The sequence below is a fragment of the Vanellus vanellus genome, assembly GCF_965231255.1.
Source record: "Vanellus vanellus genome assembly, chromosome: 1".
Lineage (NCBI taxonomy): Eukaryota > Metazoa > Chordata > Aves > Charadriiformes > Charadriidae > Vanellus > Vanellus vanellus.
Window position 1 is genome coordinate 144,633,765 of NC_138905.1, and position 71,537 is coordinate 144,705,301.

The 71,537-nt window shown below is 40.5% G+C and overlaps 3 protein-coding genes across 3 annotated transcripts in view; all 3 read left to right on the forward strand.

The window, feature by feature from the left end:
• Positions 1–15,387: 15,387 nt before the first annotated feature.
• Positions 15,388–54,142, forward strand: LOC309670380 (arylsulfatase D-like). Its single transcript, XM_082481305.1, has 9 exons — positions 15,388–15,669; positions 45,852–45,973; positions 46,928–47,050; positions 48,543–48,966; positions 49,880–50,016; positions 50,230–50,364; positions 52,256–52,418; positions 53,089–53,210; positions 53,670–54,142. Exons 1-9 carry the CDS (start codon positions 15,479–15,481, stop codon positions 54,035–54,037), a joined length of 1,785 nt encoding a protein of 594 aa, XP_082337431.1. The 5' UTR covers positions 15,388–15,478; the 3' UTR covers positions 54,038–54,142.
• LOC309670390 (arylsulfatase D-like) lies at positions 16,536–28,871 on the forward strand. Its single transcript, XM_082481316.1, has 8 exons — positions 16,536–16,812; positions 18,536–18,658; positions 21,799–22,222; positions 23,471–23,607; positions 24,872–25,006; positions 25,595–25,757; positions 25,859–25,980; positions 26,581–28,871. Exons 1-8 carry the CDS (start codon positions 16,659–16,661, stop codon positions 26,949–26,951), a joined length of 1,629 nt encoding a protein of 542 aa, XP_082337442.1. The 5' UTR covers positions 16,536–16,658; the 3' UTR covers positions 26,952–28,871.
• Positions 54,143–60,190: 6,048 nt separating the features above from the next.
• The window catches only part of LOC309678511 (arylsulfatase H-like), a gene marked incomplete at both ends in the record, with an annotated part of 21,462 nt that continues 10,115 nt past the window's right edge, over positions 60,191–71,537 (forward strand). Inside the window, 8 exons of the mRNA XM_082491564.1 lie at positions 60,191–60,243; positions 61,147–61,287; positions 62,101–62,222; positions 63,140–63,262; positions 64,785–65,208; positions 66,255–66,395; positions 68,232–68,362; positions 70,675–70,837. Of these exons, the coding sequence (XP_082347690.1) occupies positions 60,191–60,243; positions 61,147–61,287; positions 62,101–62,222; positions 63,140–63,262; positions 64,785–65,208; positions 66,255–66,395; positions 68,232–68,362; positions 70,675–70,837 (1,298 nt within the window). The remainder of the gene's footprint in view (positions 60,244–61,146; positions 61,288–62,100; positions 62,223–63,139; positions 63,263–64,784; positions 65,209–66,254; positions 66,396–68,231; positions 68,363–70,674; positions 70,838–71,537) is intronic.

A 71,537-nucleotide genomic window follows, 5' to 3' on the forward strand; every position in this document is an offset into this window, starting at 1 on the left:
TGAATGTCCTGCCTTTGTCAAAAGGACCCAGCTTATCAAGCCATCCAAATTCCAGTGTAGGACTGTCTTGTCTTGATGATCACTTAGTCTTCTTCAATCCTTGGAGCAAATGTGTTCAGCTGTCATTTTTTAGATCTAAGGTAGATATTTATAAACACTTGTCTTAGAATAACATTTCCTCACCAACAGCTGCTTTATTTATAATACGCCAGTTTGTCTGTTCTCAACCCACTTAATATATGCTTTGCTGGTATTGTGGAGTATTTACTTTTAAAATCAGAATTAATTCTACATTATATAATGTAGAGCTTTTCAAAGCTATACATAGATTGCAAACCTGCAATTACCAGCACGTCCTAGACTAGTAATTGCGAAGGAAAAGATCAGGTTTGTTTGACAGCTAATGTTAGTGTAGCTAGCCCAGGCTCGCTCAGTGCAATCTTCCTGTGCGTTTTAAACATCACCACTCTCCTACTTTTTTGAAACTTCCCTGGTGTTATCAGTATTTATTTTAAAAGCATGGCATTAGGCCAAGGATTTCTTTTGCCACCTGTTCAAGCACACAGTCAATGAGCATTCAGTTCAGGACAGAGAGAAATTACAACATCTCTGCATAATTATCTCATCCAGTTTGGGTAATAACTAAGCTGACTGTTTGTAAAGAGTTCATAGACGAGCTGTGCTGGAGAGCTGTTGGTCCTCCAGCATCTCCCACAGTTTCTGCATGTGCTCAGAACAGGGCGCTTCCCCACTACCACCACCCCACAGCTCACGTGGATCAGTTCATCAGCTGCAGTACAGCTTGTGTTTTCTTAGAGGCCTAAGCCCACAAGAAGTGTGAAACCAAGCACATACCACTAATGAGGAAACAGTAATTGAAGCAAAGACTAATATGCGCGCCCTGAGCTGGATGCCAATCACTCAAACGGTGCCCGCAGTGAACACACACGCACTCAGCAAGCACATCATTGAGCAAATCCTCAGCTTTCTCTGACACCATCTCCTTATGCACAGACTCAGACTGCAAGGAAGCCAAAAAGACTCTTGCTTCCCTCCTTTGCTTCATTTCCAGCAGCATTGACGCACCCGTCACAGAGCAACTGCTTTCCTCTGGCTCTGATTCAGGAACAGGGCTGGTGTCAGTGCAGCTCACTGGACCCAGTAGGTGGGAATGAACCTTTCCCCACAGCTGCGGTAGGTTAAAGTCACCCTTTCTTCTCCAGGGCACCTAGAGGCAGGGCTATAAATACTAGGGCTATAGGTGGTGCTAGGTCTATAGGTGGTGCTAGGTCTATGCTATAAATACTAGGGCTATAGGTGGTGCTAGGTCTATAGGTGGTGCTAGGTCTATAGGTGGTGCTCCAGCTATAGCCAGTGCCCCACACACTGAAGTTTGGGCTGTTGGAGTCCCCCCTCCCACTCTTATCAGGCAGCCTGTGCCAAGAAGTGAGGGGTAAACAGGGTTCAGGGCATTCCTTCACGCTGGGCCTGCGTCTGTTCCCATTTTGTTTTTCTTTGCTTCAGCCTAAGCTGAAGTGAAGCTGTTGGTGTGTATGGCAGGAGGCAATGAAAGGTGACTGTTTCAAGGAGGAATTCTTTATAGCAGATGTTTTTTAAATAAAGTGGCTTTTTTTCATCTAATGCTTTTAGCAAACTCTAAGGAAGTCAAAATCTGTTCTGAATATATAAAAATTCAGCTTCATGAAAAGATGTATTTATCTTCTGATTCTCTTTTACTTTAGATATAATTTGGGGGATATTTTTTTTCTATCTTTTAACTAAAGGGGTGCTGCTAAAACAGGATTCACTGGCTTCGAACATTTCTTACCTAAGGAGTGAGATAGCAATTAATGACTTGTTGGAAGAAGAAAGGATTATTTTCCAAGCAGGCTTTTTACTCCCCAGAAGAAACCAAATTAAGGAGAGAAAACAGAAAAAAATCTTTAAAGTTATTGTATCTTATTGAGAGCTACTAAATTTCTCTTGACAACCTAATCATTGATATCTATTCTTCATCTTCAGAGTTGGTTCTCATATCTGAGACAGGTTGAGCTCCCCTGGAACCCCTTAATCCCCTGCAGAGCACTACCAGAGAGTCCTACTACAAATTCTGTCAGAGGGGAGCACAGTGCTGCAAAACCCCAGTGATGATGAAGTGTCCTAGAACCAGGTGGCCGTGAGTGGTGTCACTGAGAAATGTAAAACAAAGCCTCTGGAACATCTAAAGTCTTTCTTTTGCAAGTGGTATGACATTTCAAATTGCTTCAGGAAAGTGAATTAATTTACCCAGAAAGTCAGGTGGGATTTTAATTCTGTAAAATATATAATAACTCAAATTATAATATACCCAGTACATCAGAACTAGTACTCTTCAGATTGATGAATGAACAGAAATATGTATAGGCTGAAATTAGAAGACATCTATACAGAACAAACCCTGAGCCCAGGGATTCCACCTAAAGCCCTGTACACCACTTTTGTCTCTGAAGAGTTAAGGAATCCATTAGAATGTATCTGAGCTGCCTGCAACAGAATTTTTTGACCTGTGATTGTTTTCAGTAGAGGACAAATATTATTGGGTTATGTTAGAAAGATCTTCTGAGTGGCAAAGGATATACATAACCATCCTTTCGTGCATTTTGTTTCTGCTGTATGCATTCCAAAGAAATTGTCTTAGAATCTAATTGTCTAGTTTGTAACTTCCAGATGCTTTAATTACAGTGCATAAACATTCAGATAAGTTTAACTAAGAAACTGAGTTTAACCTTGAGACACTACTCCACATACCATATTTTAATTGTATCACCAGATGGTTAAAAACCAGCCTAACTGTATTTTAAACACCTGCCAATTCCCAGATGCTGCATTCTTGCCTACAGATACATTCTCTCACAGGATTTTAAAACACATCACAAAAACGGCTATCACAATCCCAGACTTTTGGATTGCAAACTGCAAAGCAGAGGTAGAGGACAAGAACTCATCAAAAATCCCACTAGCTTTATGAAAGTAGGTTTATTAAAGTTTTTGTGTATTTTAATAAGTAGTTTAGGCTACCTGATGCATATCTAGGCTTCAGTTTTCCAGCTTTAGAGAATACTTGGGCTCAGCATTGCAAACTTAACACTCAGGTTGAAGTGAACCGTGATATTCAAATACGTTGGCAGAAGACTGTTTGCAAGCAATCAAGGTAATTATGTGGTTTTGATTCACCTCTTGCCTGGGAACTGCATTCTGGTAACTTTACACCATCTGAACCATCGCGTTGAAAAGAAAGATGGAAGAGCCTCTGGATCCTAAAACCAACAAAGCAGAGTTATTTTCTTTGTAGATCAGGGCATTTTGATTTGCTGGACAATGCTGTATTCCTCTACCCTCTAGTGGTGAAAACACACTCTCAGAAAACAACTTGAGTAAGTTTTAAAAACATCACTAAGATTTCAGCGAAAAGGTAGTTAAGCATTTGGAAGTTCTTAATGAAAGATAAAATGACTTTTTATGTTGAAATGGGATAACAAAGCGCTTAAGGCACCAAAATGTAATAGGATTCCACCAGTACCGAAGTGTCCATGTTAACAAACCCAGCCTGGAATGAGGGCTGCAGTGAGTGAGAGTGCGCATTAGTAATAGAAAATGGGGCATGGCTCAAATAACTGCTCGTTACTTATTTTGTAGAGTATTTTAACCAAGAATCTCTCGTTGAAAGTGTAATGCATATGCAACGTGCTGTTAGCAGAGGTAGAAAAAGTTTTGTGCAAGGAATGCGTTTTTTAACCAGATCGTTCAAGCATGTGTTATAGTTCATCCCAATTAACAGAAAAATGCAAACTTGATTTCTATATTAAAAAGCTTGTTTACCTGAAGATTATGTACAAGGCTTTTGTCCATTCAACAGACTGAAGAGTATTAGTTCTGACGTGCTGGATATATTCTAGTTGGATTTATTACATATTTTGCATAATTTAAATCCCTACCTGACTTTCTGGCTAAATTGAGCAAACAAGCTGACATAACTACCATACACATGCTGCATATCCAAAATGTGTTAAAATACTTAAAATGTATAGAAGCACACAAATAATTTTATTTTAACTTCTCCTTTATTCCACCTTCTTCAGCTGTTGCCCTTTTAGATAATTTCTGTCTTAAGTATGTTGCATTAAATGCAATAGAGTTTAGCTGATTATCAGCTGATTATTATCAGAGCCTAAATAATGAGTAAGATGAGTTCCTTATTGTTCTGAGCATGTGGAAGCTGTCAATAGACTGTGGATCATGATTGCTACATTAATGAATGCCTGAAACTTGCACGTAAAACTAATACCAAACACTGTTCATATAATCTTCTCTTCAGTACAGGAAATTGTTTGGCTATGGTAATTAGCATTTCTTCAGATACATTTTCCATACTTATTAAAAAACTAGTTAGCTCTGTAGCATAACAGATATTCTCCTAATTACTGCATCTGGACCAGTTTTCACTGCTAATAATCTGCTTTTAATTTTCTTGCGTGCATAGATGGATAGATACACATACACATATATACCATAATGAAATATATATGAAAAATAATTCACTGTCATAAATGCATAAGAAATGTAAACCAATTTAGAGTTGTTAAAATGTAATTTCCCTAATGCAGAGTCTGTAAAGGACTGAATGGTTGTGTCATTCAATCCCATCTCTGCAGCCTTCTGGGCGGTCTCCAGAAAAGACACGGGGAACTGTAGATGTCAGAGCTGAGTCTTCTGAACTCAGAGTGACATTCCCAGTATTTTTATGTTTGTCTAAAATCCCTGTTTTAATGTCGGTCTAAAAGAAGCTGAGCTTCAAACCCCAGGACAATTCTCTTCTTTCCTAACCATACTAGAATAGGACAGATGAAGGCAGAGAGAGGAAAAAGGCCCAGTGCTGGCAGATAGAGCAGCCTCCATCAGGAGACACAGTGGGGTCAGGTCCCGGACATTTTAGCGAGCACTGGGACAGCAGCTGAGCAGGCAGCCCAGGCTTTCTGAAACACCAAAGGGTCTCCCCACACAGGGGCATGTGTGGGAAGAGAGAGCTGGAGATAAGGCTCTGCTCGGGGAGCAAGTGAATCTCCAGGTCTTCCGCAGCAAAGTGAGCATTTAGGATTAGTGAAGACACTGAAACAAAAGGCCCTGGGTCAGGGCGTGCTGCAGGGCTGCGATGGGGCAGGAGGAGGGAGGATTTGCAGGGGAAAGAAATATGGGAATGAATGAAGAAGCTGGAGTCTCTTTGGGTCCTTGGTAAACCTGGCGCTAGATGTAGCCCGCATTGCTGATGACCAAAAGGTAGGAGAGACCCTAGAGACAAACGTTGACTTTGGCAGCACAGCAGAAATCAAGTACCTGGTATTGCTGAACACTTATGGTTGGAGACCAGTTAAGTTATAAAACTGCAGGGGAAACTCTTGGTTTGTTTAATATTTTGAAACCAGCCAGTGTCTGTAACACAATATGGGAAGGAAGGAAGTCTGCAGTTTGTGGGAAATCTGATCTGCTTCTTCGGTAAACCCAAGATGGTAAATTCCATGATTAAAATAAAAATAAAGAGACTTTTAAATGAGTGCCATAGTTAGTAAATATGTAGTATGTAAAATACAAGGAAATTTTACTTGTTTTCTATAGAAGTATTTTGCCAAGTATTAGAGAATTGTTCATTTTAAAAACGAAAGAAGGGAACTATTTCTGCTTCTGAAAACCTGCTTAATACAATGCCAGCTGTAAAGTCATTAGTTAAACTTCTGTAACAAGAAAATGAAAGAGAATTCATAATTTCAAAGACATTCCTTAATAACTCAATAGATATACAAAGAAGGAGCAAAAGACAAAACTTTCTAATTACATTTGTGAGTATATCCTGTAGTGATGACCTTCCCCAAGCTACACTAGCAATAGAATTTAATTCATCGGCCCTTAAAAAGGGAGGTCTACAGTACTTAATTACAAACCACAAAAAGCCAAGAGGGCAGGAGTGAGTAGGAAATTCAGACATATTAAAATAAAATGTACACATGGGGGAAAAGGAATTAAATCTATAACTTTATAAACTGATACGTAATTGGCATGGAAAGAGCGAAATATAATTCTCAGCATTTTTATAAGGCTACCTATGCTATAGTATTTGGATTCCGGATCACAGCATGTAAGGTACAAACAAAAATTCCAAGGATATTTTGATATGTTTGTCTACTCGCCTCCCCCCAAGCCTACAGATGTTCCTCCCTCCCCCCAACCTGACCTTTATCTCCCATAACGCTGCCCAAGCGATAACCACCCCTGGTGGTCATAATGGGTGCATCTAGTCATGATGGCTGCATCTGGCTCACAAGCAGTTTCAGGGGGACAGATAACAACACAATACAAGCCTTAAGTCACATTACAAGTCTTATGAGGAACGACTGAGGGAACTGGGGTTGTTTAGCGTGGAGAAGAGGAGGCTGAGGGGAGACCTTATCACTCTCTACAACTTCCTGAAAGGAGGTTGTAGAGAGGTGGGGGCTGACCTCTTCTCCCTGGTGACAAGTGATAGAACAAGAGGAAATGGGTTCAGGTTATGTCAGATGAGGTTTAGATTGGATATTAGTAAATTTTTTTCACTGAAAGGGTTATTAAACATTGGAATAGGCTGCCCAGGGAGGTGGTGGATTTGCCATCCCTCGAGTTGTTTAAAAAAGGGTAGCTGTGGTACTTGGGGACATGGTTTAGAAGTGGTTTTGTCACAGTAGGTTAATGGTTGGACTTGATGATCTTAAAGGTCCCTTCCTTTCTATGAATTCTGTGATTCTATGATTCTAATAGCCAAGGGCTGACTTGAGAAATGCGCCCACTTCACCACAATACTGGTACTGTGGGCAATATGCAAATATTACTAGAAGTCAATCATCTTACCCCCATAAATAGTGAACAGCACAAGGGCCCTTTGAGCAATCCTGCACGGCAGCAGAGAGGATCTCCCCTTGAATAGGGATGCCTCTCAAGGTTACTTCTCGAGATTAAAAGATTCCTTGCCGCAACAGATCTTCGGTAAGTGATTTTAAGCATGATAAACTTTGAAATCTTAACTAAAAGTGATATAAAGGATTGATTGTGCATATATAATCCTTTAGACATAAACCGTTGACCAAGTCTGGGACTAAGATTGCATCCAGCTGCACCTAGACTCCTCTCTGAGAAGGAGTTTAGAAAGCCAGGGGGTCCTTTCTGAACCTTGACTCAATGGGAGGGTCTCCCTGACAGTTCTGTCTGATCCTGTCCTCTATGCAGTACATAACCAAGTGTGCCTTGCCATCGAATCTTGTTAAAACACTGTCGTGTTTACTATCAAACTTTGTTAAATCCCTCTTTGATATCAACAAATATTTCTCTGCTTCTCTCTACGAGTGAAGTGTATCACTCCATCCATGTCAATGTTGAAGTGAGATGTTAGAAGAAGATACAGTACATTCATGAGTGAAAAGCATGAGACCACATCCATTTTCAGAGCACTTGGATGGCATGATGGAATACAGTATCAGCCAGTCAGTCCTGCTGAAGATGCATTTTGTACCAAAAAAAAAAAATAATCACTTCTAGCATTTTGTTTGGTTTAGCCATTTCTTTCCCACCATACACTGGCAAAACTGCATTTCACACCCTTGACCAACCTAGCTATGCCAGCAGAAGTCCGGAGAGCAACCTTGGCTTAAGAATGCCATTGACATAAAAACATTTCAGACCTCCTAATCCATGTTTTTGTTCTATGTAGACCATCGCAGCAAAGCTGTTTCATTGTGGCTTCATTAGGAATGTTCCCACCATTGATTTCTGGGGCAAAGTTGCATTCCCTGAGAGCGCAAACAATATTCCTGTGATGAACCTGCACGTCTTCTTTCTGCAGTACTGGAGCCGTTCTGGTGCTCAGCTGTTGTAATTGCAGTGGGCGATTTATGTGACTTGTGATTTTAAATAGGCAAGAGGACCTAGTCTCTGAAGTCAATCCTCAACTCGGAATGACAAGTACTCTTCCTCAAGCTTGTAATACAAAAATACTGTTTAAAAGGCTTTGATTTTGCAAGAACTACTTTTAATGCTCTGTAGTTACAGGTCAGCGTTATCCTTTTTCTCTCTGTTGTTTCTTCAGTGATGACAAGTATAATTAGTAAGCTTGAAATTAAAATGTGTCACGGCTTTCAGAATACTAAACTCAGAAGCTGCAGCTTGTGGCAGTTGCCAGAAAAATACTGAAGATAAATTTAAGTTGACTTGTGAACTGTGGTAACAAGGAGCAAAATGACTATAAATCTAGCATAGTAATCATTACCAAAATGTACTCCAGGGTCTCTTTTTGACTTTGCTATTGTGGCTGTTTGCAGACAAACATGAGTGTAGTTCTGTCCCCTGCAAGTCATATGAAATCTGTATACAGTAGTTGCTCTATGGTATGGCTCCCAGCTTTTCAAGGAGTCTCAAAACCTTTTTACCTTTTAAGATTCCATACCTCTGTGGGTGCTGAATTATAGATTTCCTCTGTCATGGGTTTAAATAATCACTTCCGAGTAGACAGAACAATTGACCTGAATATGGAATACTCGCAGTTGTTCAGATGTTTATTTTACTAGAATTTTATATAATGTCCAATTATTAATACCTGTTAGTTTTAATTGCTAATTAATAAGCAATAGAAACTAAAGCCTCCTATGCTTCATCTTGAATATCTTTGACAAAGTATGTTTAGCACAAAGGCATTCCTGGCTTCATACTACTTGAGTTTATAAAAACATTGAAAATCTGTGACACCCTGTGTGTGCCTTACCTAGTCTTTATTTAGTGACACCAATGGCTTGTGGTTTTTCACTACGTTATCTCATAAATTAACATGCCAATAAAAATATTTTGCAAAATCCTCATAGTAATTTTTCTAGATAATCTCTACCTGTGTGAATGTATTTAGTCTCAGCAACAAAAAACAGTCTGAATATATTTATTCAGGCCCCTGTAGTTGGAATAGCACCCCACTGAGAATATAGCTCTCGGTATCTGCAAGAACAGCTGCAGTGCTGGGAAATTCATAAAGCAGCAGAACATGGGATCAGGTAATACTTTCAGATCCTCATGCACCATAGTGCTTTATCCCAGACTCCTACCAATTTAAGCAGTTTTAAGGGGCAGGAGTTTTAAGAACATGTTAGATATGTGCCTTGTTTCCATAAGCTATTAAAATCTCTTTTGTGTAGTTTATAGGTTGTTAGAGAAAATCCATGATTTCTTTCAGATGTCCCCACTCTGTATTGATCTTATTGCTTGTGAAACATTCTTAGTTTGTTTTGGTTTTTAATATTTTCAGTGTAAATTTTAGTCTAGCAGCCTCAACTGCCTAAAAACTGTTCTAAATCTGTTTCACTCTTCTTTTCCATTGAAAGAAAAAAAAAAAAAAAAAAACAGAAATATTTGAAATAAGCTTTGTAGATTCTGGTATGCACATAAATATTCACACACATTAGGCTACCACTACATTCACTGCAGTAGAAGGAAGAGAGGACAAGAGATCACCTGCCAGTTATTAAGCATTTCACTTTTATGCGGCTCTTCCTAAAAAGTAGAATCCATACAGACTGCCACGGATGCACATACGGCCTGCATTCTCCAGAGACGTCAACAGCAGGAGTGATGGTAAGGTGCTTGGGGCAGGCGGGTGTCCCTCTAGAGCAGCATCAGAGATGTGGCCACCTCTGTGGAACAACACAAGGGCTGTGCTGCCCTGTGCAGGAAGAAGCCACCAAAAAGAAGAGAAGCTGTAAACCCGTGACAAAAAAAAAGTGCATGACCAAGGGCAGCAGAAGGGCCTCAGGAGTCTGAATTAAGCACTCTCTTGTGCAGGCAAGCACAAGAACGAGAAGACTATATTTTTTCCACTGAAGTTCATCTACAGCAGTTCTTCCTGAGCTGGACAGAGTGGTCATGGCCCTTTTTACTTTTAACTACCTTATAACAAGCTATAAGCTATTCTGAAGACAGTTAACATCCATCTCTCTCGTAAAAGGTGGGATTCCTGAAAGTGAAATCCAGAGCCATGGTTCCTGTTGTAAGTGCTCTTTATATACCTTATTCACAGCTTTTAGTTAAAAAATCCACCAAAAACCATGGGAGCGAGATCCAAAAAAAAACAGTTTCCTTTTTTTAGCTAAGTTTCCATCCCGCTCTGCTGAAGAGTTAGATCATGCCTACATGTAAGTACCTGCCCCTAACATTTCTACTGGCCAAAGTAGGCTGTTATGCTTAGTCAGTACAGCAAATTATTTCCCAAAATGGAAGCACACACGGATTTTCAGATTCCCTTGAGAGGTTAGATGCCATGTAAGTAATCTGAATCGTTGTCTGAAACTTGTGAGCAGCGGCCTTCTAAGTTGAGCTTTAGGCAGGAACTGGGGCATCTGAATTACAGCTTTACCCCAGACCAGGAGCGTGCTTTCGAAGTGACTCTCCCACTCGCCCCCACTTACTGCACTTGGGCTAACATTGCAGAGCAGCCCTCAGGCCCGCCAACCAGGATCCTTCCCGGTGCCACAAACCTACGTTACGCGCTCCAGGAAAACTGCTCGTGGGCATTCAGGCCTCGGAGGCCTAGTGTAAATCAGAGTTCAGAGAAATAACACCATTTTACATTATTGTGCAATCACTTTTAGAAAGGTAGAGCATGAATCAAATGAAACGTAACAAGATTTCAAAAATAAATTAGTCGCTAGAGGGAGCCTCTTTATCATCATATCCTAGTATCAAACTGCTTCTAACTTGGGCCTTCCGCTCTTAGATGTTGAAGTGGTTTAGTAACTAAGTGTTACTTCCTTCAGTACTTAGTTTAAAGAAAAGGAGGGTAAAAGACAAGCGTTCTGAGCAAATACAGACTTTCTAAAGATTTCCCCACAGCTAGTTAGTGCAATGGCTGGGAACAGAATTAGCTTTGCCTACACCTTTTGAAAATCTTTATATGGCATCAGTGAGAGGGCATTCACCTTCCCCTCCTTCAAAGATCAAACACCAAAATGAACACTAGTTGTCATCGTGAGAGGAATGTCTTTAGACCAGAAACGCTACCCTCCCTCCTTTATCTCCATTACCCCATAGCTGTGCCCAGGCAGTAATTCCCAGCAGCCAGATTTCAACGAGTGCTACTTACAGCAGTGACCGGGTCTAAATCTCCCTGTGCTAGAAGAAGTCTACGTACAAAATAACGAAGACACGTTACTGCAGTGTAACTGCAGGCATGCATTCAATTTTCTGCTACGCTCTAAATTTAGTAAATAACATAGCAGTTGTAGTTTGTGGTTCTCTGTTACAAATACTATAGAATTTGCAAGAAGTCCTGGAAAAACACAAGGAGAACAGGAGAGCTGTGGAGAAGGCTCCAGCTGCAAGAAGGGCTCTCCCAGTCAGCAGGGCCTGGCTAGGACTGATCGCATCCTGCACAGGATCACACACCTCAGAAGGTGCTTTCCTTTTAGAAATCATACAACAGCAGAGGGCATCAGACAACAAGAAATGCTACATACTGAATTCTGAAGTGCTAAAGGCACAGTGAAGAGGAATGGGAAATGGAAAGATACAGCCTGAGATGCTATAACATGGGTGGGGATGAGGAAGCAGTCACTGAGGGAAGGAAAACCAGACACATCACCTCTCCTGTGTGTGTTGGCTGTAACCGCTCCAGCATGGAAATGTTGGGGTGGGAGAGAGCAGGGGAGGGAACACCTATGGTGCTGTAACTTGCCTGAGAGGTGCTCCACTAACAACCCAACCTGAGCACTGCAATTGGTGATGTACCACCAACCCATAACAACATTTCCCTTCTCTTTTAAGAAATGAAAACACAGCAAATTCTCTGTTAGTAAAGCAAGATTGCTGTTGGATAGTATCTCAAGCGCTCCCAAAACACTTGGTAAAACAGGACTCAAACAAGAAAAATCAAAAAATAAAGCATTACCCAGCATGTAACCTTAATTTGTCCCTTTGAGTGATGACTAGGAAACACGCAGCACTCTGAAGTGAAGCCAAATGACTCATTTTCTACAAAAGCGAATTCAGATCTCTTGCTGGCATTTCCTCCCCACACCCTAAAACTGTTTCTCACTGCGTGTGCAGAGATGACCTTGTCATCGCTACAGGCACTCGGGGATGCCATGAAGTGAAGATATTCGTCTAATTTCTATTTCTACAGACAAAGAATTGCTGCTTTGTAAGTACAGTAATTTTCTGTTTTCCTTGGTGGAAAGGAGGTGAGGTTTATGGGGAATTGTTATTTATAGAGCCTTTCATTGGAGTGTCTCAGACTTGAAGGAGGTCCTGCCCTTCCCTTGAGAAACCACTGCTTGGGCAGAAAGTGTTTTAGCTACATCTGTGGTGTTCCCCAGCTCAACCCTTGCATGTGTATGAATGTCATCGTTGTGCAAACAGCAGTGAGACGTGCAGCTTAAGAGGCTCATGGATAAGTTAGAGCAGCCAGCCGCTTGCAAGCTCCGCTATAACACAGCTTTCCTGTGGTGAAGCGCGCATGAGCAGCTAGGGCACATTTAAGGAATGCCTTCAGGAACAGATGTTAGCCGCTGTGCTGTAGCAGCAGTCGTTGTGCTGAAAAATTTGGAATGGTTTTAAGTCGACAGAAAATAATCTCACACTCCAGTCTATCAGCTGCCTGCTTTGGGCGTAACTTGACCAGGTACTGTATTCCTCCCTTACTATGTCGGGAAATGCACGGGAAAATTTTAATGGGCATTTGGAAATTTCTTTTTTTTTTGCTTCTGTAGATAAAAATATCTCAAGGAAGTTTTTAAAAGGCATTTCCCTTTACAACAACGTTATTCTCATACACACCTCCTTACAAAGTGAGAGCAGACAGCTGCAGGCAACTTGTTGTCATAAATCTGGCTTTTATTGTTATCTATATCAAGTCTAAAAAATAGGAATTTTTAGAAGATATTTTCACAGACTGAACAGTACAAAATTGAATGGAATTACCTGTAAGAAATTTCACCAAGTGTTGCCAAACTGATGCCACAAATGGGTACTGTTTTTGTGAAAAGTGTATCTGAGTGTATCTAAAAATCTTAATATTTTGTCATATGCAAACTAGCTTGAATTGGGATTTCAGTATCTCGTGAGTATTTTGACAGAAAAGTAAAGACGGATTAAAACAGTTCAATCAGTAAAGGAAAACAGCTACTAAAATATGAAAGATATGCAAGCTATGCCCCCCTGGATTATTAAAATGGATGAAGAAAGGGATAAAATCTAAATTACTTTGGGGGGCTTAAATAACGGGAGACAGAAGAAAGAGTTTTGCTTTAAGCCAAATTCAAGTCAGACAGCAAGGTGGACTGTTTGCTTGCAGCATGGCTTAAGTGCCACTTTGGCGAAAGTGGTCCCAAAGAGGTCCCCAAAAAGGCATCCTCCAAACTGCTTGGGGCTGAATCAGGCGGGTGCTCGCTGCTGCCGGGGGCCAGGCAGGGAGCTGCACTACAGAGCGGGGACCTGGGACCCCTCTGACTTCTCCAAAAGGGGAGGAACAGGGCAAGCTGCTTTTGCTGTCCCTCTTGTTCCCACCAGCGCTGCTAAAGTTTCTCTGACTGGACTCCCATCACCTTTCACTAAGAAAACGGCTTGAGAGGGATAATACCAGTCAGAGCAGTAACTGTTTTCTGTATATTACCCACTATTTTACGGGCAGCTTCTGAGGAAACTCAGCCTTGAGCTCCCGCCTGTGCTTTGAATCAGCGTATCTCTACCGTGAAGTAGAGGCAGTTAGTGACAACCAATTACACGATTAAATTTGAATATTTCCAACTCCTATTTATTTCAACTGTTTTGGAGGCACATAGTATGTATATGTAAAAGATGGCTGAGGTGTCCTCCAGTATCTTTCCTATACCTACTTAGGGTGCAGCGAAGGCACAAATCCAAATGCAGGAAACCAAGTCTGAGTGTCTGTAGATAGGGATGCTGCATCAGCATTGCACTTGTAAATAAGCATTTAAAGCTGTTTGGATGCCAATTTTCTAAGCATAGAAATTTTAATTTTCCCATTGAGGCTTGTAGTGATGATGAATAAAATGTAAGAACTATGGATATTAACACAGCTGCTAAATACTATCATTCTGGAAAACAAAATGTGAAACCAACATAATTTATAAAATTGGGATGGTTGGGATAGTTCAATCAGACATGGGATAAATTCGAAGAGAGTCTATTTTAAAGCCTTTGAACCAAGGTCATTTGGGCCTTACTTCAAAGTCTTGTCCTGGCGGTGAAAGAGAAAGCCCCAGAAGAACCTTTGCAGAAAGCTGTGCAGAGATGGGGGGGGGAATAGCATCACACCCTGAAATCTGACACATCCAAAAAAGAAAAAAAAGAGTCAAACAACAGGAGGTCACAAATTCAGTGTCTTCTAAGGAAATGTCATTGTTGGAATAGGATGATTAGAATTTCTACAACTAAAGATATCTCTTACAACCCTGAAAGGAAACTTGGCACATTATGTGAAGAAGCAGCAGGCTGCTACTCTCTCTGTGATTACAGAAAAATAAATGATATTGAAGACTGGATTTTAAAAAGCTCTTCTCTTCCTTTGTGAACAGTAAGTACTTTTCATACAGCTGAGTCGTGTAACAAAAGAGAATTACTGTGCTATTTTAAGATAAACTCTACACAAAAAGAAAAATTCCTCTAAGAAGTAAAGAAGTACTAGCAATAAAAATAGCATTAATTCCATTACTTCTTCATTTAGGGTCTGATCTGAGGTGCACTGAAGTAAATAAAACAGAGACAGTGTTGCTAGGCTTTGATTAAGTTTTTTATCTACTTTTATTGCAGTGACTACTAGGAAGATGCAAACATGATAAAGCTCTCTCTCTTGGTTTTTCAGGATCTGAGCACTCCAAATGCAGAAATGATTTTGCAACTAACATCTTATTGGTAGGAAACAAATTCATGAATTATTGTTATATCATACTTAGATTTAAAGTGAGTGAAGTTTAATAATGACATAAAACTGTGTTAAAAAGAGTGGGGCTGTTTATCTGTATAGTATACTTACAATGCGATTTTGTTTGTGTTTTTGTTTTTCTTGTTCTTAACTTTTTCACAACACAAAGGTCCCAGTCAGGATGAGAAGGACATCAGAGATGTTGATCACGTTCTCAGTTTCCCAAAACGACTTCTAAAAAACATCCCAAGCCACTAAAGCATAATAACTTATACATCATCTGTCATATGTAGATTCCCAAGTGAGACTGCTCATAGGAAGTTTGGAAGTTTCTCCCAGAAAAGGAGATTTTGAAGTTATGGTCCTGACACTTTCTCTTCCATGGCATCTGTTTGTGTCAATGATCAAATTTTAACACACACTCTATTTCCAGGCAGAGAGTGGTCTGGTCTACAGCCAGCCTCATACAGGAAGGTCTTCAGCCGCATGCAGCAGGAGACATGAATGGCCAGGTCATTGCTGCCTTTCCTTCTTCTGTGTTTCAGGACATCCCTGGTCACACCTCTGATTTTTGGTCTGCTTCTGCAGCCACCGCTGACACAGCTTTCCATTGTCACACAGCCAAACATTGTCCTGTTGATGGCTGATGACCTCGGCATAGGGGATATAGGTTGCTATGGGAATGATACTATCAGGTAAGGAAACTAAGCAGAACAGTGAACAGAGCTGGTGTGTTATTTAATGTAAGACTGCAGTCCTCAGCCCATCACCAGCTATTTGAGCCGTCTTCAAGTTCATTTCTTGGAGAAATGAGAGGATTTCCCATGGGTGCCATGGGTGAATGTAAAGCACAACCAGGATTATGTCATAGCCTAGAGGGCATTACCAGGGCCAGCTCTGCTATCCCAAGATGCTTTACTGTGGGAATATGTCAGCCGTTCTTGTATATTCCTTAATTGCCCGTCATTGAGAAATGCTAAACTATTACACATAACTGAAGATAGAAACATTGTCCCCTCTTTCAACATATCAGGACTCATTACCTCATTTAACTCTGTTTTGCTATTCTTTCCCAGTCTCACAGCAAAATACAGTATAAATCACGGCAATGAGCTATGTTACTCGGAAAAAACTTCTCTTTTCAGACCCAAGGACATAGAGTTTCCCTTCTCTTTGAAAATCATGCCACCATTTTGCCTGCTGGTTTCCTACCAGCTTGTCACTTCTCTGAACAAAACCAAATTTGGTACAATCACTCCCCTCTTCCAGCAAAGGTCTCAGAATCTCACCCTGATCGGCACTGGCCATCAAGTTTCTGATAGGTAGCTCATGATCATAGGTAGCTGATGGGGCTCTGTGTGGCCAGGCCTCCGCTTCAGCATAGCATCATTCCCAAGGCATGAGTTTTCTTCTTCGAGAGCAGTGGGGTACATTTCTGCAAAGCCCTTCTTAAGACTTGGGGATAAAATAAGGAATTATGGGCTTGAAATTTATCCAGATAGCAATTGTTAATGAAGAAAGAAAATAAAAATAAGTAAAAGTATTTCTCTATCACTTGATAAAATAAAAATTAATTTTATTTTTTTTTAAAATATATTTTCTTACCATCTTTAAATAGAAGAAACTTCCCGAAATAAAGATAAGTATATTATTCCTCCTCCCCATTCCCTTGAAGACTCTCTGAATGATATCTGACAGTGTTGGTTGCATTTTTAGGACCCCAAACATTGATCGCCTGGCAAAGGAAGGAGTGAAACTGACCCAACACATTGCTGCAGCTCCACTCTGCACCCCCAGCAGAGCAGCTTTCCTCACGGGCAGATATCCCCTCCGATCAGGTTTGCATTGCAAAACCAAGCAGCCCTTAAACACTGCTTTACTGCTGAAGGGAACAATGTCATAACATGAGCACAAAAGAAATGAGGGTGTGCAAATAGAAGGGTTGCCACAAACACGTCATCCCTCATTGAGGCACACAAAGACACACCAGCTAGGTCTAGTACCTTTGAGGTGATGTCTATATTTATGGGGTACAATGAACCAACCTGGGGGAAGCAGAGCAGAGACAGCTTTGCAGAGCAGCTTGTTTACCCCCAGCTCACAACTTCATTTGCAGAGATTGCAGCCAGAATGACGTTAGTACAAATTGTTACATTCAAAAAAGTCATTACACAGAACATGCACAATAATAACACATTTCTAAAGCACTAGTTATATTAATTTCTGTCATGGGTGACTCCTCATCAGGTATCAGAAACAGCTCAGCCCTGCAGGGAGCAGAGTAGGTCTATGCAGATGTGTGGCCATTCCCTGCAGTAGAGGTGCAGAACGCGTCGTTTAAAGGAAAGCTTTCTTACCTATATGTCAGAATTCATCCATCCTATGAAATAACAGTTTGACAGCTATATTATTTTTCCCAGTTCTGTTTTTGAAGAAAAAATACTACCCTGTCAAACTGCATCCCAGAGATGAAGAGGTATGAAAAACAAATAGCTCTACATGTTTCTAACAGCAACTCTCTAACGCTTGTTCTACTGCAAATGATCTTCAGTGCCGCCCTTCCTGAGGCATTTTGAAGCTGACATGTCATCCTCTTTTTATCATGACAGCTGCCACTGAGATAGTGAAAAACACACATGAGCTTGCACAGACTCTCTCCCAATAGAAGAACAGGGCCAGAGACATTCAACGCTTCCATGACAGATTGTATCTTGCATAACATTGTACGATGGCGTTACACCAGTATATAATGCCAAATTACAGGGCGTAAACCTGCAGGTGAGGAGAAGATTACGATGCTAAATAGCTACTCTGTGGGTTTCAGAAGTCGGATACCAGGCATGCCACTGTGCCGGGAAATCTTGAGTTCCTGGGCAGCCTTATGCAAGCTGGAGTTTGGGACTGACAGAGTGCTGAAGTCTCCCCACCCTCCTCCCTGCCCTCACAGAATCACAGAATGGACAGGGTTGAAAGGGACCTCTGGAGATCATCCAGTCCAACCCCCCTGCCAGAGCAGGGTCACCTACAGCAGCTTGCACAGGATGGCGTCCAGGCGGGTTTTGAATGTCTCCAGAGTGGGAGACTCCACAACCTCTCTGGACAGCCTGTCCCGGCACTCTGCCACCCTCAAAGTAAAGAAATTCCTCCTCATGTTTAGATAGAACTTCCTATGTTCAAGTTTGTGCTCATTACCTCTTGTCCTATCACTGGGCACCACTGAAGAAAGACTGTTCCCATCCCCCTGGCACCCTCCCTTTAAGTATTTATAAGCATTAATAAGATCCCCCCTCATTCTTTTCTCTAGACTAAAAGCTCCTATACAGCTGTGCCGTTCCAAATATAATAAAATAAAATGTCTCAGTATGAGATACAAAGAAGAATAGGTATTATATAATGGAGAGACTTAACTCTTTCTTAATCTTGTCATTTCCCCAAACAAACAGCATTAGGATAAACATTTAACACTATAATATTGATGAAACCAGGAAACAAGAAAGCATGTTTGATAAATGTACTCTACCAATTATACTTACTAAGATTGTTTATTACTGTATTTTTTAGGGATGGATGCTATAAACAATTACCGTGTTATTTTTTGGAATGGCGGCTCAGGAGGGCTTCCTCCAAATGAAACCACTTTTGCCAAAATACTGCAACAGCAAGGCTACAGCACAGGACTGATAGGTATGGGGACACTCCTGAAGATGGGCTAGAATGTGTTTCACCCGCATGTCTCACTCAAACCATTTGTTTTAGTTAGCAACTGCTCATATCTCAGTGGTAATATTTTTATTTCCCGATTTAAGAATATCTTGTAAGAAGAAATACTGACCAAAAAGAACCTCTCTTAAAAAAGCGGCATCTGATAAAGAGAACAATCTTTACTGTTGACCTGCCTTCAAGCACAGATATGGTTGTTAAAATATATAATGGAAAATATGGTACTATTTCTTGAATACTATTCTACCAGGTATAGATAATTATTCCAATGCTATTTCATAAAAAAAAAAAAAACAAAAACACGAGTGCCATTTAAATACGCACGACGATGCTTTACACAGCTCAGAGCAGATTCGCAACCAAAAGTATCAGCTGCTACTTAAAACAATAGAGCCAGTTCATAATATCACAGGATTTGGCCTTTCAAAAAACAGAAACAAAGCAATTATTTTTTCTTTAATTACAGTGGGACACTATAGTTCACCAAGATTTCAGTACAGCCCCCAAAACATTGGCTCCTTCAGCATTAATACAAACTCCTTTTTATTTTATATTGTATAGGACTTTTTTGTTTGTTTTAATACAGTTGTAACTTTTGGTCATGATCCAATTTCAAATAATTATTTATCTTAGGTATGTCACATAGTTCCACAGACTGATAAAACACAAACGTTCCTGAGCTGAATTTTCAGCTATTTGCCCTACCTCATCTAAGCATCTAAATGTCGGTATCTAAAATCTATGTTTGACACATAAAAATATTGGCTGCACAAATAAACTGAATTCACTACTAAAAGCGTCTGCAGGAATGGATTTGTATTCATTCAGCAGAATAAATCTAAACCAACCAGGACAATACTAAACGAAGCCCTCCAGGCATTTTAAGTTCTATATTACTGAATCTTCCTCTGCTGTCGGTTTTGTAGCGATATTGTTTCAGTTATTTTAATCAGCTCCTAAAAAAGCCCATGTCTATTAGCCACGTGTTTCAGCTTGGTTTCAGCATGTAATCACTAACAATTAGGTTTGTCTCCACTTTGCCAAAGGAACTGCCCTGCAGGGAGGTTGTGCTGCATACCTCCTAGAAGCTAGCTAGCAAAATGGGCTGGCATTTTCCCTCTGGGCATCTCAGCTAAAATCACGCTATAGACACCAAGAGCATCACTTGGTTTAACCAGATTGACAGATTCAGATTAATTGCACCATAGGAGATGAAGAAAAGCCCTGGTGATGTGACACACAAAAAATGCAATCACTTTACATTCAAGTCATGAAACAAGAAATCTTACAGAAAATCAACCCACGTTACCGTGGCTGAAGGAGCACTAAATAGTCTCACCTGAATGGTTTGTGATTGCTTTGCTCTGAGCACAACTACTTTAATTACAAAGTTAAATCCTATTAATAACCTGCATCTTGATGTGATAATGAGACTTTTTGTTGGGAACCACTTTGCAGCTTCTTTGTAGTCAGCCAATGTTGTATAAGGTGCCCTCAAAGATTAATTTATGTTAATTATACAATTAGTTAATCTTCTGGACATTTGAGTCTTTTGTAGCATGTCAGAAGCCTTTATTGACCTCAGCTGGAGATTTAGGTGTTGGAGTGCATCTGAAGTCCAAGGATACGTTAGCTGCACCTGTATTTATGACCAATGCATCTATGTATTGATTACAAACCTGTTTCATTCTATAACTGCCTCTAAATATGTCAAGAAGTAAACTGAATAGTGATTTTAGCTGAAAGCAATTCATCCACCTAGAATAGAACTTTCACTCTTTCTTTATATCCAAAAAGCAGCATTCTTTTTTTCCTCTGAAAACCTTTTTTCTGCCCGTATTCTAGCGCACAGCAATTCTATTGAAACCTACTCAGGGTTGGCTGCTAGTATATGCAACATAGAGAACCATTTGTTTAGGATAATATCCTCCTGTAAGTACACAGCTCCTTACTCCACAATAAGAATTAGTTGCAAATTAGTTTTCAAGTAAAATTCTGAAAGTTCATTTCGATCTATAGATCTGATATCTGAGGCCTGTATCAGTGATCATAAAATGCAATTAAACTGCATCTCTCTGATGAGAGGTAGATTTTTGGTCGCTTGATTCAGATATTCACAAGCCTCAGTGTTTAAGCAAATGAGTCACCTTTTCATGTCTCTGTTCAAGTGCCTACCCAGTCTGTTTGAATATACTGGAGGGGAAGAAAAAGCATGGGTTTGATGTGCCATTCATCACAACAGTGGACATATGTTCATAATAAAGAGCAAATTTTACTGCAAAAAGTCAGAAGATGTTCCTTTTGATATATGAAGATTTCGGAATTTAAAAGAAGGTGGCTTTGCCTTTTTAAAATTGATGAAATACAAATAAATGGAAAAAATACTTATAAAACAAGGTCTTTTATTCTCATCCACTATACGGAGATATTATTATCAGCAAAGTTGCTTATATATGTACGGCTTCATGAGAAGTCCTGATCTTCTGAGCTCAGGTTCTTCTGGATCTGGTGGTTTGCCTGCCAAACCCACCGCTGAGCTGCAAGTTACTTATCTATGCTATCCATAGCTTCTCTTATCAGATTGACACAAATGTGTCGCTGAGTGTTGCTATAGTCCTGATATCCAGCTGTCCAAAGGCTTCCAGAAACAAGCTTGCATAGCATCTAGAAGGTAAAGAGACAACGGGACAACATAAAAATGGTATTTTGCCCTGTGCCTACAAAAGGACTTCTTCCTCTTATTTCATACTTGACAGGTCTGCAGGAAGGCCATACATTTTTGCTCGGTTCTAAAAATTGGAATTTTTCTCAATTTCTAGTTCCCTTTATAGTCCAGTTTTTTAAATTTTATCAAAGCAACAGGGCATGAATATGTATACAGAGTACCAATAACTCCGTTCGAAATTTGTAATTTGTAGAGGTTTACTTTCAACAGTCTTAAGATATATCCCATAATATCAGTACGTACTTGGTATATATGTGTAGGATGAAGAAGTTATCACAAGAAGGAAAAAAAAAAAAACATTTTTTGAGAAATGTTTTATATGAGGAAAAGCCTATTTAAAAATATTATCTCTTTACATTTTAATAATCTGTATTTTCAGGGAAGTGGCATCAAGGTGTTAACTGTGAATCCCGCAATGACCATTGCCACCACCCTTTAAACCATGGGTTTGACTATTTTTATGGGATGCCTTTTACACTAATAAGTGACTGCCAACCAACGGAAACACCAGAGATGGACAGAGCCTTTAGAAGGAAACTCTGGATTTCCACTCAGATGATCGGCCTCGTTACACTCACTGCTGCCCTGGGGAGACTGACCGGCCTGATTTCAGTCCACTGGAAAACACTGACCTGCCTTGCTGGGTTTAGTCTCCTGTTCTTCGTTTCCTGGTTCTCAAGTTACGGGTTTGTACGATACTGGAACTGCATTATGATGAGAAACCACGAAGTTACTGAGCAGCCAATGGTGACAGACAGGACTACGTCCCTTATCTTGAGAGAGTCCGTTTCATTTATTGAAAGGTAAGGTGTGTTTCCTTTGATCACAATTTTTCTGGTTCTTGCATGTCTTGTAACTTTTAATTGGCATTTTCCCACGTGAAGTTTTTACAATACTACATAGGATTATAAGTACTATTATGCCTATTATTAATAGTATTAATAATGATATATTATTAAACCAAAAATTCAGCTGCTGCTTAAGGATGTCTGTTATTCCTAGCTTCACTAAAGCCAATAACATTTCCAAATTTCCATGGGTTGGATTGAACATTTCTAGGCTATTTAGAGGAAATACGGATTTCTATCAATGAGACCAACATCGCAGCCTTAAGGGGTAGCAGCTGATGGCAGAAATGTGTGTGTGGGCTGGGGAAGGACAAGTAGAGCTGTGAGGTAGCCTTATCGTGTGGACTGACACGTGGGCAACAGCTGGCAGGAGAGGAACCTGCAGCCTTCATTTCAGTAGCACAGTGGTGGTCTGCAATAGCACAAAGTAGAGCTTCAATCTGGAACCTTTCTATCTATGAGGCCCAGAGGCTGCACCTGGAGTACTGTGTCCAGTTCTGGGCTCCCCAGCTCAAGAAGGACAGGGAACTGCTGGAGAGGGTGCAGCACAGGGCTACCAAGATGATTAGGGGACTGTAACACCTCTCTTATGAAGAAAGACTGAGGGAATTGGGTCTCTTTAGTCTGGAAAAAAAGACGGTTGAGGGGGGACCTCATCCATGCTTATAAATACTTAAAGGGTGGGTGCCAGGAGGATGGAGCCAGGCTCTTTTCGGTGGTGCCCAGTGACAGGACAAGAGGTAACGGGCACAAACTTGAGTATAGGAAGTTCCACCTAAACATGAGGAGGAACTTCTTTACCTTGAGGGTGGTAGAGCACTGGAACAGGCTGCCCAGGGAGGTGCTGGAGTCTCCATCTCTGGAAACATTCAAAACCCACCTGGACACGTTCCTGTGCAACCTGCTCTAAGGTGTCCCTGCTCTGGCAGGGAGGTTCGACTAGATGATCTCCAGAGGTCCCTTCCAACCCTATGATTCTATGATTCGGGGAAAAAAAGAAGACTTTTATACAAGTCAAACATTATTTTATAAGACAAATCCTAATCACAGGGGTTTAATAACTCACAAAGCAAGATGTTTCTGAAGTGATTGTTGAAATACATATATACACAAATATAATACCATTTTCCATTATGACTGACCTCATGTATGTATTGAGAATCTTCCTCCCCAATAACAAAGTGTTGATTTCTGTTTTTTTAGAAATAAGCACAAGCCATTCCTCCTCTTTCTTTCCTTTTTACACTCCCACACCCCTCTCCTTACCACAGAGAAGTTTCTTGGGAAGAGCAGCCATGGTTTGTATGGAGACAATGTAGAAGAAATGGACTGGATGGTGGGTAAGTCACCATAGCAACTAACAATGTCTCCAACTAACTAATACCAAAGTCTGAATAGATACTAAAAATGCAGTTGTTACCAAAAGAGCAAGAAGTTCAACATAATTAAAAACAAGAAGAAAAAAAGTCCTAAGCTTTTCATTAACATCGATCAATCTTGTATGAGCACTGTTGGCTTATAGTGTTGGCATTTTCTTCAGTCTTGGACCAACGAGTCTTTTTGTTCACTCGTTTTTTTTGGTCTAGTGTTAAACAGTTGTAACCATGTCCCCTTGGCTCTTGTCAAGGAGCTCTCCTGCTCCTCTTACTAAATAGGTGAGAATTATTTAGTTTTCTGTGAATATTAAAGATCAGATAATTTCAGACTCTTATGGTCATGTCTTATGAATTTCTAAGTAGGACACATCAGAAGGTGATAAAACTGATAAGCAAATTAATTCCAGGTGTAAACCAGCAGGCTATTTCTCTGATTGCTGCATTCAGCAGAGTGCTGAATATTTTTTAGCCCCATTCATAAATCAAGAAATGTTCTTAAGTGTTAATTGGTATGCCCCCAGAAATTAGATTCACGTTATTTTTTCAGCCTGTTTTTTGGAGAGGAAAGAAAATTATTTGTCACCCAGTCATGGCAGAGGAAAAGTAGCCACATTTGCAAAAGGGATAAGAATCAGGTTACATATACAGAAAGAAGTGGTTTTCAAACCTACCTGTCAAACACTTACACACCACAAATACAATTAGGAACATCAGAAACAGCTCAAGAATTACTTTTAAATAAAAAATAGCTATATTATTAATGCATTAGTGTATCCAGCCAGTAATTTAATGCAAATACTAACTGTGGTCTAGACAATATAAGATAAGGGTACACAACATTTTTTCCTCATTTCTCACAACAGCCAACACTGATGCAGAAGCTAACTTTTGGGGGCCTTGGATCGTGCTTTCTTTCCATATTTTTACAACACATGGCACTTCTGCCCTTTCCAATACAAGCTTCTGGTCTGTGACTGTCATTCTTGCACTCCTTTGTGATAATACTACTAATAAAAGAGTTACAGCAAATCACAAATTTTCTGTGCTTTTGCAGACAGTGAAATCACAACTACAAATCTAAATCCTAAAAAACTCTTCTTTTCAACAATGAGCAGCCCTACACAGATAACCAATTACACTGATGAATGTTTACAACTCAGAGGTTAAAATTTATGTAGTGTAAGCGATATTTTTGCTTTTTAATACACACATATTCCTGTGTTTACAGGCCAGGTTCTAGATGCTATTGACAAGGAAGGCCTGAAAAATACTACCCTAGTTTACTTTGCCTCTGATCATGGTGGATGGCTGGAAAGACAAGAAGGCAAAAGGCAGCTGGGTGGCTGGAATGGAATTTACAGAGGTAAGAGCTGTCAGGGACAGTGACAACCCAGTAAAGTACTCTGGACAACCCTAAATCTTAGATAAGACTGTACAAGGAGTACCAATGTTTTATCATCGAGAAGAAAATTTGTCTCATTCTAATTAGGCATTTAAAAATGTAGACAATTCTGCCCTGTGCAAGCCTTCTTTATAAGCATGAATTCTCAAACTCATTTCCTCATGAGGCAACTGATCACAAGTTAATTTTTATTAAGATTGTGTAACTTCTCACTAATATAGTATAGTATATTATAGGATTGTAAAAGAAAGAGGAGAACTGGGCTGGGAAATCATTTTATGCTTGAAAATTTTATCCACACTGAGTTCTGATGGGGGAATATGTAAAACAATAGAAGAGAGTAAGTGTGTAAGGTCACACCAAAGGTCTGATAGAGTGAACACACTTTCACTGATGCTGAGGAGAAGGAGCTTAGCAGTGAAAACAAAAGGGTAAGGAAGGCGCATAAGGGTAACATTAGCTTATGATAATTCATAACATTTGTCTAAAATTTCTCTTCATTTTAAATGAAACTTTTTTTAAATGAAAATACTATTTTTTTTATGAAAGGTGGAAAAGCTATGGGAGGCTGGGAAGGAGGAATCCGTGTCCCAGGGATATTTAGATGGCCAGGAGTGTTACCTGCAGGCACAGTTATCAATGAACCTACAAGCCTTATGGACGTTTATCCTACAATAGTTCATCTGGCTGGAGGGGTACTCCCCCAGGACAGGTACAAATACAAGTGTCTTTATTCCTCCTTCTCTCCCAAAACAATGGAAAATCTAGTTTGGAAACACATTCTAAGAGTCTGATGTTTTCTTTTTCTGCTAGGGTAATTGATGGCCGGGATCTGATGCCTTTACTGCGAGGAACAGTTGAGCACTCAGAGCACGAGTTCCTGTTTCATTACTGTGGCATACACCTACATGCTGTGCGATGGCACCAGAAGGACAGTGAGTACAGAACTTCTTTCCTAAGAATTAGGTTCAATCTATGGGAGAGCACATTTATCTAACACATTCTTTCTGGGGTTGCAGCTTTCCAAGTAGTTCCAGGTGTAAGGTGGCAAAGAACCAACTAGCATTGCTTGTATTGTGTAGCACAAAGAGTTTGTTTGTGGCTTCAAGGCAAGTGGCACGCCAGGCAGGCTACTGAGGCTCAGGATGGATCTCACTCATCTGAATGCAAGGCCTGGGGAGTCCATGCCCTCCTTGTCTCTTGGAGGAGTCCTTGCCTTAGCCCTTGGTCTGTCTTTCTGCTACCTTAACAAGGAAGTAAGCCACGGAAAACCCAAATCATTTTTCATGTCTTCATAAAAAAAATGTGAGCAATAATTGATACTTGCTGAAAAATTTGGAGAAATTTCAAAACAACAGAAATCATGTTATATTATGGGCTTAATTCTGTGGCACTTAATTTTAAATGAAATTACAATACTGTATCAACTAATAAGCTGAAGCGCAACCAGAAATGAATTCTAGAAAAACATTCACTCTTCTAATGCCTTGTGATAACCACCAGTATCATTGTAAGCCTCCCTTCCTCTCTGCCAGGTGGAGCCATCTGGAAGGCTCACTATGTGACCCCCATCTTCCGTCCTCTTGGAGCTGGTGCTTGTTATGACAGAGGATTTTGCCCATGTTTTGGGGAAGGCGTGACCCATCATGACCCTCCATTGCTGTTTGATCTATCACGAGACCCTTCTGAAGCCAAACCTCTGTCAGCTGACACCGAGCTCCTCTTTGACACTGTAATAAAGAAGATTGGAAGAGCCGTAGAAGAGCATCGCAGGACACTGACTCCAGTCCCAGAGCAGCTCTCTGTGTACAACGTGGTGTGGAAGCCGTGGCTGCAGCCGTGCTGTGGGACCTTCCCGTTCTGTTGGTGTGATAAGGAAGGTGATAATAAACTTGCCGATCTATAAAAGAGAGAACCAAAGTTACTTCCTCAAAAGTGTTTTGTGATCAAGAGTGTTTTCTTTGGGGTGTTGATTGGTGGGTTGTTCATTTGTTTGTTTGTTTGAATGAAGCTGTTATATAAGAATTGTTCCAGTGAATGGCACAGTATTTGGTAAGGTGGCTTTAGGCTGGACACTCTCAGGGAGCAAGAAAGACAGAATGATCTGAAGAGCATGTTTTAACTTGTATCTGTTGACAACTGCATGAATAGTTCAAATGCACTGAAGCGGGCCAAGATTAGAGTTGTGCAAGTAATGATATAACTTATGATTTGTTGTTTATGAATGTATACTTAGAAGCTTTGCTTTGGTTTTTTGTTCTGAATTTCTGAGTAATTTGTGGACTGAGGTCTCCCTTGATTTTTTTATCCTTACTGGTGATGCATAACGTGTTGCTATAAAAAAATTTCAGACTACTGCCTCCAAAATAATTCCAAAACAATTTTGCCCACAGTTCCTCACAGAATATCCTTTAAAAGTAGCTTCCTTCCTTCCTTCCTTCCTTCCTTCCTTCCTTCCTTCCTTCCTTCCTTCCTTCCTTGTAGCTAGTCCCTCCAGCAGCAGTGATGACTGCAGCTGGTTAGCCTGGGGCTTCTGGATCAGGAGAAATGGCCCCGGTGAGGCATAAAATTTGGAAACATGACAAGCTGGGTAAGGGCTGTCTGTGCTTTCTGAGAAGGGTGGGAGTCCCCTGGTTGGAGCCAGCCTCTTTGAAAGGAGAACACAAAACGGAAAGGATTTTCCCTTTCCAAAGCTCCTGTTGCACCCAGCTCCCTAAGCAGCACTGGCAAGGGCGTAGTGGCATTGATGGTCACAGAAGTGCCACACTGATAAACAGTTCAAGTCATCGGGGCACAGGATTGCACAAGTTACCTTGCTGCCCATATCTTAGTCATAAGCAGTTCCCACTAACAAGTAGTACATTCAGAAAAGACTATTTGAAAGATGCCCAATACTAGTTACAAAAATAAAAAAGAAACTTTGATTTGCTATTAAAAAAAGAAATGCAGAATTAAGGTATTTTTTGCATCACAAGTTAAATTTTCATCCCACCAAACAGCTAGATTTACCTAGATCTTTGCTGCTGTAAATTCAGCTCTTTCCTTCTTTGTGTTAAAATAGTTGTTCCTATTAAAGGGGCCTTGCAGGTAATGCTTTCCATTGCAGGGTTCAGTATGTATCTGTTCACATAGGCAAGTTAACACTGGTATACCTGAATACGTAGGCATCTGAGAACATAATTTGCCCATTCAATTCATTGCACATGTTTTTTAGTATTTTTCTAACTACCGTGCTAGGACCCATGTCAATTGTTCACCTTCTTTGAGAAATGCTCAGTTTATTTTGGCTTTATTTTCCCTCTCCTTTCTCACAGTTCAGCCACTAGGAAACCTGCAGGTAAACAAAGCCCTACAGATTAAAAGCAAAGTTTTATTGTATGCTGTGACCTCATGCCCTTGACAGACTGTTAAAATTCCCCCAGACACTCCATCAGTGCTATTGATGAGAAAGGCACTGAGTTTTACTGTGAAAACTTCAGGAGATGAAATGAATCCACCACTTCACATGTACTAGATTGTTGCTGAATTTCCTCTGCTGTTAAGACTGTGTGCTGTATTTCTCATTTGAGTGTATTCTATTTCACTGGATTCTTTCTTGGCTAGATTTAAAGGTCTTTTCATATTCAATATGCAGTGTTTTCTTCACATGAAATTACTGTAATCAGACTGGCATTTTTCAATTTTCTCAGCCGTCTTCCAAAATCTCACTTCCATTCTCAAGCCAGTTCACTATCTGGGATTTTACATCCTCTCAACTTTTCAACACCATTAAAAATATGTGGGTATAAGACCTCTTCATATGATTGAACCAGTTTTTCTTGCACAGAAGTACTTCATAGCACTGCAGGATATCCATTTGAAGCTAGAGGGACCAAGAAGACATCCGAGCTAGAATTTGCCCTGAACGCTGGTGTTTGCCCATGAAAGCACAGCTATCAGGCCCTGCCGATAGGCAAAGTGCTGTGGTATCAGCAAACGTTCAGGGCTTCCATTACACATGGAACACTCATGGGCAATAATAACAGCTGCCTTGACAAACCATACTGTCTTTCTCTTTTGGGTAGTGCACATGATGACGCTATCCTGCTTTCTTGTGCAGCTGCAGCAGAAAACCAACCTTTTTAAAATTTGTTTAATTTCCTTTTTCTTTGGGATTTCTAACCTTACATTCATCTATGTTACGTGATGTCGGGAGCGTGGCTGCCTCCTCCAGCCACCCCAGCCAGGGACCCTTCTGCTTGCCTGGTGGAACCCAGCCCGGTGCCTGGGGACCTGTGGGCTCTGCCCAGGCTGGAGGACACTGCTGTTGCTCTCCTCTTTGCAGGTTCAACCCGTGGTGAAGCTGAGCACTTATCCCAGAGACACAGACACACACACACACGGAGGATGCTGGCATGGCCAGTCACTGACTCCATGTGTTGTGTTGACATGTATTGTTTAGTCTGAGGAACATGGCACAGGCTTACAAGCAGTTCTGATAGACTCAAAATAGCATTTCTTAGATAAAAAAATCGTGCATAAAAATAGCCCCCTTGACAGTAAGTATAATGAACATCCATTTTCACACAAATACTTGCCACTATTAGAAGTCCTTCAGGCTGTTTTCCAATTGAACAAGAAGTGTAGGATGGAATTTCTTTAGGGTAGTCTTATTCACTTACAAAGAATGTACCATCTGCTGTAAATTTTATAAATACCACAGGAACTGGTTTCTCTTTTTGCTGTTCTTAACCTCTTCTTGTCATCAATTTGTCTGAAAGACTTTTGGGGTTTTTTTCAGAGTATATTTTCACCTTCAGGCTGTTCCCCTTGTTCCATTTCCATTTATTGTATAGCCATTGTGGCCGTGAGAGTGAGAGTTTCTCCCAGCTGGGCTACCACCTTTTCCCCATCTCGAGAAAGGCTGAGGGATTTGGGTCTTTTTAGTCTGGAGAAAAGAAGACTGAGAGGGGATCTTATTAATGCTTATAAATACTTAAAGGGAGGGTGCCAGGGGGATGGGAACAGTCTTTTTTCAGTGGTGCCCAGTGATAGGACAAGAGGTAACGAGCACAAACTTGAACATAGGAAGTTCCATCTAAACATGAGGAGGAACTTCTTTACTTTGAGGGTGGCAGAGCACTGGCACAGGCTGTCCAGAGAGGTTGTGGAGTCTTCCACTCTGGAGACATTCAAAACCCACCTGGACACTGTCCTGTGCAAGCTGCTGTGGGTGACCCTGCTCTGGCAGGGGGGTTGGACTGGATGCTCTCCAGAGGTCCCTTCCAACCCTGACCATTCTGCATTCTGTGATTTTGAGAGAGCATCCAGATTTATTTTGCAAACTGAAAGATCTAACAGTTAATATTTACTAACATATTGCAACCTGTGCTTTGAGCTTGTGGGGGGTTTTTTGTGTTGGTTTTTTTTTTTTTTGTCATTGCTTATCAGCTTTTTGGAAGCTCATGAAAATCAGTGAAAACTGCCAATTTCAGGAGATTTGAGACTAGCATTTTTACACATTGCTAACTTATTTATTATTGCCACACCTGACAGAAAGTTGCAAAAAAGAACAAGGCTATTCCTCTTTGCTTTATAGTATCCTGAGATATAAAACTCAGAAAGTACATAGCAAATAAATTGTTGTGGATATGAGAAGAGTCCCCTAGGAAAAAAAAAAATATTCTATCATACTTGGAAGTAGACTGCTATTAGTTATATTACCACACTAGTATGATAAAAGTAGTCATTTTATGTATCTCATAAATTATTGTATTAAGTAACTAATAAAAATATGTCATATAATTTGTAAATACTTTAAAACGTCAGATGAATATAGGATCTATAAAACATGAAAGCAATGTGGCTTACAGGTGGTTTTCTGCTTCCCTTTCTTAGTCTTTTTGTATCACCAGCAGCATAAAGTGGTGTAAGGAGAACTGACAAAGGACTTTCTAACTATCAGTTTTAACTCTTCAGCCTAATTAAAAAAAAAAAAAAGTTAAAGCCAAAACATAAATTATTTTCACATTAGGTGTTACACGTCAGGCATCAAGCTTGAGTAAAAGTACTTCTGAGAAGCTTGAAGGGAATTAGAAAAAGACTGGAAGAGGAGGGGTTGTACTTTTGTCTTTGTGACAGCAGTTTGAAGTTAAGAATCCAAGTTGTGTGCACTCTCTCTATTAAATGGAGATTGCCAGGGGAACAGTTGAGTTGTACCAGTGCCACGTCAGGTTCTCAACCCCACCCCAGGTAAAATTTAGTGCAGAGGAACACTGAGTTTTCTCTTCTCCGTGAACATGGATCTCCTGCCTTCAGTAGAGAAGCCAGGAAGGACAAACTAAAGGCCTCCCCCAGGTTTCCCTGCCTCGGTGGCATTTCAGGAAGGGACCTTAAAGATCATCTAGTTCCACCCCCCTGCCACAGGCAGGGACACCTCCCACTAGACCAGGTTGCTCAAAGCCCCATCCAACCTGGCCTTGAACACTTCCAAGGGTGGGGCATCCACAACTTATCTGGGCGACCTGTTCCAGTGTATCACTAGTTATCAACTCATTTTCTTCGCCAAGTAATATGAACTGCTTATTTTATTAGAAATAGAATAAGAATTTCTTGTTGCCCTAGAAAGACGAACAATGCTTAATCTCAGGTAGGGCGTTTGAGCTGTTGGCTGTGAGCTAACCAGGTACTAGAATGTAATCCAGGTAATAAACAAATAAATAATCCAAGTAGTAAAATAAAATAAAATAAAATAAAAAAAAGACAGACACAAAAAGAGAAAAACCCTGTTCACTCCTCAGTGAAGTAAGCCTAACAGAATCTTCACACATGTAAAATAGATTATATGATTTCTGCTAGGCTCAGGAATTTACAGGTTGGGTCCTCTCATATATAACACTGCTTCCCTGACTCAAACCATCCATCATGACACAATGGGGGAAGACAGAGCATCATAGGTCCTGTATAAACTAGCACATTTTCATTAGATAGAAATACCATCGGTGAATACTACTGCTCCCAAGCTCTACGCTGCTCAAGGTTACATTCATTCTTAGTAACACTACATTTGCTGTTAACAACTCTGGATTACAGGTCCTTGGAGCAGAGATCCTTTGAAGCTTTTCAAAGTGCACCAGCAAAATTGGTGCCTGGATGAAACAGTCACATGAAAAGAAGGAGGAAAAAAAAAACACATTAATTATACTCTAGGTGAAACACTTACATTGGGACTGGTAAAAGGTTGACTAAACAGCCTCCAAGGACAGGGAATGCCTGTAAGTGCGATTTTACCCTGTGTTATGAGTGTTCCAGTAGCCCTTTAGACTGTATAGCTCCCAGGTTTAGTCTATTTATGACAGTTTGCATAAGCAGCTCATGAGAAGCTTTCCTCAGCCAAATAAAAACAGTTAATTGAAACCTCTGCAGGGTGCTGCATGTGCCTGCACTGATGGGCACGCTCCTCTGGGAGCGTGTATCGATATGGAAATTTTTTCCCCATTGCGACAAATGTGCATTCCGCTTTCATATCTGAGAACTAACTGAGCGACCATGTGTCCCTGATCTGGTCTGGGCTGCCTCTCCTTTCCTCATTTATTTCCCTCTGAAATTCTTCGTGAAACTGGGGCCAGGCCCTGCATCTGACTAGTTTTCAAGGAATCGCCAGTAAGTCACTGGAGCTCTTGCTCTTGTTCCAGCTCTAGGAAGCTCCCCATGTCCCTTGTGATGGGCTCCTGCTCTGTCTCTGCAGGAGACCCAGTGGTGAGTCACGAAGTGAGAGAGGATTAATCGCTGTCTTGCTGGCACATTCAGTCACAGCACGTGAAGGCCAGATAGCCTACATGTTGAAGACAGCGGTAGCCTCTGCTAATGTGCAGCCTTCAAAAAATACAAACAAAAAGACTGAAATGTGAATACATGTGGATATTATTTCCTGTAACAGATTACTCCCATTCAGAAACATGAATCACTTAGGCCTGCAGGTAACCGAACAAATCCGTACAGGCTCACACTCGTTCCCTTCAGGCAGAATTCCAGGCAGGACGGCTGGCTTACAGGACCCTTTTTTTTAGCTGTGCATGAAGTTTGGTTCATCCCACATAATAGCCATCAGCTTGACAACTATATTATTTTCTGAAGTTCCTTCTTTCAGGAAAAGCTATCCTGTCAAATTGAAATCCTCAGAAAGCTCCGAAAAACAGATAACTATATATACGCTTCTATCAGAAGCTCCCCAGTGCCTGGTACTGCAATGGTTTCAGTGTGAACATCCTTGGAGGAGTGAAGCAGATACCCGCCTCCACTCCCGTGCTGAGATTTCCCACTGACATCAGCTGAAGATGCCAGTGAGAGCCAGGCAGATGGCCAGAGTTTTCTGCAACCAGACCTTTTGTGTGGTCTTCAAAATATCCGATTTACTAATATCTCACTGCTGCTGAATGAAAGACACACCTCATCTCGTATTCTTGTATAAACACACACGCATAAGTTGGTTTGAAAAGATACCTTCAGGTCAGATGTATAGAAATAAATCTACATAACTGTATCAAAATATACCACTTGTAGATTGAGTCCTTCAGGAAGAGAAATACCACTGGAAGGTTCTTCAGAAGTTACAGGATCATAGAAAAGCAGGATTTGGGAACACCCTATCTGTCCGATAGGAATCGGTTTGTTCACGTTTCTTTTTTTCCACCTAATTGAGGCACTACTATTTCAGTGCAGATCATTTACGAAGACTGATGTTTACTGCTTACTCACAATGCAGTATTCATCTAGTTGCATTTATACCGGCCATAGCCTAAGATCACACAGATGGTGTTCAAGACTGGATTTCAAGAGCGTCTTACAAAACCCCTAAAATCTAAATGTTGATACTGAAAATGTTTTCTAATGCAGTAGCAAGCACAAATTAAGATGCTGAAAATCTGTTGATCTCTTTTCATTTGAAAATTAGTCGTAAAATATTTGTCTGTTTTAATGAAAAGGAGATCTTTGAAACTTAAATAAGAAGGAAAGAATTATTACCTCTTTTAAAAAATTTTGCTTTAGAATAATAGGAATATTTTTAAGCTTGTTTTGAACTCTCCTGAACACACACTGGTCAAGTGCTTCAGCTTGACTTCAGGATGTAATCACCAAGATCACGTAGTTCTCAGTATTTCAAGCTAGGTGTTCTGTGGAGATCATGAGGCAACATTTTGAGAATCTGGCTCGCCCCACAGCTTAACAGTTTTGTCCCCAAACATCCAAGTTGGTATCTGAGATGTTTACCTCAAGCAAGACTGACGGTTTCTGACAAATAGCATCTCAGGGGCAAAGCAAAATATCAGCAATCAATGGCAGTATCTGGAAATGTCAAAATCAGGAGTGTAAGAAAACAAACCTCACGCAGCATCTGTCTGTACCATGAAACTGGAATGGACACAATGTTGCCTCAATTTCCATTGAGTGTCACATCATAACATAGTATTTTATAACTAAGGATTTTTATCCTCTCTAAAAATAGTAATTAAATAGTAATTAAAAAAAAATATCCCTAAGTAAATCGCTAGTAATATGATATAAAGAGCAAACACTTACTGTCCTGCTTTTCAGGATTCAACTTCAGTTAGCATTGTTTTCTCATTAGTGCTTCAGTGTTTTTCTCTTGTACACTTCAGTATCCTTCACAGGAATATTTAGGGTTTGGTTTTTTTTTTTCCTTGTAAAGGATTTTACTAGCCTTAGCAGAAGATTGAGATACTTCCAAAACTCAAACACATGATCTAATTAGACTTGACTTTCTGCCATTAGGCAGTTCATTTATTTCTTATTAATCGTTGCTAAAATTAATAAACCATTCATAAACCAGTTACTTATGTTCATTCACTCCATGAAATCTATTAACCTCTTTCTAGACAACAGGAGTAAGACAAGAATGGTACTTTACCCTTTGCTTCCTACATATTTTCTCTTCTACTTCTTAAAGCTGGCAGAATTTAAAAAAGGCCAGAGATATTCTGCTTTGCCTTGGAAACATGGGCACTTTGAGTTCAAGATTCTGGTTTATACCTCTTTCTTGTGTGTGATCTGTGTTATAGGGTGATGTGGAGGTCCTCCAACTTCTGTAGAATCTCACCAAGGAAAGGAACAGCGACTCTAAGGGCTAGCAGTTTTTAAGCAATGATTTTAAATATTGCTTCTTATACATTTAAAAACACTCATATTTTCAGGAAGCCACTGTCAAGGTGCTCACTGTGAATCCACAAGTGACCAATGTCATCACCCTTTAAATGATGGGTTTGGTTATTTTTATGGGCTGCCTTTTAGCTTAGTAAATAGCTGTCAGATAACTTAGCCTCCAGGACCGATGAGAGCCTTCAGTGTGAAGCTCTGGCTCAGATAACTGGTCTCATTACACTCACTTTTGTCTCTGGATGACTTACTGCCTTCATTTCAGTCAGCTGGAAAACTGTCATCTGCCTTGCTGGGTTTGGTCTCTTGTTCTGTGTCACCCACTTCTCATTATTGATTTGTAAAACGCAGGAACAGGGTTATGATGAGACCCTATGAAATTACAGCACAACCAGTGGTGATGGAAAGGACTTCATTTCTTGTCTTCAGGGAGGCAGCATCACCTGGTGAAAGTAGATTTCTCTGCAAATATACTTTTATTTCTGGAGCACCTTGCTTCTCTGCTTGAATGTCTGAGAAATGAATGATTAGTAAGTTAGTTGTCTTAAGCCAAGATTTCAAAAGTAAGACTGAGTCTGTATTAATGACAATATTATGTCTTCATTCCAAAAGCTAAGGTAGCCCAGAGCATTCTACAATCATTAGCTCTTTAAAGATTTCACACTTTGAAAAAAAAAATTGTCCAAACTACACTTAAATAAATATTTATTTTTGCTCAGGAGACCAAAACTTTTTAAAGGATTGCTGCCAAAGACAGGAGCAGAGTGGCCTTCCAGAACAGCACATCCTATGGCAAGTATTTCATGCTCACTTCAGTCACGGGCCCACCAAATTAATCACATCTGATTCTGCTTTACTTGAGCCACTGACCCACATAAGAACTACAGGGAGGCTTTTTGTATTCTCTGCGGAGCACTCCCCAGCAGGAAGGACTCATCATAACTTCCAGTCTTCCCGCTTCTGGCAGCACTTCTTAGGACGAGTGCCACAATAACGAACCACGTTAATTTCTGCAAGGGATCCGTAGCAAGGGAATCTTACCTGCTGCGCAAATCACAGGCATCTCTGAAGGTTTCAACTTTTCTCCTTTTTCTTCCAGTTACATGTCAAGAAATGCTATCACAGCATCCGTAATTGTAGCTGGAAAACCAACACGGATCTACTGAAGAGCAGAGACTGGTTTGTTATTCTTATAACTGTACCATTCATAATATAATCACCATATTTTGACTATAACTAATAAATTTTGTTTAAACTACCTAATCTCTTAAATAAGGGCCTTTAAGTGCAATGACTGTTTAGTTGTTACGATATGCAAGCGTACCGACACAAGCATATGCACCAGGCTCTGCTTTTTAAATAGTGCTGGATGGGACTCTTCAAATAGTGATACAACTGATGATAGGCAAATGTCATTTTAACCTTATTACTACCTCTGAGACTTCACCGTTCCGAAGAGCACTGAGTGTTGATGAACATTTTCAAACATAAAAAAAACTAATCATAGAATGGTTAGAGGTGGAAGGGACCTTAAAGACCATCCCATTCCAACCCCCCCCCTGCCATGGGCAGGGACACATTCCACTAGACCAGGTTACTCAAATGTTTACGAATATTAACATTTAACCCTTAGGGGCCCAGCCCATTCTCTCTGCACTGTGTGACAGGGTCTTGTTCTGGAGCTGGGTCTCTATATATGGCAGCAAAGACACTGCTAACAAGGAGCTCCCGTCACAAAATGGGTCTGTCTTGGCATTTGCAGGCTGCTTCTGTGACTGGAAATACAGCCCCTGCAAACACTGATGTTTAGGCTCTGTGCAACTGGCCCAGCCATTAAGTTTGGATTATGGCGGGGGCTGAATTTAAAGCTAGTCTCTTTGGTTGTTCCTATATGTTGGGGATCCACACATCGCTCAGTGTGATTATGTCACTCAGTTTGCCAAATAGATTGGCTTCAAGGACTAACAATAAAACATTGTATTTATGAAAGTCTAGTTAATAAGTACTGATTGTTTTCTCCACCTTACCATGCTATTTTGTATTAATATTTATTTTGGTCTCTGAGCAGTATTAAGTCTACACTGAGAACCTCTACCCTTTTTTCTGTCTTTCTTTGACTTATGCAGTGGATTATAGCAGGACACATTTGTACTCTCTTTTTAAAACACCATAAGCACACGTTGCCAGTAAAAAGAGGGGCCCGGTGCCCCCATGGGCTTCTGAAGTTGCACGGCAAGCCGGACCGTGCAGCCACATGAGTACTGGCGCCGGCACAGGAGAGAGCTCACAGCCAGAGGAACTAGGATAACATAAGGAGGCGTTAGCCCGCCTGCCACAGGTGGTATGCATGCACCAACATAAGACTATGCTAGTTGATTTTCTTTGATCTCAGAGGGGCTAGCTGGCTTACCCGCTGCATTAGCCACGGCTACCCTGCTTCCATCCTTAGGGTGGTTCTCCACACGCCGTGCTGTAGCCTACAGTTTCACTGCCTGTGATTTATGATCTTCCCACTCAATTACCCCTAAAGTTCTTTCTGTTAGCCTTGGCCGTCAGAGGAGCTGTATCTCCAGCTTCTACTTTAAAAGGGTTGTTCCCTACTCGGTACTCCCTGCGAGGGGCAGGCAGGGAAGCTCTCCCCTTTCACCAGATTTTTTTAAAGGCAACCGACACCCACTAACTACTCTCATACGAATATAGAAGCCATGCGTTTGAGAACCCCTCTTTAGAAGCAAAGACCAGAAAGCCTGGCACGAAGAGGAAAGCGAAAGCAAAGCTCCTCCGGCGAGCTAGGGAGGATGGAGTAAGTAAAAGATCAGCGGTTTTATTAAAAAAAAAAAAAAAAAAAAAAAAAAAAAAAGTTGCCTCCGTTTTTCCCTCGGGGAGGACTTTTTCCTTCCTCACACAAATCTGGCGCTTCTTTCAAGCGGGGGGGGGGGGGGGGGAGTTGCCTCGGGTCGCCGCGGAGCCCCGGTACGGGGCGGCGGTGCTCGGGGCGGGGGCGTCCGGCAGGGCCGGCGCTTTCCCGGGCGGTATCCAGCCCGCTTCCTGTAAGGCGCTGCTTTTTTTTTTTTTTTTTTTTTTTCATTAGTATTATTATTTTGGGGGAAGCTGTGCTCACACAGTGAACTTCGCCCCACCGACCTGCGCTTTCCTTGGAGGGCGTCCTGCCCCTGCTCTCCCTCCGCGCCCCCCCGGCGCAGGGGCATCGTGAACGGCAAAACCAACGTGGCAGCGGGGTTAGAGCCCCTGTACGGGGGGGGTGGTGGTGTTTACAATAATTAACAGTCTCTGTTTTACTTCCCTCTCTAGTGTTTCAAAACAAACTCCAGTTTTTGGAGGGTTAGGTGGTGAACGGCAGGTATTCTGCTTTTGTTGTTATTATTGCTAGAGTTAATATGGCTTTATGATGGCACGCACGAAGCGTAATTTGCTTCCAGATTGCTTCCATGTGAGCTTCACAACTAGGAGCCATGCTCCTAGTAGCCGCTCTTTTGTCTGCCCTGTTTCTGTCTCCAGTTTTCCACCCTTGCGCGTTGCTCTTGTCCCGGCTGTAAGGAAAGCTGCCTGTTCCTAGCTGAGTAGTTTGAAGCCAGAAGACAGGATTAGATCATTTAGACCAAGGGAGGGCTAATCATGATGTGAAAACGCATGAGGTACTTTAAAGCCAAGGACCGGGCTATCCCTTTCCGCTGTTGCCGTGAAGGTGGGGTGCTGCTGCGCAGTAGCAAGGCCAGAACGGGGTAGTCATAATAAACTAAAAAATGTGGGTTGCTTGCCACAAGAGTTTTGGTTACCAACAATGCTCAATTCTAAGTGGTAGTATAATGCTATAATCATGGTAACAGATAACAACTATTGATATTATCTGGATCAGTAAGAGCCATGTCCCCTTAATGAGCACTGTTGCAGTTGATTCCTTGAGAATGTAGAATGGACAGGAAAAAAAAAAAACAAAACCAAACAAACAACTGAGCATCTCCTGATTTTTGGCTTCTACCTTTCTTGCAAGGACATCCCTTGTTTTATGTTTGATGAATAGCACCTGTTTCTGGCTCACCAGCTGCAAGCACTGACTGAGCAAGTGACTGTGTTCACACCAGCTGGGAGCTTTTTCTTCCTTGCTTCTCACGATCCCCATTTGTTCTTCTCCCTTCCTGAACATCTGGATGCATAGAAGCTATGGGAGAGAGGAAGGAAAAGGGACAACAAGGTGGAACAGCATGTTGCATGTGGTATGTTGCATGTGTTTCTTCCAGAGCCACAATGCATGCTGAAGTTAGCGGTTTTTTTATTACGTTCCAATATACTGTTGCATGTGATTAATCTGTTTTGTAATATATTTTTATAGGCAGTGGAAAGCAAGTGTTTACTTTCAGCTAACAGCTGAGCAGCAACATACCTCCACACATTGCTTGAAAATGTTTGTCCTAATGCTTATAACTTCTGTTATATTTAAATAAGTGGTAGAGGGTTGGGGTTTCTGTTCTGTTTTTGTATCAATGTGCAAATAATTTCAGTATCTGAAGTTAGACAAAGAAATCATGAAAGCAGATTCTTTTTCTGTGTCCAGTTACTGACTTTAAGCTTAGCTGACAAGAGCTGACTCCAATTTTTTCTGTCAGAGCTGTTATCTCTCAACGTTTTTAAGAATGAGAAGTTCCTTTCAATTCTGATGGATTCCCAGAGGGAGTGATGGTATTGCCAGTCTTCTGAGGATGAGGGTGAGACATGAGATATGCTTCAGTAAATATTTTGGCCATGGGTGTGTATTTTTGAAGTGGAGGTTTGTCTTTTTTCTTCTCTGTAAGACATCAAGAAGGATAGACTTTAATCTGGGAGTACATTCAACAAGTGAAATATCCAGAGGATGGGGGAACTGCCTGGAGCCAAGCTGCAGTGGGGGAAGAAGGGGGTAATTTTCTGGCAGTTTCAGGCTTGCAGCTTGCTTTCTGTAAAGCAAAACTGAAAAAAGCCCAGGGTCTGCACAAGGCAGCTGGCTAGAAAAAGCTATATAACACTGCTTGGAGTTGTTACAAATCCATTTGAGTTAGGTCCACCTAATTCAGCCACTTAAACCAAGCAAAAGCTTCTTTTGCTAAATCTCTTCAAGTGACTGTTGAGGCAGCTGCAGGCTTTGTGTCATTCCTGGCAGGCTGAATGAATTGTACTGTAAGTTGATTAAGACTTTGTTAATGGCTGATACATTTGTAGAAGGAAGTAGTATGGCAGTCATGTGTAGTATCAGCTGCAGAAGAGAGTAAGTTTGGGATAAGGTTTACAGACAATCGGACTTCTTTAACTAAGGGTAATATGTCCACACAAAGTTGTGCCAGCCAGTTCCTGCCGTTCATGGCTCTGCAAGATTTGGCCTCATTTTGCAGAAATTAAGTTTAGACTGAATTATGGTAGAGTCCTGTGACTCTATATGTAGAGTTACTAGGCTAAATAACTGATGCTGCATACTCTGGTTATAAATGAAGTAGTAATGTTTTTAGTTAATAATGACATTTGAGAACTCTTCAGTTGAAATTAAGTAGTAACAGCAGTGATTAATTGCAAGACTGTACTTGCTATCAGCTTGAAAATAAACAGCTCTATTAGACTTCAGGAAATCCACAGTTACCTTCAGTGGTTCTTTGTCTGGGGGGACTTCTGTTGAGAATAGCTTAGTCTTATCACATGTATTCATAGTCCCCTTTGTCTGTGGAAAGACGAATCAATCTATAGAATTAGTGTTTTAAGATTACTTGGGGATTATATGAACTGGAGTTTATATAGTGGGGAGGCTTATTAGCGTGAGAACTAAAAGCAATATTGAAGTAAAAAAGGAATGGTTTGATGGGAAGCAGCTTCTTCAAGTCAAGGGCCATTTTCTTCAGGTTATCTGAACTCTTTTGGTAAGAGTCTTAAAATTAGCTTTAATTGAGGTCCTTTAGGTAGCTTAGAAAAAGATGTCTCGTGAAGTGGCTGCTGTGGAAGATACTATGGAGTTTACATCAGATTGTTGCTCTGATCATTTTTACTGTGAACTGTTAAATTTCAGCTGCCTGCCCGTTACGGGGAGTCCAATAACTTGTGTTTCTTTATTATACTTTTCATTCTTCTACTTAGGATACACAGTCATGATTATATTGCACTCTACTTGGAAACGTGATTGAATAATAAATCACCTTGCTTGTAGAAAACGCGTGCTCTATTTGCCTGACTTCACCTTCCAAGTACTGGCTCTGTCTCAGCAAAATTGACGAGCTTTTTCCAAGACCTGTGTTTTCTCCCTATGAATGTATGCACTAATTAATCTCTTACTGTCTCGTTCTCTCAAAATAAAACATCTTTTCCCACTCTCGAGTCGTATAAATGTGCTTTTCTGCTCTCCCTCCAGTTCTCAAACTTCACTTTGAAAATAGTCTGCTCTTGGTCAGTACACAGTTTGATCCCATCAGTACTTTTTACTTTGAGGTAAAATAATCTCACTAGTCCCTCTTTTGTAAAGAGATCTAAGGATTGATTGAGTTCTTTTTTGCCTCCAACATCTCACTGGTGACTGTGCTCAATTTGTTGCTTACTATAAGTTTAACTTATTTTCAGGATCGCCGCCTACCGGGAGATGATTGCACCGCTACCTTGCACAGTCACTGCTGCCATTCTGTTCAGGTGGACAGATTTCTGACTCTTCCCTGCATGTATTTGTTTCTGCGTCACAGAATTAAAATTGCGTTGCTTGAATTGACCAGCTTTTTTTCCCAAGCAACCCAGGGCTCAAATGAATCACTTTTTCTCATGCTTCATTTGCTTTAAGTCTTAGTTGTTCTTTTCCTTCCCCCCCATGTAAGAAATTCATCTCTATTAAAAATCATGTCATCGTTGTTCTCTCCCTGTCCCCCTTTTTTTCTTAATTCCTCCCTGACTGTGAACCCCACACTGTCCTAAAGTTGTCTCTCCCTTTGTACAAGCCCTCAGAGAAGTCTAAGGTGCCAGGCAGATATAACACAGATATAACTTCCCTGTGAAATCTTGTAGGAGGGGCAGATTTCTTGAACAGAAGCATGCTATAATCTCATAATGCTGTAATTTTCTAGGTATGCACTTAGCACAGCAGCATCACCTCAGAAAATAATTCTAAGGCAAGTACAGGCACCAAATTTTATAGTTTAGTGGGGTTTCTTTTCCTCTATCTGATTGCTTGTACCGATGGTTTCTAACCTGTCCTCAGAAGATCGTTGTCAGTAAAGCTATGGGAGCTCAACTATGGTGTAAATCCATATTAAGTCATGTAAATAACAGTTACATGTATTGTATTTTCCTAATGTTTTGCACTTATCTGATTCACTAAGCAGATGTAATATCACTTAGTAATATTAGCTGCAAAATGATTTTTTAGGGCCATCTTAACTACATACTTATTTAACATCTTCATGGTTTTAAACTATGAGATCTGTCTCCCTAGTGGAAATCTCTGGCTATGCCTTTAACATTATCATTTCCAGAAACAGCTTTCTAGGTAATTCTGAAAAGGTTTATATATATACACATATGCATCTATATGCATGTTTTATGTTTTACTTTCTTTCAACCCTATTGCTTTCAAGATTTTATCGGCATTCAGCAACTAAACATTCTTGCATTCTTCCTCCATGTATTGCTGAAAGATGATCATTTTGAGCTCTAAGCGTGGTTATTTTATAACGTACAGTAATGCTACATCACAACTTAGGATACAGACTTGGAACCACAAGCAGTAGGTTACCTGATATGGAATTTGCCCTTGACCCTGTCTTAATCCGCAAGCAGGATTACCACGGGGATCAGCAAATATCCAGCACTTAACACTGTGAGAAAACACGGTGCTAGGATGGGGCTGCAGACATCAGTAAAAGCAGGCTTCATCATTTGCTGGCTTGGTTAGGTTTTTTATTTTTTTCCTTTTCCTTTTTTTTTAATGTAACAGAGAGAGGTGGGTGGCAGCTTCTTTCCAGCTTGGAAAGCAGAATGCCCAAGTGACTGAACTGTGCTGGTGGGGGCTGCATATTTCCATGGTCCTTTAGAGACCTTCCCCCTGCAGCTCTAACTGAATGTATTGGTGCTCTGAACGGATTCGTTATACCAGCATAATGCCCTGTAACTCTTAGGGGATACAATATTGGCAAACAGAAAATTCTTCTTTCCTTAAAATGACTAATTCAGGTATAGCGATGGGAGTTACCCACACTGCCTCTGAAGTAAGGCTTCAGCACAACTCTGTAAATCACTGTTGTTACTTAGTAGTAGAACATACGAAGAAACCCAGCTGGAACTTTGCTCTTGGATGATTAAATACCTGTAGCCACTGGTTACTGATTTACAACTGGGAGTTCACAGCCATGTTTACAGAAAGTCCTGTGTGTTGTGTTTCCCCGTTAGAGGTGATGGTTACTTGCATACAAAAACATGGTTTTGAATGAACAAGATCTTCGCACCAAAACTGCAAATCCTGGAGTGATTTGCAAGAGCTTTCTCAGTCTGTGCTAGAGAGTTGCTGATGTCCCATGTCCTTCAAAATTAGTACACATTGCAGTGATAACTCAGTCCAAGTGAAAAATCAGTCCAGATTTTAAGACTACTCATCAGCAATACGTACTTGGAAGAACACATAGCTTCAAATGTTCTAGGCATATTTATATAAAAAGTATGGTACGTGTGTTTAAAAAAAATAAAAAAAGTCTGTTTTCTGCAGATATTTAATATAGTTGATTTTGATCTGGGACCTGGTTGGCATCTTAGAATGGTAGTAGAGGAGATACAGCTTCAAGTTCAAGTGTTCTTGAGTTGGAAGGGAGAGTTTGGTTAGGTTTTATTCACGGGAGAAAAGATATTAAAAAAATGCCAGAGTGACTTTGGAATGGAACCTGAATTTTCATAGAATATATGAAACTTTAAAACACTAATTTTTCTCAGCTCTTTGAAGATTTTGGTACGTTTTGAAATCTGTGCAGCTGATTCAAGATGAAAATCCCTGGGCCAAATGACTAAGATGACAGCCTTCACTTACGTGCTTGCTTCTTGCGCTGCAGCCTTTCTGAGTAGAGTGATCTAGGGGGTGGAGGTGGAAGAAATGGAACCAGTAAAACTCTGTCCTTTTTCTTCCGACTGAAATTGGGGCTGGGAAACAAAGTTTCCCATTATTTTGTGTTTCATGCTTCAGATCTGCTGCCAGAAGGCCCCCATCACTCTCCAACCTGTACAAGTCACGAATGTAAAAAGTTATTTTGTTGTGTTTCAGGAGGTACCTCCTAATGGCACTGACTTCATGTTTGTTCTGGAACACATTTGGCTTAAGTGCAGCTATGGATTCTAAACCCAATATACTTCTGTTTCTGGCTGATGATCTTGGCATCGGAGATATAGGTTGTTATGGGAACAATACCATAAGGTAAAAGATCACTCAGTACAATATACGTAACACTATAGAACACCTATCCTGGCTAATTAAGCCTAATTATAAAATAAGAAATGTTTTAATCTCTTAATCTAAGGCTCTAGTATTTAAGTACTTGTATATATGTACATAGGATTGGGGCCTAAGTAAACAGTGTGCAGTGGGAAAAAAATAATGTCTTTTCATTTTGGTTTTTAAGTTCTTTCCGGGAATTCCTCCCACCCCTTCCTCCATGTGCTAACTCTCCAGCCACTTGTTTTAGTATTGCAGTTACTGTTTTCTCTCCTCATGCATTGATTTCTTCATTCCTTTTCATGCGTAGTTAAGCCTTACTCTCTATCCACCCAGTGCTTTTCCAGAATCCCTCATCCACTTGCTTGCTGTCTCCACCAAAACTTTCCAATCCAGATTCATGTGGACTGACCCACAGAATTTATTATGTGAATATGTGCCTTCAAAACTAGTGGTTAAATTTCTTCAAAACTAAAAAGGCAAAGCAGAAGTGACTGGGCATTGGGAGCAAGTTTTACAAGCCTCAGCTCATGTCCTCCGAGTGGAGCACAGACATTTTGTTGATGTGCTTTGGGTGCATCTCCCTCACATGATGTTGGTGGGATTGTGCAGAGAAATGGGAATGTGCTCGTGGAACTCTTGTCCTCCTCTGCTACTGGTGAGGGTGGGGGGAGGCCTCTTTCATGGTGGTGTAATCCATTCTTCTGGGAGAATTAGGCTCCCATGCAACTGTAACTATGTAAAGTCATCCCTGTATTATGAGATAAACAGCATATGTTAAAAACATGGAAGTCTTGGTTTCAAGAGCTCCAGATACCCGGGGAGATTCTCTGGCTTAATAAACTCTGAAATCTGTCCAAATGTGCTGGCAAAAGTGATCTATTGGAAGTATTGGATTAGAAAAATATCAGCCTTTCTTAGTTTTATTTTCAAACTAAACAATATAAGTGTTTAGTTTGAAACAAACAATGCCTAGGTTTCTTTTCAGTGTTGCCAAATGCACTCTATGGCTGTGTCCCGAGAATGGATTCTCCAGTAGCTACAACCCGCTTCAGCCACTGTATCAAACTTGTTACATACTCCAGGACTGACATAGTAAGGATGAGATTTTTTTTTTTTTTTTTTTTTTTAGGGAACTGTTCAATAGCTCTACTTCCTCTTGGCAATTTATTAAAATAAGTTTCAGATTACCTTGCTTCTATTAACCTTGAAACTGTTTTTTAGGACCCCGAACATTGACCTCCTGGCAAGAGAAGGAGTGAAACTTACTCAGCACATTGCCGCAGCTCCGCTTTGCACTCCGAGCAGAGCAGCGTTTCTCACGGGCAGATACCCCATCAGATCAGGTTGGGCCCATTCTGAATTACGAATTTCTGCATATGGTGCTGAGGTACTGCAATAGCCAATAAGTATTGGAACGGGAGAATTCAGCTGTTTCCTCAACCTGAGATAGAAGATACACTGCTAGAGCCTCAAACTTTCTATAAGTAACTTCCGAATGGGAACCACTGCCTCACCAGCTGACAGATATTAGCCTGACTTTATAAGATGCGGGAGCTCTATATGATGAAAATAGATAGGTAAGGAGAAATGGCAACAGCAGTAACATCCTTACTACAACGTTTCCTTACTGCAACACAGCCTAAGGCAAACTGATGAAATTCCTCCTGATGGCGATGGTTAGGGGTAAGGGCTTGAACCAGGGCTCCCAGGAGAAAGGAGTTCATTGCCGATAAAGTGCAGAGTCACAGAACTCCAGTGAAAAATGGAGTGTTGCCTCCATTCCCCACCTACCTAAGGTGCCTTATGGAGGACTTCATAGGTATGCAACTTTCACTAGGTGCTCTATAGGAAAATTAGATGCCTACTTTGAGATCTAAGTGCAAAATCTGTGTGTGTTGGGTGAATTATATCTCACCTAACATGATACAACATCCCTCTGAGGTAGGGATATGCAGCTGTTATCTCCCATTTTAGATGAAGAGCAGAGACACTGAATTATCATAGTTGCTCAGAAAGGCAGAAAACAAAACCTACCATGTACTGTCACCAGTGATTTATTTCAGTTTGATGGTAAAACTGGTGGCAAGCCGTATTTGTTTTGAAATATGACTTTTGACTACCTGAAGTACTTAGACACAGTGATGTGGCTTCCTACAAGATATGCTCTGGTTTATGTCTTGTGGGGAACTCTGCTGGCTTCAGGTTGAGCTCATGACGTGGAGGTTGGTGGGAGCAACCCAGCCTCCGCCAGAAGAGCACGAAAGGTGGGCAGGAATGACCGGAGCTGTTTCTCTCAGGGATGGCATCCAGCAACAGGTACCGAGCACTGCAGTGGAACGCCGGGTCAGGAGGGCTCCCTGCTAATGAAACTACTTTTGCCAGGCTGCTACAGCAACAAGGCTATACCACTGGACTGATAGGTAAGGGGAAATGTTTTGGTGTGACCTTCAAGAATGAACTAGTTATATGAAGGGAATTTAGGGATTGTATTCACTAAAAATGGTCAGTTAATCGCAGATACGAATCCTCTCCAAAAGGCTGAGGGGGTAACCACCCTCTTAGTTGCAAGAAGACTAGCAATACTGCAGTCTAAAGAGTTTTAAGACAATGATAATGCCTGTACGGGGCACTCAAAACGGGAAGAATTAAAAACCGTCTCATTATTATAATGGGTGAGCATTTATTTTGGTTCGCCTAAGTTTTTTCAAAGGTTCATCCACTGTGGGAGTTTTGTTAATGTAGATTGTCCCAAACAAAACGGTGTCTTTAAGTATTTCATCTGCCTTTAGGAGGCAAGAGGCAGAGGAACAAAAGACGATAGGGAAAGAAAGGAACAAAGTTTGTACCCATGGAGAAGAATGTCTCACAGATGAGGTGGTGAGGTCCAAAGAGGCATACTACAGTGGCTGTTTCCTCAGAAGAAGCCAAAATACAAAGGTGTCAGGGAAACACTGCCCCAAAGCACCTTCCTGCCTGTGACTTTCATCAGACTTCACCAGTTTCAAGATTCATCATTCTTTTGCCAAATATCTCTAAAATCAACTGGCAAGGTCTCTCTTTTCCCTTGCATTCACTTTTATTACTGTCAAGTGACAGACACTCCCGCAATGGATCCCTTCACAGAAATGGGTAGGTAGGGTAAGCACTGTGTCCCTTAAAGCCAGGGGCTTTGGGGCCAACTGTACCAATTTAGTTGTCATCTCTAAGTGCTGGAAATAGATGTGGCTGCATTGAACCACGAGCTAATGAACTGTAGTCTTCCTGGCTGAGTCTGTAATTACTTGGCAATCGCATAACCCAGCAAACCTCAGGGTCCTTTGATCCAGCGTGTTATCTAAGCAGACAATGGCTTCTGTCTGCTTGCTCTATTTTGGGCAGGGTTAGAGCGAAAGGTTGGTTTACGGCCTTTTCTCCTTTTCATATGGAGTTGGGACGTGCCAGAGAAATCACTTTCCTGAGTCTGGTGATCAATATAATCTGTTAATATTTGCCAAAAGTTTACTGGATTTTCCAGTAAATTTGTAACTTTATGTTAAAATGGAGTTGCAAGTAAATAATCCAAAGTTAGGAAGGGAATGTATTAAAGCAGCCAGCGAGTTCAAGTACCTGATCCTCATTGAAAGTTAATGAAATCCCATCCTTATGTGACCCTTAGCTGAGTGGCTCAGCATCTTGAAAATTTCTCTGTTTATCCCGTGTCCGTTTGGTGATCGCCCATTAAGGTATGACATTCACCTGATCAGGCAGTGGTTTCACCCAGCATCCTTGTGTATGACGAGAATGTGTTGATACTCTGTTGAAAAACGGAGTGACTTGCCTAATTCCCAAACAGATGCTGACGATGCTACCCTGGGCTCCTTTTGAGTTGTCTACCTTCATGTTCTAATTTCTTTCATGCTTTAAAACCTTCAGGAAAGTGGCATCAAGGTGTAAACTGTGAGACCTTCAATGATCATTGTCATCATCCTCTCAATCATGGGTTTGACTACTTCTATGGTATGCCTTTCACACTTCTAAACAACTGTCAAGAAAACAAACCTCCAGAGCTGGATGTAGCCCTTCAAGCTAAGCTTTGGCTTTACAGTCAAATAATTACTCTTGCTGTGCTCACTCTCACTGCTGGAAAACTGACTGGTTTGATTTCCATCCGCTGGAAGATAATTGCCTGTTTTACTTTGGCGGGCGGCCTTTTCTTCATTTCTTGGTACTCCAGTTATGGCTTTGTGCACTATTGGAACTGTATCCTGATGAGGAACCACGATGTCACTGAGCAGCCGATGAGGTTAGAGAGGACTGCTTCCCTCATGCTGAAGGAGGCAGTGTCATTTATCGAAAGGTAAATGATTGTTTGTAGTTTTCTTTAAAGGGGCCACGATGTGCTGGGCATTTGGAATAGAGTATTTTTCTCCAGTAACTGTGGCTGTATCATGATAACTGTTTTGAAACTCATATCCGAGTTCTCTATTTAGAAACCCAATGAACTTAAATTTTAATTGCGACTGTCTCACATTGGAAGCTACAGTAAATGAGATGGATTTTAACCAAATGGTACATGACCATCTTGCGTTGCCCTGTAATATGCAATTACTATATTGCTCCAAGATTAACTAGCTAATTTTTACACTTCGGTCTACGAGCCTCATTTGTGCTCTTTTTCATAAACCCTTCAAAACACCTAAATAAAATGTGTGTGATGCACAAAATTACTTTATGTGAAAATCTCAAAACACTTTAGATCTATTTTTATGGATTGGGAAGGAAGCCAAGATCTTTCATTTTCTAGATTCAAGTTCTACATGCACAGCCTTTTATAATATTTCTGTGCATCGAGTGTCTTTTCTGTAAAACAGAGAAAGCAACAATTCTTTTCTTAAAGTTTGTGAAAACAAATATATTGAAAATTGTAAGTGGCCGTCTTAGAAAAGCCACATGAATATTAAAATAAATATGAGACTGTATCCAGTTGCATTTAATTAAAAAGGCATTAGAGTTAGGCATATGATTAATTTAAGCAGTGTGCAAATGCTATGCCTGTTTACACATTGGAATTTGAAAATAATCTGGCTGAAAAGGATCTTTCTTGACAGTTTTGTTTTTGCATGAAACGTGGGCAACTGGATCAGTGGCGATGCACTAGATGTGGGTACAGTCTAGACGTAATGTGTGTGTATCTCTGCATAGATGAATATGGAACCTTCCAAAAATATTCCAAACACAACAAAAAATATATTTTTTTGTTTGCTTTTAAGAAACAGGCACGGACCTTTCCTCCTGTTTGTTTCCTTTTTACATGTTCACACCCCGCTCTTTACCACGAAAAAATTTCTTAGGAAGAGCCATCATGGTTTATATGGAGACAATGTAGAAGAAATGGACTGGATGGTGGGTAAGTATTCTTCGTGAAGGATTTGTTTCTGACTCATACCCCTGTGTATTTTAAAGCAGGAAAGCTAATAAGGCCAAAATACCTACAGAAATCTAAGCTATTAAAAACTTCTTATAGGGCATTGCAAAAGATGATTATTGAAATGTTATAAATGTGGCTTGATGTTTCTATTTGGTTAATAGGAACCTTGCTGTCTGTCTTCTTAAATTTAAGGCAAAATTCTGGATTCGCTTGACAAGGAAGGTTTGAAAAATCGTACATTTACATATTTTGCCTCTGATCATGGAGGACACTTGGAGGCTCGGGATGGATCTGCCCAGCTAGGTGGCTGGAATGGTATTTATAAAGGTAGGAAAAACACTGTGACATTACATGAGCGTTAGAATCAGAAGCAATGAATTTGCCTGACTGAAGCTATTAAGGCTGGAATGAGTCGCATTTTTAGCTTGAAATATAGGCAACATACAGAGGTGCTTTAATCTTGCAGTAAAGTGCAAACGTTATTACACATTTCCTTGACAAAGGTATTGTCTAGCATGATACCTGTACATTATTTGGTGTTCTCAAGTGAAAGGCACTAGAAAAAATGTGATAGTTCTCTATATTGAATTCTCTCTCTCTCACTGAGCCTTTTTTCCTCTCTCCGCAATAGGACTGTCTCCTTATTTGCTCATTTCTTTTTCTCATTATGTTCCAGAAATCATTGCTCTCCAGCTAATCAATACAGAATAGAGTAAGGGCATACTGTGTGATGACTTGCAGCAACAATTAATTCCCCACGTGCTTCTATATTCCACCCAAACCCAGTGCTTAACATATGGCCGTGGTGGTCTAAGAGGATCTCACTCTTTACCTCCGGCTCATCCCTTTCTGCTGTGAATCATTCTTCAACCTGCTGGGCAGTGCAGTGGCTTTTTTCAAGCCAAAAGAATATGCATTCATTGCATTTTCTCCCACCTACCCCAACAGTCTTGTGTGATCAGACCACCTCATCCTGTGACCTGTCAGGAACATAGAAGCATAGAATCATCTAGGTTGGAAGGGACTTTGAGTCCAACCATCACATGACAGTATTTGTCAGGCTTGGGCTCTGTTATCACTGATGAAGCATCCACCTCTTGCCCAAACTTTTCATGTTTTTATTTTCCGAAAACAGATTTCTTCCATTTCAAAACCTTCTTGAGCTGCTCCACAGGGCACAGCAGAGGTCAAAGCTATGGAATTTTGGCTCCCATGAGGTGGATGCTCTGCTGCTGAGCAATGGAGGTTTCTGGCCCTTCTGAAAGGGAATGGCTTTCAGTTAGTCTGTCCATCCTCCATCTCACTTACTGCTTTTGCTTGAGAAAGTGCTTCTTTTTGTGGATGATAACTGATTCATAAGCCTGATGGGATCTAACAAAGACAATGTTTATTCCATATTGAATATATGAATGCAAACAGGTTTCTGCTTTGGGAGTAGGGTAAATATTGTCTTCATACAGCCCGGATCAGGTTGCTTTATTTAGGTTAGTTTCTTTTAGTAGCAAGTTGACAAAAGATGTTTTCCTGCCATTTGAACTAAAGTGTATATGGCATGTTTTCATAAATTTGTATTTTTTGCTTCTGACTTCAGAGATGTTGCATTAAGTATTGGGAGAGTGGGGTCCAAATCTCAACTTCAAAAAAGGAAGAGATGCATAAGGCATATGGAAATATAAGTGCTAAGGACACATATTTGAAGGGAATCCATGACTATAAAAAGAATAATATTTTTTTTAGCTGTTTGTTAAACTAAGATACTAAATTTTAAGTCTTGTGTAGGTTTAAAGAGAATATCAAGTATTTCTTCAGTCTTGTGAGTTCTTCCAATTTCCAGTTCCCCCTCTTTTCTTTTACTGGGAAGCTTTTCAATAACACAGGTGAATGCAGGCAGCCTACGAAGTGGAGGATAACAGAAGGTTGAAGCTTTTTTTATTGTTGCTGAACATAGGTTTTCAAAGGTAGATTTATTATTCCTATTCTCACCTGGGGTCAAAGTTAAAGTAGAGATTGCCTCCCCCTCTCTTTCTAGGTTTGAGTAAGTTATATATCACATTTGGAGACCTTCTAAAGTATGTGAAGTCCAATGCAAATTAAGAGTCAAATCTGTTGGATAAGCAGTGTATTACTGCACCTTTTTCTATACATTCAAATGCAACAAGCCAATGAAGAGGGTTGTGTTTGCCTCTGAACTGCCATGTGTTGATTCACTTCACTGCAGGTGGAAAAGGCATGGGAGGCTGGGAAGGAGGAATCCGTGTGCCAGGAATATTTAGGTGGCCAGGAGTGTTACCTGCAGGCACAGTTATTGATGAACCTACGAGTCTTATGGATATTTATCCCACACTTGTTCATCTGGCTGGAGGAATATTGCCACAGGACAGGTATGGAGGTGTTTTCAACAGGAGAAATTGATAAGAGAGCTAACTGCTAAAAATTCACTGAGTTCCCCATCATCCTTGGAGATCCCACAAATGTTTAGCCTCACGCCTGGTCTGAGATTTTAAATTAGTGAGCACGCTCTCCCAGATGTGCCCACAGGTGTGCTCACGGCCAGGGGAGTTGTTTCTGCCAAAGACCAGGTGCTGGTTTCAAACCCAGGTTCCTGAATGTGTTCAGGAAAGAATTGGTGGATGAGGTTGTTCTGGTACTAACTGACTTGACTTATGGACACTTACAAATACCTCCTAAAGTCATTAAACCCATCCTTGCTCAACAGATTTCTTTAAACTCCTTTGAAAATTGCTACATGTAAACAATTATGAGATTGGTATTGATTTCCTGAATAAATTACTTTTTTCTGCTAGACCAAGCTCTAAATATTATTTATGTATTGCTAAATGGAATAAGCTGACCCAGCTATTAATAAATAAACAAATAAAATCTAGGGATCTAAATATTGGCTTGCCGGTCTGCTGGCTGCTCTAAGTCTATGACCAAATTATTCTGTATGCTTTTTCAAGCACTGATGCAGCCAGTGCAAAGGCAGTGATAAATATGCAGTTCACTGTCAGGTTTGTCCCTGCCTGAATACGATTCTCCCTATTATATTAGGGTGATTGATGGACGAAACTTGGTGCCTTTACTGCGAGGAAGATCTCAAAAGTCAGAGCACGAGTTCCTGTTTCACTATTGTGGGTCCTACTTGCATGCAGTGCGGTGGCACCAAAAGGACAGTAAGTATAAATGTTTGTTCCATGGTAGTTGCAAAACATAGGTTTTCTCCTCTTGATAGCCATCTTGATAATTGATAGTTTTATTACATGATGGGTGTTTATCAGCACTGATTTCTGAGATCCTTGAAATTGTATTGCATTACACACCAGTGACTCTGGCTAGCTGGATGCGTCTTACAACAAAGAAATATTTGTAAGTATCAAACCTATAGGAAGTGGGGTGGGAGTACAGATGTCTACTACTACACTGGAAATTTAATGTGGCTTTCTTCACATTTCTAGTGATATCTACCTTCAAAGTCAGTACTCCACACAGAGAATCTCATTTGCGGTGATGGGGGTGCCAGGGTGTGTGTGAAGAGGTCTCCTTAGTAAATAGCCATACTCCTATTGCTTGAAGGCACTTTCCATTTTCTTCTCTTGTCTTGTAATTGTGCCATAAGATTTCTTTCCTGCCAGGTGGAGTCATCTGGAAGGCTCATTATGTGACCCCTGTCTTTCATCCACCTGGGGCTGGGGCTTGTTATGGAAAAGGCATTTGCCCGTGTTTTGGGGAAGGCGTGACCCATCATGACCCTCCGTTGCTGTTTGATCTATCACGAGACCCTTCTGAAGCCAAACCTCTGTCAGCTGACACTGAGCCCCTCTTTGACACTGTGATAAAGAAGATTGGAAGGGCCGTAGAAGAGCATCGCAGGACACTGACTTCAGTCCCAGAGCAGCTCTCTTTGTACAACATCATGTGGAAGCCGTGGCTGCAGCCATGCTGTGGGACTTTCCCATTCTGTTGGTGTGATAAGGAAGGTGATAGCACACAAAGTCTGTGAGATGGATGTGTAATAACGTGTCCTGTTGTACTGAGTCTACTGCTGACGGAGTTGTTGGAAAATAATTGTGTCCTTTCTCTGGGAAGCAAAGTGAATGAAAATAAAGAAAAGGAATTATGATCAGAGATTTTCCCCTTCATTCTTCACCACTAGCCAAAGGTCTAAGGAAATCCTGTCTGGTGTGGTAAAGGGCTTGAATGGAGACTGGTTTTGCAGCTTTGCATGTAAGAGATGGCTGTGGAGGTATATGCCTAATCTCTGTAAAATTTATGCCTGATGAAGGAATACAATTTGAGAAGTCTGCAGAAAGCATAGTGAATGGTGCTGAGTGGGCAGCAGTAAGAAATATCAGACTTATGCAGATCTTGGCAGTTGTGCCCCTTTAGTCCACAAATCGTGGTCGTACTCTATCCAGACATAGTAATTGAAGTCATTATTGCTTCCAGTACCGCTGTTATCTCTGCGGAAATATTGTTGAGAACTTGGGTAATACCTGAGATGGAATGAATTTGACTTAGTGAGGGATTGTCCTCAAGTCGCAAATAGCTTTTTAAACAGATCTGTAGCTTTAGCTGGGTAATAATAACCTGTATGACAGACCGTACGAAGCACAAAATGTTGATGTGCAGTATACCTCTGCGACAGTTAAAGAGAGAAAAGCATTTTGCTTTTCAGAAAGAGGTCCTGGTGCATGTTAATTTGGCAAACTGCAATTTTATTGCATATAAGATGCCAATAAAAATGTTTTGGATTAATAGTTTGCACTGTTTCAATGTCAGTTCTAGAAAAACAAGGTTCATTTGGGAATCATTGAACTTGATGTTAAAAAATATTTGGTAGCAGTATATATAGGTTTGCAAACTACAACGTGTAAAAAGGGATCTTGCCAATACTAGTTTAAAAAAACAAACAAACAAACAAACACACAAAACAAAACAACAACAAAAAACACAAAAAAAACCAAAACCCAAACAAAACAAAAAACCTGCAGTGGTGTGACCCTAGCGAGACTTTTGAAGGAGACATGTCTTTGCACTGAAGTTTGCAGTGAAATTGCAGAGATTTTAGGGCACTGAACTGTATTAATGGCTGTATTTTTGCAGGAATAGATGAAGTCAGAGTTTATAATAAGCATGCTGCTAGAACTCTAGAGGAATTGGTGTTTGAATTAAGTAAATGGAAAAAAATATTTTAGTTTGGTTTTTGTGGTTGTTTTGTTTGCAGGGGTATTTGAAGGGGGAAACATTTTACTTGCTCAGCCACTTTAGTTGATTAACAGTTTTCTTCTTATCTCTTCGTTTTTTTCCTAAGTGTGACATAGAAACAATTTTACAAACATCTGTTTGTGTCATTTCAATATTTATGTTCTTCACTTCTCTAAGTTCACTCGGAAAACTTGTCAAAGGTAGAAGGGACTATATGAATACCAGTGTTTGATTTTAGTACTCAGACATGTGCAAAAAGCCAGACCAAAATTGGCAGTATAAAGCACACAATGACTCAAAAATTAAGTTTTTGCTGGCAAAGAAGTTGCCTGTGTGCAGCAGTGAGTAAACAGCAGCTTCCTGTGCTCTGGCGCAGTGAAAAAACAGTTAGGAAATACTGCAGGGCTCAAAATGCAGAGATAAAAACCATCTCCTTTCTGCTTCATTGTTACAAAGGTCTTTTTCTAAAAAGGAAAAAAACAAGTCTTGGTTTAAAGCTAAGTTCTGCTGAAGGCAGTAAGTAATCACAGCTGTTACCTCTGTATGGGGTCACTAACATAGTGGTGAGGAGCAGGACGCGAGATCTCTGCTAGCAGAGTGCCTCCTCTGCTTCCAGATAGTTTTGTTTACAGGAGAAAATGTAAAGGTGTAGGGATTCTGAGTTGGTTTTGATTTTTATTTGGTTGGTTTTGTTTTTTTTTTATTTTTGATTGGTTGGGTTTTAAAGACATGCCAGCAGCATCTTGGGCACATCTTCAGCAGTGATCACACAGCGAGAAAGATGTAAACAGTCTGGAAAGGCTGACAGACAAGTTAGTCATAATTTGGACCAAAGACAGATGGAAATTGATACTTATGTTATTGGCAACTTTTAAAGGTCCATCTTTCCCAAATGATGTAATTTTTGAGAAATACAATATTTTTAAGAAAAATCTTTGCCCCAGAATCATCACAAGCTGTTAAGTAATCATACAAAATAAGTATTATAGTCAAATAGGTGTGAGTAAAAGTAGCCCAATTTGAAAACTTATAACTGTACTCCGTTGTTTTTATAAGTGCGAGGAGGTCAAAAAATAAAAAACTGCTTCCGGCTGTGATTATCCCTGCTGTGTATTATACAAATCTGATAGTTTAAGCTGCTTCATCTTTCCACCTCACTGACTCCTACTGACTTCTCTAGAACACTGTTAAATTCAGCATTCAGTATATTGAAGTAACTCGGAGAACTGAAATGTCAATACATGGGAGCTCCTCTAAGTAATTGCTTAAGACCTTTTGAAAGGTAAAGTGTATTATAACAGAGTTAAGTTCTGAAAGAAACGTGAGTGGCGGGGGGAACACTAAACTTTCAGTTCTCGGGGTTGGGGGAAGAAAGTGCAATTAATATCTTCAGCACAGGCAGGTCTACCTTTCCTGAAAATGTGAAGAAGAGGAAAAGACAATGTGACAGAAGAAAAGGGGGAGGACAAGGCAGTCCTCTTATCCTGCCTGGAAGGCTGGAAAAATAAGGTGGGAGAAACAAAACCCCGGGGCTCCGAGTGCTGTTTTGTTATTAAGTATAGCATCTTTCGAGGTGCTGAAATAGAGCAGTGACAGGCTGTTACCCAAATCTGCACAGAACTAACTGGACAGGGAATCTAGCAAAGGCAGTAGCTGTGTTGTGCCAGTATTTCGAGAAAAAGGACTTTGTACTCTGCCTGGAATGCCTGTAAAACCTGCACGGCCGTTCCAGTTTGCTGGCTGTTGCTGGCAGGGATCCCAGGCAGTTTCTGTGCTGGAGACTGGGGGAAGGGAGAATAAGAGGAAAAGGAGCGAGTCCCAGCCTGCTTCCTCCTACACGCGTCTTGGAGGATCAGGACTGCTTGGCACACCAAGGAGCAAGAGGGATTTCAGAGCAAGAAGAATAATTGAGACGAGGGTTTGTTTTCCACATTGTTAAAAGGGGTTGTCCTTTTTTATTAGTCTTGATGATCATTTATTGTGTCACACTGGCTCGCAGAGGGAATTACTATCTGATGTTTTCTTGGATTTCTGTAAGTAACTGCTGATTTCTAGAGGCCGATGTTAGATTTATGAGTTAAATTGTTGTTTGTTTAACAGCTAAGGAAACTGGACAAGCCCTAAGGCCCCATACTGGGTTCATCACATCCTAGCGATGTCTGTGGGAGCTCTTTCAGAAGGAGTCTGCCCCTAACAGAGAAATGTGAATATTTAAATTGGGGTTTTTTTAACAAGTTTGGTACTTCTTCTAGTCCTTCAGTAAGGGTAGTGCTCCTAAAATGGCTTGCGGTAAATCAGGAAGCGCTAATTTTAATCATCCCATAGCCAATGGTATTAAGACCTAAATATCATTTAAAACCACCGCTGCACCTCCCTGGTTCGAAATTCACTGCTTTCCTGGGGGGGAGGGGGCGGGGGGGGGGGGTGCTATACAAAGTCTCTGCCTAAATACCAGTGTGCCTGCTGCGACCAGCTGGCTGTGCTGCATGAACCTGTGGGGAGAAAGCGGAAGGCAGCAGAGCTGTTGTACCAGCTTGCAAAGCTTATCAACGCCCATGGGAAATCAAAGGGTTTCTTAGACGTCCAGATCCATCTGGTTCCTTTGCACCACTACAGCTCGCAATGGCTGGGGTGATCCTCAGCTACCCAGCGTAGGCTGAGAACACTTTCACTGCAGTAGTTTTGGCTTAATCATGTACCCTGAGTCCTTTAAACACAACATTGCTTACAAGTTGCTGGAAAAGTAGAGCTCTGCCTCCATTGTTAAAGCACTGTAAAGACATTCCCATTAAGGATAAGGACCAGAGCCATTGCTAGTTCTTCCTTCTCGCAGGTTAATGCCTTCGTGCACCTGCCTGATCGTCACCTCAGCGCTGTCCTATGGGGCCATAGTTCATTGGGGCTTTGGGGGAACTGCTGCCAGGCTGTGCTTCTGAGACACCACTACCACACAAATAAAAGATTTGAGCTCTTAGTAGTGCGTCTTTTGCTGCTTTTCAAAGAATTATATTGGACTTCTGGCATCTGCATTCACAGCAGGGTCCTGCTTCAAACAGCCAATGCATTGGGTCAGAGGGATCTTGCTGCTTCCCTATTAATCTCCGACTCAGCCAGGTTGAATCTTTCAGGTTCTTGTCAAAAGAAAGTGGAAGCGTCATCAACCCTATGAAAAATTCCATAACTAATAGAGATCAAGCTTTTTTTAATTTTTTTTTCTATTTTTATTTCCCGTATTGTCTCAGCTATAGCCAAACGAGCACCTAGGTGTTACTTGGAAAAATCATCAATGGACCCCGGGTTCTGACTCTTTTTATACTATTTTCGTGGTCAGAATAATAGCATCTACCTTTTTTTTTTTTTTTTTTTTTTAATCCTATGGCTCATTCTTTGAAATGCATAGGACAGGATTATACTCTGCTCTGGCCAGTTTAGTATTCCTCAGACATTCAAGGTAACTGTAACATTCATGTACCAAAAAGGCAGAAAAAAGTTCTCTTGGGAAAATGCTATTTTTTCCCACTGTAGAACATGCTGATTGGGGGGGGGGGGGGGGGGGGTTAAAAAAAAAAAAAAAGAAAAAAAACGACCACCACAAATCTCTCATTAGATGAGACGGAACTTTTCAGTTCTCTCTGTATTGAAGTGACTTTATGTTTACAAACATGCTTTCAGTTGTTATAGGAAGTAAATATTCACATTAGCTTCAATCTGTTCCTTAATATAGCTGACAACATCTTTGTTCTTGCGCTGGTTTGAAATGGAAAGAAGTGTAGAAAAGTAGGGATTTCACATGGATGGGATAATTCAGATTTTTATCTTTTTTCACAGTGAAGGAATGAATATCATCTCTCATTTACTTCAGTGTACAGCATGAAGATGAACACATGCCAGTCCCTGTGGAGCTGGTTTGTCATGTACTTCTGCATGAGTGTTTGCATGATTCCAGTGCAACATTTTCTGCAGATCCAATAGTCTGTGGCCATTCACAAGGAAAAGGCGTTTCTTTGTCCAAAGTGACCAGTTGTGCTCTTTATTTCAGCAAGCGTAGGAAACTGCTTCCACTCATAGAATTTGCCTTGCCAGACAAAAATAAATATTTAGAAACTGAAAGGTTATTTCTAGGTTTTTAAAGTCCAGCTTGAGTTCCTAGAGTTGGCAGGTAGAAAAACTGGCTTGTTTAATTTTATAAATGGTATTGAGCTTTGAAGTCCCCTAAGGAAATAATAGTAATGATGTTTATGTTTCTGGACAGTTTTTAGCAACATTCAGCTAGAAACACCTCCTTGAATGTACTAGGTGGCATCCAAACCTAAGAATGTTACAGTTCCTTCCCTAAGAATTACACAGCAAATACTACTTTCCGGGATGACTTTTCTCGGAGGCATTTTTTGGTAGTTTCTAAGCTTACAGTAAGGTTTAGATTGTTTTCCTGTACCTTAGAGATAATTTGAGATTAAGTAAAAGTGAGATGCTAGTTTTACTTATCATCACCTTGTTTGTAAAATGGTGAAAAACTTCCAACAGCTCTGTGCGCGTACCGAGTCATTGGCACCTTTGGCACTCCTTTAAAGCCGTAGGCATTTAGCCTTCGTGCCAAACACTCACGAGTCCCCCTGAAGTTATTGGCAGGTGAGAACAGACCAGGTCTTGCGAAGCTGCACACTGCGTTGTCTCGCCTGTCCTCAGAAGGGCTCTTCCTGCTTTGCCGTGGCAGTTCCAGGGGCTCTGCTGGCACAGCCTCAGGAACGCAGGGCCTGCGTAACCCAGCCCGAGCAGTCCCGTCCGCCTCTGTTGTAGCCAGCCGCAGGCAGCGGGCAATATGATTGCGCCAATGCAGGGCAGTTAATGACTAACCTCACAGACAGGATCACCAGAGCTGCTGGGCTCTGTTTTTTTCTTCTTTAATTTTTTTTTTTCTTATTTTCCCCCCACCAGAATTTGTGTAACCATGTACCCATTTCACGCAACGGGAAGACGTGAAGTTTACCAGAGAAAGCAATGGTAAGAAATGACATTCATTGAGGGTCTTCCTGGTTTTTACATGCTGTGCTTAAGAAAATTTAAACTGATCTACCCCCTCCCCTTTTTTTTTTAGAAGCTCATTGAGAATCAGAGAGCAGCTAATACAAGTTTAGAACGATTGGTCTTTCAAGGTCTTTTACCCTACTTTTACAGGGCATGGAAGTTTAGCAGTATATACAGTATATGTTATAGTACATTTAATATGCATTTGTCACATTAAAGTATCTATGCATAAACTAGCAGCCAGTAGCTATATTCTAGCACGTGTATTTTAATTCAGGTGAACATCCGTAAACTGCCTCTTACAAATACCTTGAGTAACCAAGATACGTGCTGAGATATTCTTAGGGTCTTCTAGGAAGGTAACCGAGGTTAAGCCGGCTGTGGCAACCTTGATTTTGCAGATGCTCCCATGGCTGAAGGATCGCTTTCCAGATGCTCTATATGGCACTGGGTGCAGTGGGTGCAATAGCCAAGGCATTGCCATCATAACCAGCATGCCTCACACCGACCTCCTCCGTGCTCCTGTCCCACTCATTCCAGGAGCCTTAAGAGGAGCGTCCTACACCCCTGTACAAGGGGTGCCTCAGGAGAATTGCAAGCATCCAAGCGCTCGTTCTACTGGGAGCATCTGCTGAGATCAGTGCAAATCTCAATATAGAAGTGCACATATAAGATTACTGTGCAAATAACAAAATAAATTTCTGGTTTTAGCAAACTCAAGAACTTTTGTAAATATTCAGGAGCTCCATCTGCTGGCAGCATTTGGTAGCTGTCTGCATTTATAGTGAGTCCTGATAAAACTTTAAGAATAGCAGTTTAAAGGTTATGGAAAAGTTTGCAAATGTTTTTGTAGCATTAACTCTTTAATTTTAATTTCAGGAGCTGCCCAAAAATTTGGTTAATTTTATTCGTTTTTCCAAGAACCTCTGTATCAAATCCTTCAAAACCCAATTTTTTACTGATACTGGCTGATGATCTTGGTATTGGAGATGTGGGTTGTTATGGCAATGATACAATAAGGTAAGAATCTATCCCACTAAATAAATTATCCCTTCCTGGTGAATTTCAGTGGAAAAAAACACTGGTGACACTTAGTATTAGAAAATCCACTATTATGGATTACTTTATCTAGATACACTTCTTTTCAAACCATGTACAAAATAAACATTCTACAGTAATTCCTACTGGAGTAATAATTACACAGGCATGCTTAAGCAAATTTCTTGGACTTCTAATCTTCAGCATACACAGTCAGAACTTTGCAAATATGTCTGTGAGCTGTATTTGCCAGGCATGTGTATACTTTATAAATTTCCACAGCTCCAGGGTTGAAAAATCAAGGACTGAGATTAGAGTTTAACATCAACTAACAACTTTAGAAGGCTTGTTATGAAATGAGAGCTCAGTCTATGTGATATATTTATCCCTAGTGCAGTTATTAGTTTATATATAGACAGCTTGATTGATAGAATGATTGTATATATATCCTGCATTTAACTATTATAGTCTTGGAAATCATGTTGTCCTTTATCTATTAATGGAATCTTTTTCACTATGCTACATGAGCTTTTGATATGGGATAGACCTGAAATACCTTTTCTTCTTTTCTTTTAAGTTATTGGTAAAAACATATTTACCTGTGGAAAATTCATTTCTAAGGAGTCAAGGTGTCTCAAAAAATATATATATAACACAGAGCTTTCCTAGTTGAGTTGTAGATAAAAGAGGGTTCTGTAAATTTGATGGTGATGTCCTCCACAAAACTAGGAGGAGTGGGATACCATGAACTTCTGTGTAACACATTTTTATCAGAGATGGGATTTTTCTCTTTAGGACTCCTAACATTGATGGCCTGGCAAAGGAAGGAGTGAGACTTACTCAGCACATTGCTGCAGCTGCTGTCTGTACTCCAAGCAGAGCAGCTTTCCTGACTGGCAGATACCCCATCAGATCAGGTTGGGGCTCTCTTCAATGGTTCACTGTGGTTTGTCTAGCCATTGTTGCTATTAAAAATCCCCTTAAATAAGCCATTTTAAAGATAAGTTAATCTAAGGATTTGAGGTCTCAGTGAGATGGGCAAAAATGAGATGACTAGATGTAGTGATTGATTTCTATGGGAAAACCCCCAAATAATGCACATTTAATGTGGCTAAATGACAACACAGAAATGGGTGAAAATCCAAACAACACAAAGCACTCAGAGGTAGAAACATGAAGAATAAAATTTTGTAAACACTGTATGTTCAGTGGTATTAAGATTATATTAAGTAAAGTGTAATATTTTGACTATCCTGACAAACTTTTTCATAGTGAAATGTGTCAGACTGTGGAATAGTTCTCAACAATTATGTTTTAAAACAGATTTATTTTAGCCACTTAAATTCATGACAGAAAACTTCAGCCACCGCATATGGCAGTAATAATCAGTGTAGCTCCTCTGGTGTGATTCTGACTTGATAAGGGAGAAATGTAATCATGAACTGTACATTTCAGAAGTGTGTCCCCCTGACTCCGTAAACCTTTTGTTCTATATAAAACTTTTATTTTTTTTTTGTCTTTTCTTTTTTTAACATCATATTTTGATAGAACTTTGGTTGTAAGAGTCTGCCTAATGTCCGAACGTAGGTATCTCAGTGCCACCTGTAGACACCCCCACATAGCTGAGGCATCTGCATTGGACTAGCAGATAATCACATGGGACTTGGAGGAGACATCATTCTGGGGGTCAGTCAGAATATGCCAGGGCATACTAAATGGCTTATAAAAGGCACTAGGCTTAGGCAACTGAGTCCCATTCATTAGAAAGAACAATCCGAGAATAAAATAAAACAAGCCAGATTTCAGATTTTCAAAGACTCTTATTCCTCTCTAGGCATGGCATCAAGCACTCAACGGCGGATTCTCTTTTGGAACGGGTGTTCTGGAGGGCTCCCACCCAATGAAACGACTTTCGCCAGAATACTGCACCAGCAAGGTTATTCTACAGCATTTGTAGGTATGAGACACAGCAACTTGTCACATTTACCTTGCTTGTTATTCAAATGAGGCTGCTTCTGTAAATATTTTTCTTTGCCAAAATATCTAGGATCGCTAAAACTCAAGTTTCTTGTATGCATAACTTTCAAAATCAGCAGGATTTTTAGAATGCCCTCCACAAGCCCCCAGTGTCAGCACATCATATCCAATAAATCCAAAATGAGGATGTATGGAATACATAGATGTACTCTGCAAACAGAAGTAAATGTAAATGAAGGAATCTTGTTTGCCCAGTACAGATTGCTTTAGGAAGAACCAACAGAGATATTCACTGATCTATTAGAGCGGAAAAATATTTTCTGCCAGCTGGTACCCAGACACCACAGTGATCATAATTATATCTGGTGGGTACATTTTCTGTTATTTATGCATCCTGCTTATTATCACAGTTAAGACTCTAAAAGTGCCTTATTTTCTGCAAAAAGAAACTGCCAAAAAAAAAAAAAAAAAGCTGAAAGAGTCATATTGTCTTCAGTGGGTTTTGGAGTAGAATACGTGTCCAAAAAAAGAACTCTTTGCTAATTTTGCTTGAATAGCGATTAAAGGCCGTGTCTTTCAAGCACCTCCCATTTTTAAACTCTTTTTGATGTAGTGAAAGGTGTCATGAGCTTAATTGTAATTACTGTGATTTTCACACCTCTGCTCGGCTCTGGCACACTGAGGTGTCATTTAGTTCCTAAATTGAGGCAAGTCTTAGCGATGCACTGAGTTCACACAATCCTGTGAGAAGGGGTGAACTTTCCTTAGCTCACCGCAGTCTGCTATAGCTTATACTGTAAACTGCATTCATATACACAAGCACAGAGCTGGTTAGCAGTTCTCGGAGGTTACTCATGTAGATAATAACCCCTAAGTCCATGGCTATAGTCCTTCAATGTCAGGATAATGACACTGCCCTGTAATACGACTTCATTAAGGTTCATTATCAGTGTCTGACATATTCTGCTATGTCCCATTGTACTGGATAATTGGAATGGCCTATTTTTGCTACTTATTTTAAGGATGAATATAGATACACAGAGCCAATATGTACACCTTCTTCCTGAAATTTGTTCCTGGACTGTGAAGGCCAGGTAGAACTTGTGTGTAAATTAGTTCATATTTTTGCACTTAGCTCTTCTTTTTTGGCACAAGGGTTTCTCCAGTTTCTCCCCATTAGACTACATATTTATGAATGGCTACTTCGTCACGTGAAAAATATTAAGCACCAACTATTGCAACTCTATTTTTTCTTATTCAGGGAGGTGTCTGAGCTGGACCATTGCCCTACATGGAATTTTAACAGATAGGTGAGGAAAACCAGCTGTTTTAAGCAGATAAAGTGCCGATGAATGATTGCTCCCTGAGTCTGTCACCGTTCCACACCAGCTCCTCCCTTGGCTGCACCTTAACTGGGGAGTGCAGCCAACCTATTAGAAATACAGGGAAATGCGCCCAAGAGTAATGATGTTGGATTTAAGATCTTTGTTTTTTATTTTTAGGGAAGTGGCATATGGGTGTGAACTGCAAATCCCGCCGTGATCACTGCCACCATCCTTTAAATCATGGCTTTGATTATTTTTATGGCATGCCTTTTACCCTTTTGAATGAGTGTCAAGGCACAGATGACCCTGAATTGGCCAAGTCTTTGCAAGACACGTATTGGCTTTACACGCAGATGATCATCCTTGCAGTGCTTACTCTTTTGATTGGAAAACTTGCCAATTTATTCTCGGTAAAATGGAAAATAATCATATGTCTGGTCATCTGCGGTTTCCTGTATTTCATCTCCTGGTTCTCCAGCTATGGTTTAACCAAGTACTGGAACTGTATCCTGATGAGAAACCATGATATCACTGAACAACCGATGAATCTAGAAAAAACTACTTCTAATATGCTGAAGGAGGCAGTTTCCTTCATTGAAAGGTAACCAACAAAAATTGTATCGCATTTTAAGGATTTTTAAAATGCAATTACTGTCATACACCTCAAGGTTAGGCAGCTGGCATGCTGAACTACCCGTCCTGATGCTGGCCAGTAATTTGTTGTCTTCTGGCATCCCCCTATCTGTCAGCATCCAACTACTGTCCTTCATCTTATACATAGCTTGTCAGCTCCTCAGGAAAAGGATGATGATTTTTTTTGCGTGTTTATGTTTTGTTCACCTAATATAAAAGGGTGCTGGCAAAGGACTGGGCCTTCTGCCAGTAAGAACAGAAAAATGATCTTAGCCCGATGAAGGGACTGTCATAGAAAGTGTCATATGAAATTAATATTTTACAAACAGGAGGGTGAGAGTGAGTTTTGTTTTGTTTTCCAAAGGTGTCTTTCATTTACAGTACTATCAGTAACCTCAACTGGAATTGAACAAACCACTAAGTCTTTAAAAGTATACATGTGTCAAGTCTGGGCATATCCTTGAATGAGATTATACTGTTTCGGTCAGGATTTTAAGGGAAATTGGAGGTAAAATAAATCCCTTCTGTAAAACTTCGAGCATAGATAATCTCTGGTTCCTAGGATATGCTGCCTGGCCTGATATTAAAGGGATATGGTTCCCCTGTGGGTGCAGTGTCATATCTGCCTCTTCCATGAGGATGTCTCAGACGCTCGATGACATCCATGTTTAAGTTTAAGCAAGCAAGTCTTATTCTCCTTGCCTCTGAGAGTGTGTCAGTCTTTTGGCTGTGAACTTTCCTTGTTATTTATTTCATGTTCTACACATGTCTAATGGAACCAGAAAAAGAAAGGGCCCATTACTATTTTGGTCTTAATAGAGAACCAACATCTTTGAGGGCTGTTTTAATTCCCTGTCTCCCAAAACCTTGAAACTGCAAAGACATCAAAATCAAACATTTTTGGTTTAGACTACAATAAGAATTTTTATTGAGATATTCACTACAATACCACTTTTATATTTTGGGTTGAGTGGCAGTTTGCAGAAAAATGACTATTGTTTTCTTTTATTTCAGAAACAAGCATAGACCATTTCTTCTCTTTGTTTCCCTCTTACATGTTCACACCCCCCTCATTACCACAGAGACGTTTCAGGGGAGAAGCAGGCATGGCCTATACGGAGATAATGTAGAGGAGATGGACTGGATGGTGGGTAAGTGGTCTTCTTGAAGAAAATCCTTCATTTATTTGAATGTGGAAAAGAAATTAAAGGGGTGGTCACAGAACTCCCTTTTTGTGTACGTCAAAAATCAGTGAACTTGCCTTGGATACACAGTTAGCTCCAGAAATTGCCATTCCATTATCACACCTCTTGTTTTCCTTTCTTAAGATGAAAGCTCAAACTTTTCTTGTGAGGATTTGTTCTTTTTCTTTTTGTAATTGACACACTTCTGTGCTGCAGCATTAAATGCAGTCAAATAATCAAATATGTGCTTGATCATGTTGTTAATCAAAATGTATTACATTTCTGCAGCTCTGCCTAGTCCCAGAAGATATAAGTGTTATTACATTATATGGTCGTTGGTTTGTGTACTTGTTCATTTTTATCGAAGAATAATCCTTGTAGCAGAAACCAGAACTCTTTCCGAGCCAAAAGGTCAAATTAAAATCTATGGAGTTTCACTTAAGAAATTGTGTGAAGTCAGTACATCGTGAAGACTCACTTAGGTCTAAATCTAGGCTCTGAGTGCTGATAAGTTTTTAAACCTTATATTAGGATTTTAATTAGGTTTTTAAGCCTTACTTAGTCATTCCTTTCTGCTTCAATGGGAGGGAGGGAGATAGCTACTGTTTGTATTTAGTCAAAAGCGAAGACCCTATTGACAAAGTATTCACCTCCTGTACAGGCCAAGAGTCAGTCCCTGAACCTTTTCTTCTTCCAATAACCATGTTTACAAAATTGTATTTTGAGAGGAGCGTGATTGCTTCTGATGGGCAGGCTGAGAACTCCTGCAAGATCCAGTTGAACCAGAGGACTCTGCCATGCTCCTCTTCCAGATTTTTGGCACTAGTCACCTTCAGGCACAGGCTACGCAAGCAGAGCTGGATAGCAGAAGCCCAATGGTGTAAAGAATATGCCTCCTATAGGCCAAACAGGATGGCAGCTAGTCTCCAGAGCTGAACAGCTAAGTAAGAGATTTGCGGTCTAATTCAGAACCAATATGCATAGACTCAATCTAAACTCTTTTGGGGGGAAGGTGTCTATTTTTAGGTAAGGTCAATAAGTAGTTTGACCAAGGAGACACAAGAAGTCTGTAAAGGAGAAAAGATTGAGCAAAAGAGCCCATCACTGGCTTATGCTTTTCCTTGTGTACTTCATCTTTTGCTGCTGCTTCTGTAGCTATGGAAGCTGTTCTTGGCAAATATATTTGATGCAGAAGGTGATGAGGACAAGCAATCAAAGATAAATCATACTCTGTATAAATATTTGATGCTATCAGTACCAAAAACATTCCTTATGAAGTTAGGTTTTAATTACAGTCTATGAAGTTTTTACCACTGACATCAGAAAAAGATTTCAGTTGATAGTATGCAGGCTGATCTCAGAGGCCCTGTTCAGTTCCTGGTGAGACACAGCAGTTTTCTATGATTAGGAATCTAGGCAGCACTATTATTTAAGCTTTTCAAGATGCTTGAGGCTACACAATGGAGGCAATCCTTGACTCAGAGAATTTAAAGCATAAAGCTGACAGAGTATTCTGAGTAGCTTGAATAAAAGGATCGTTCATTTAAATTATTTTCCCATTGTTTTTATTTTTTATTTTCCTGTTTTTATAGACACCACAGATTTTGGACACATTAAGCAGCTTTCCATTGGGCTCTTATTATTTCTGTAATGCAGGATTACTCTTTGCATTGCTTGTGGTAGCTCTTAACAGAACTAGTTCAGATAAATGGGAAGACTTGGTCTTTGGTGAATTTTAAGTCAAGACCTAAGAGATTTGGCTGCATCTCCAGATATAATTATGACGCTTTGCTTTGTTTATAGGCAGGCTTCTGGATGCTATTGACAAAGAAGGCTTGAAGAATACCACATTCATTTATTTTGCATCTGATCATGGAGGATCCTTAGAAGCTCACAGAGGAAACGCTCAGTTGGGTGGATGGAATGGGATCTATAAAGGTAAAATTTTGGTAGTGTGTACACACATAGGACTTCCTCTTAAAAAGAAAATGATAGAATAAAATACATCCAAATAGACTCTATATGCCAGGATGATAATCGTGGATTGTAGGGCTACAGCAGATTCAGGGCATCAGCTATTCATCCTTCAGCTCCAAGACAGCTTCCCTTTCACCAAAGCTACTCCTGACAGTTATATTGTCTAACCTATTCTTAAAGACCTTCAGTGATTTCCCAGATAATCCAGTTTTCATTGTCTGTGCTACTGGAGTTTTTTTTCTAGCACCTACATTGGATTTCCTTGCTGCAGTTTAAGCAACAGATCTTGCCCTATTCACCAATCTACAGAGAAGAGATTCTTCCTTCCTTCCTTGCAACAGCCAGTTGTTGCAAGGTCATCATGTATTTCAATGCTGTTATGTTCCCCCTCATTCATCCTAAGATTCCAGTATACTTGTACCTCCTTCTGGTTGCATGTTGTCTTCAAATAGTAAGCATAGTATCTAATCTATAACCCAAAGCACTACTTGAAAATGTTGTAGTATCATAGAATCATAGAATATCTCAAGTGGGAAGGGACCCATAAAGATCATTAAGCCCAACTCTCTGCTCCTCGCAGGACTACCTAAAACTAAACCATGTGACTAAGAGCATCGTCCAGATGCTCCTTGAACTCTGAGAGGCTTGGTGCCATGACCACTGCCCTGGGGACCCTGTTCCAGTGACTGACTACCCTCTCAGTGAAGAACCTTTTCCTAATGTTCAATCTGAGCTTCCCCTGTTGCAGATCCAGAACACACTCTTTGGAGTCTCACTTGAAACATCTTTTTGTTTTTCACAGTAGACAATTATCTACATCAATACTGGCATGTATCATGATGACTATTTTCTTGATACAGTTTTTCAGTTTCTCATCTATCATATAGATGTTTTATCTAGACTGTCTTATTATTACTAACAGGATATTAAAAACAAGGAGATAGAGAACCCACGCATTTGAATAATGAGAACAGCCGCTAGTGAATAACAAAGCATGAGATACCGTTGTCCTACATAGCACAGAGATTGTTGCACAAGCAGCTGGACTTGCACTGCTTAAAATCCATCATGCCACCCTGTCTGCCTTTAAAACCAAGCTCTGGGAACCTTGCCTCTCAGCTGTGACTATGAGCACACCTCCTCCATAGCAAAGTCTGGCATTACTTAGCAAAGCCAGAGGCTAGTATAAACTACCAACCAGCTGCTGATTTATTAGCTGAGCTTAATAAGCTAGCTTCAAGTTTTGTCAGCCAATTTTACTACAACACTTTCCAGCTATGGCTTGTCATTTCTGCCCTTGATAGGAAGAATAACAGATCAAAGGTCATATAGGTACCTGAGCGTCAACACTTTGCAATTTTTGTTTTCTAACTGGACCCTCAACTTGGAGTTCTGGCTTTAAACTACATTGTCTCATTAATATTCTCATCCTTGACATATGTAATTCATATCTGTAATTAGTTAATGGTTCTCACTTTGAAATACTATTTGAAACAATGAATATTTTGATTTGCAAGAGAGCCAATGCATGAAGGAAGGAATTTAGAAGAACACTAGAGGAATGCGAGAGAGAGAAACCAAGTTAAGAAATACTCTTTCCATCACCTCAAGGCAACTTCAACAGAAATTCAGAGCACTCCCCTATTTACTTCAAGAGTTCTGCACTCTTCCATTTGAGATCACCTGTGACTGTAAACTCCTGGAGGGTGATCAAACATTATCCTAATTCACCTGACTGCTCTCCAGGACTGCAAATCATTTCATAGTGTTCCTGCTGCCTCTGACTGTGAACTGTCTCACCACCAAGCTTGCCTGTGTTAATCCCCCTTCCTTGGGCACCAAGTGGGGCTGCAACCTCTATTCCATTGACACAAAGTCAGATTTTCCTTTTTATTAATAACAGACTTTTTTCTCGGGCATGTTATTAGGGAGTGTGGAGATTATTCTCAGACATGACATTCAATTAAAGTTATGGGTCAGAATGTCGTACAGCAGAATTGTTCCTCTTCTGCCAAAAATACTGCCTAGTAGTGGGTTGCTATATGTGCCACCCAAGAAAGCCGTGTAAAATTAAGAGGTTAATAATGCGTGGTTTTGAAGAACGAAGCTTGCATTGTAGTCATTCTACTGGTTTCCAGGACTTCGTGTTTTCATTAAAGTTATTTAAATATTCTAAAAGTTTTAAAACCTTTTATTATATATGCATAATAAACATCTAATATCTGTTGTTCTTTTATCTTTTTTCGCTATTTTTGTCCCCTCCCCTCTAACAGGTGGAAAAGGAATGGGAGGCTGGGAAGGAGGGATCCGTGTCCCAGGAATAGTTAGCTGGCCAGGAGTGTTGCCTGCAGGGACAGTTATCAATGAACTGACAAGCCTTATGGATGTTTTCCCAACAGTGGTTCACCTGGCTGGAGGGGTAGTGCCTCAGGACAGGTACAAAGGTGGCTTCATAAACCATACTTGCTCCCCTTTCTTGATTTAGATAGAAGCTGACAATATATGTCATCCATCCTAACAGCCGCAGGTTAAATTCTGTTTGTTTCTTAACCGGGCAGGTCTCTAGCTTTCTGCGTAGCTTTCCTCATCTTTTCTGCTTATATGGAAAAGGCAAAGGAAAACAGTATGTTTTAGCAAGGGTCATTTAGCTAACTAAAAAGCAACCTGGTTGATTTGGGACACTGGGACGCCTGTAAATACAAAACAAAACAAAAAACCTCTTTTAATCTTACTTTTTATGAAAAATCCACAGATATTCACAAAGCTGGTTGGTTCTGTTAGGTTACTAGGACAGGCCCTTTCCAAGACTAGGAAGCCTGGTTTTTTATCAGTAGGGAAGGTGGAGCAAAGGGCACATGGCCAGCATTTGGCTGCCAGTGCTGGAGAACTTGCATCCTCAGTAGGAAACCATGTGTAGCATCTGTGTTAGACTCCTCTAAAGAACATAAGAAAGCATGGGCAGCTGAGCTGTTTAAGCAAAAAGCATAAAGTACTGGTGGCGTGTAACTAAACCAACTGTTAGTCAATTAAGGAAGTGGGGGTTTGAGGTGCTTTTTTGTGTGTGTGTTTGTTGTTTTTTGGGTTTTGTTTTGTTTTGTTTTGTTTTGTTTTGTTTTTTTTTATTATGAAGCCTCAA

Excerpts from the sequence above, each read along its gene's own strand:
- LOC309670390 (XM_082481316.1), top strand. The coding sequence starts at position 16,659 with ATGATATCTGACAGTGTTGGTTGCATTTTTAGGACCCCAAACATTGAT. Across the intron at positions 22,223-23,470 it reads TCCGTTTCATTTATTGAAAG|AAATAAGCACAAGCCATTCC; the intron begins GTAAGGTGTGTT and ends CTGTTTTTTTAG. Across the intron at positions 25,758-25,858 it reads GGGGTACTCCCCCAGGACAG|GGTAATTGATGGCCGGGATC; the intron begins GTACAAATACAA and ends TTTTTCTGCTAG.
- LOC309670380 (XM_082481305.1), top strand. The coding sequence starts at position 15,479 with ATGGCCAGGTCATTGCTGCCTTTCCTTCTTCTGTGTTTCAGGACATCC. Across the intron at positions 48,967-49,879 it reads GCAGTGTCATTTATCGAAAG|AAACAGGCACGGACCTTTCC; the intron begins GTAAATGATTGT and ends TTTGCTTTTAAG. Across the intron at positions 50,017-50,229 it reads AGAAATGGACTGGATGGTGG|GCAAAATTCTGGATTCGCTT; the intron begins GTAAGTATTCTT and ends CTTAAATTTAAG.